Raw genomic sequence first — 72,089 nt, 5'->3', positions numbered from 1 at the left:
AAAGGTCTGCAAACCAATAGAAAGACTCAGGGAGAGGGAGTACATACGTATAGACTACCAGAGAGAGACGGAGAGAGAGAGAGAGAGAGAGAGAGAGAGAGAGAGAGAGAGAACCTCCAAAGAGAGAAGGCAGGTCCACATAATAGTTACAAGAGAGTGGGACGTTCTAAATTTTTTTTACAAGAGAGTGGGATGTTCTAATTCTGTTTTTGATATTTAGCTTCCACCTTACTATCAATAATTTTAAGCACCTAAAAGACCAATGTCAGGGATACTATTTTGAGACCAATGTCAGGGATTTTGAAGAGTAAAACATCATTGGTATTATTGATACAAGGAAGGTTCACCCAATGCATGGAGGGATTTAGAAGAAGAGTCAAGCATCATTGCTAGAACTACTTCTGTGAATGTGTGTCATGTTGCCACATATCCCACATGTTGTGAATGTGTGTCAAACATTGCTAGAACTACTTCTGTGAATGTGTGTTGGACATGTTGCCACATGTCATGTGCCACATGTCATGAAAGAAGGACTAGATAGTAAAGATGAATTTTCTTACCTAGAAGGTTCAACCAATGCAATGGAGGGTTTTTAGCAGAAGAGTCAAACAACACTGCTAGAACTACTTCTGTTATTGTGTGCCAAACATGTTGCCACATCCTAGAAGATGAATATATCTACATCTAAATATCGTGATTACTAGAAATTAAGGAATACGGAGTCTAAACATCATGATTGGAATTGGAAAATGAACATATGGATCACGATTATTGTAACTCAAGATTCTAAGTACTAGATGCATATTCTGGAAAAATTTGATGTGCTTCAAAAGAAGTACGAAAAAATCTAAGACATGAGTTTGATAAGAGAATTGATAGTGCAATGCATGCTTAGAGTTGAGCTTTTTTGAGTCTATAGATGCATGCTTTTTCGAGTCTATAGGTGCATCAAGTGACATACAGGAGCCACCTCAATCAAATGAAGAAAGGCCAACTTCATCAAGGAATCCCAATGGATATTGAGAAATGGAAGCCAAAGAAGGCCATAGCACCAAGTGTACTCTTTAGTTAGTCTAATTTTCATGAAGAGTATTGACTCCACAAAAAAGAACTCAAGAGATGTGATTTTCCTATCAGATTTATATTAATTAATGAAGGAATGAGACAACAAGGTAACAAAAGAGACTTGAGAGATCTTGTTTTTCTTAATGAAGGAGTGATACAAGAGGGTGACAAAACAAAGAGTTTTCACTTATCTCCCCACTATCCTTGCTAGCTCCTCTTAAGCATCATTTGGTGGTCTAAAGAGCACACCACATGCTAACCCCTCAACCCAATCCTTCCAATGCTAACTTCACACTATGCAGGTGATCCAGCTTGGTTTCAGATGGCCCTTTGTTATGGCTTCACAATCAAGACCCCAGAATTTTTTCTCGTGGCCCTTCATTATGGAACCCTATAATTTTTTCAAGCATAAATGCACGTGTTCTCATTCTAGTCTCTCCCAGAAACACATTAATACGAGAAGAAAAACATGGCATGAAGAACTTATTACCAATATGTTGTAATGCATGCAACCCTCCCTTCCTTCAAAGAGCTCCATATCATTTGTTGTCATGCCAACTCTTACATATTGTCCACACTAGGTAGTAGCCACACACACTCCTCTCTTCCATCAAAGAGCTCCACATTGTCCATTCTCATGCCGGCTAAGTTATCATCCACTAGAAGGTTGCCACAAACACTCCTCTCTCTCACTTCTATGGTAGCTACATAAGCACAAGGATAAAGTAGAGAATAGAGTAGCAAGATCGAGACTCAATTTCCACACAATGGAAGAGTGTGTTGGTTATGAGATAAAACTGACTTATATACAAGATTGTACAATTTCACACACAAAATATGGACGACTAGGTGCCGAGGGCTCTCATAAGTGGCCACAATACTTAATCTCATAATACATTTATGAAGAAGTACATCCACAAGGGATTCAACTAAGCTTGCTACCACATGCTCTCGAAGTAGGAATGATAATAAGAGTTCCATCAGCAGACCATGATGAGTGCCCATCCATGTTTATAGATTTGGCCACTACTGTTGCTTCATAGCTTGATTATGTACATCTTTTTGTGTGTCCTCTTTTCTCATTGATGTAGAATATTAGTGGAGATAGTTGTTAATTACCTTCCCCCCTTTCATGGTGGCTGATTAGAGGAATTTATTATAGAGAGAATTAAGAAGCTTATTGTTTCTACTCTTGACACTGAGGGAATGCTCAATGTTCACTGTTCCTCTGGAAGGAGTGGATTCAATGTTCATTATTCCTTTGAAAGGACCTCGGGGGGAAGGCTTGTTATTGAGATAATGATCAATGTTCGTTGTTCCTCCAAAAGGAATGGGGAAGGCTTATTAATAAATGAAGAATCTAGTGATTGGCAAGAGTATCTAAAGAGAGTGGGGGCGTCCACACAGGCGACTATAGTGTTGTCCTCATCCATGAATCAAGTATTTTCCTTGTTCTCTGTCATGACTCCTTTTTTTAGCAGCCTAATATTCTCTAATACCTTGTGATTTGCAATGAGTATTCTTAGAGTTGCAATTGTAACGTTACATGTGCAATCTCCATGGCCTTACAAGTAATGAGATCAAGAGAAACATAATGTTAGTGCATAGTAAGAACTCATATTAGTACAACTATTCAAAAAGTTGCAACATACTGACTACTTTACATTACTAATCAGTTTTGCTTATGCAAGATAGCAATACTACTAATATTTTTTACGTAGATATGGGTGCATACGCACGTGCACACACACACACACACACACACACACACACAGAAAAAGGTCTGCAAACCAATAGAAAGACTCAGGGAGAGGGAGTACATACGTTATACAAGATTGTACAATTTCACACACAAAATATGGACGACTAGGTGCCGAGGGCTCTCATAAGTGGCCACAATACTTAATCTCATAATACATTTATGAAGAAGTACATCCACAAGGGATTCAACTAAGCTTGCTACCACATGCTCTCGAAGTAGGAATGATAATAAGAGTTCCATCAGCAGACCATGATGAGTGCTCATCCATGTTTATAGATTTGGCCACTACTGTTGCTTCATAGCTTGATTATGTACATCTTTTTGTGTGTCCTCTTTTCTCATTGATGTAGAATATTAGTGGAGATAGTTGTTAATTACCTTCCCCCCTTTCATGGTGGCTGATTAGAGGAATTTATTATAGAGAGAATTAAGAAGCTTATTGTTTCTACTCTTGACACTGAGGGAATGCTCAATGTTCACTGTTCCTCTGGAAGGAGTGGATTCAATGTTCATTATTCCTTTGAAAGGACCTCGGGGGGGAGGCTTGTTATTGAGATAATGATCAATGTTCGTTGTTCCTCCAAAAGGAATGGGGAAGGCTTATTAATAAATGAAGAATCTAGTGATTGGCAAGAGTATCTAAAGAGAGTGGGGGCCTCCACAGGCGACTATAGTGTTGTCCTCATCCATGAATCAAGTATTTTCCTTGTTCTCTGTCATGACTCCTTTTTTTTTTAGCAGCCTAATATTCTCTAATACCTTGTGATTTGCAATGACTATTCTTAGAGTTGCAATTGTAACGTTACATGTGCAATCTCCATGGCCTTACAAGTAATGAGATCAAGAGAAACATAATGTTAGTGCATAGTAAGAACTCATATTAGTACAACTATTCAAAAAGTTGCAACATACTGACTACTTTACATTACTAATCAGTTTTGCTTATGCAAGATAGCAATACTACTAATATTTTTTACATAGATATGGGTGCATACGCACGTGCACACACACACACACACACACACACAGAAAAAGGTCTGCAAACCAATAGAAAGACTCAGGGAGAGGGAGTACATACGTATAGACTACCAGAGAGAGAGAGAGAGAGAGAGAGAGAGAGAGAGAGAGAGAGAGAGAGAGAGAGAGAACCTCCAAAGAGAGAAGGCAGGTCCACATAATAGTTACAAGAGAGTGGGACGTTCTAAATTTTTTTTACAAGAGAGTGGGATGTTCTAATTCTGTTTTTGATATTTAGCTTCCACCTTACTATCAATAATTTTAAGCACCTAAAAGACCAATGTCAGGGATACTATTTTGAGACCAATGTCAGGGATTTTGAAGAGTAAAACATCATTGGTATTATTGATACAAGGAAGGTTCACCCAATGCATGGAGGGATTTAGAAGAAGAGTCAAGCATCATTGCTAGAACTACTTCTGTGAATGTGTGTCATGTTGCCACATATCCCACATGTTGTGAATGTGTGTCAAACATTGCTAGAACTACTTCTGTGAATGTGTGTTGGACATGTTGCCACATGTCATGTGCCACATGTCATGAAAGAAGGACTAGATAGTAAAGATGAATTTTCTTACCTAGAAGGTTCAACCAATGCAATGGAGGGTTTTTAGCAGAAGAGTCAAACAACACTGCTAGAACTACTTCTGTTATTGTGTGCCAAACATGTTGCCACATCCTAGAAGATGAATATATCTACATCTAAATATCGTGATTACTAGAAATTAAGGAATACGGAGTCTAAACATCATGATTGGAATTGGAAAATGAACATATGGATCACGATTATTGTAACTCAAGATTCTAAGTACTAGATGCATATTCTGGAAAAATTTGATGTGCTTCAAAAGAAGTACGAAAAAATCTAAGACATGAGTTTGATAAGAGAATTGATAGTGCAATGCATGCTTAGAGTTGAGCTTTTTTGAGTCTATAGATGCATGCTTTTTCGAGTCTATAGGTGCATCAAGTGACATACAGGAGCCACCTCAATCAAATGAAGAAAGGCCAACTTCATCAAGGAATCCCAATGGATATTGAGAAATGGAAGCCAAAGAAGGCCATAGCACCAAGTGTACTCTTTAGTTAGTCTAATTTTCATGAAGAGTATTGACTCCACAAAAAAGAACTCAAGAGATGTGATTTTCCTATCAGATTTATATTAATTAATGAAGGAATGAGACAACAAGGTAACAAAAGAGACTTGAGAGATCTTGTTTTTCTTAATGAAGGAGTGATACAAGAGGGTGACAAAACAAAGAGTTTTCACTTATCTCCCCACTATCCTTGCTAGCTCCTCTTAAGCATCATTTGGTGGTCTAAAGAGCACACCACATGCTAACCCCTCAACCCAATCCTTCCAATGCTAACTTCACACTATGCAGGTGATCCAGCTTGGTTTCAGATGGCCCTTTGTTATGGCTTCACAATCAAGACCCCAGAATTTTTTCTCGTGGCCCTTCATTATGGAACCCTATAATTTTTTCAAGCATAAATGCACGTGTTCTCATTCTAGTCTCTCCCAGAAACACATTAATACGAGAAGAAAAACATGGCATGAAGAACTTATTACCAATATGTTGTAATGCATGCAACCCTCCCTTCCTTCAAAGAGCTCCATATCATTTGTTGTCATGCCAACTCTTACATATTGTCCACACTAGGTAGTAGCCACACACACTCCTCTCTTCCATCAAAGAGCTCCACATTGTCCATTCTCATGCCGGCTAAGTTATCATCCACTAGAAGGTTGCCACAAACACTCCTCTCTCTCACTTCTATGGTAGCTACATAAGCACAAGGATAAAGTAGAGAATAGAGTAGCAAGATCGAGACTCAATTTCCACACAATGGAAGAGTGTGTTGGTTATGAGATAAAACTGACTTATATACAAGATTGTACAATTTCACACACAAAATATGGACGACTAGGTGCCGAGGGCTCTCATAAGTGGCCACAATACTTAATCTCATAATACATTTATGAAGAAGTACATCCACAAGGGATTCAACTAAGCTTGCTACCACATGCTCTCGAAGTAGGAATGATAATAAGAGTTCCATCAGCAGACCATGATGAGTGCCCATCCATGTTTATAGATTTGGCCACTACTGTTGCTTCATAGCTTGATTATGTACATCTTTTTGTGTGTCCTCTTTTCTCATTGATGTAGAATATTAGTGGAGATAGTTGTTAATTACCTTCCCCCCTTTCATGGTGGCTGATTAGAGGAATTTATTATAGAGAGAATTAAGAAGCTTATTGTTTCTACTCTTGACACTGAGGGAATGCTCAATGTTCACTGTTCCTCTGGAAGGAGTGGATTCAATGTTCATTATTCCTTTGAAAGGACCTCGGGGGGAAGGCTTGTTATTGAGATAATGATCAATGTTCGTTGTTCCTCCAAAAGGAATGGGGAAGGCTTATTAATAAATGAAGAATCTAGTGATTGGCAAGAGTATCTAAAGAGAGTGGGGGCGTCCACACAGGCGACTATAGTGTTGTCCTCATCCATGAATCAAGTATTTTCCTTGTTCTCTGTCATGACTCCTTTTTTTAGCAGCCTAATATTCTCTAATACCTTGTGATTTGCAATGAGTATTCTTAGAGTTGCAATTGTAACGTTACATGTGCAATCTCCATGGCCTTACAAGTAATGAGATCAAGAGAAACATAATGTTAGTGCATAGTAAGAACTCATATTAGTACAACTATTCAAAAAGTTGCAACATACTGACTACTTTACATTACTAATCAGTTTTGCTTATGCAAGATAGCAATACTACTAATATTTTTTACGTAGATATGGGTGCATACGCACGTGCACACACACACACACACACACACACACACACACAAAAAGGTCTGCAAACCAATAGAAAGACTCAGGGAGAGGGAGTACATACGTTATACAAGATTGTACAATTTCACACACAAAATATGGACGACTAGGTGCCGAGGGCTCTCATAAGTGGCCACAATACCTAATCTCATAATACATTTATGAAGAAGTACATCCACAAGGGATTCAACTAAGCTTGCTACCACATGCTCTCGAAGTAGGAATGATAATAAGAGTTCCATCAGCAGACCATGATGAGTGCTCATCCATGTTTATAGATTTGGCCACTACTGTTGCTTCATAGCTTGATTATGTACATCTTTTTGTGTGTCCTCTTTTCTCATTGATGTAGAATATTAGTGGAGATAGTTGTTAATTACCTTCCCCCCTTTCATGGTGGCTGATTAGAGGAATTTATTATAGAGAGAATTAAGAAGCTTATTGTTTCTACTCTTGACACTGAGGGAATGCTCAATGTTCACTGTTCCTCTGGAAGGAGTGGATTCAATGTTCATTATTCCTTTGAAAGGACCTCGGGGGGGAGGCTTGTTATTGAGATAATGATCAATGTTCGTTGTTCCTCCAAAAGGAATGGGGAAGGCTTATTAATAAATGAAGAATCTAGTGATTGGCAAGAGTATCTAAAGAGAGTGGGGGCCTCCACAGGCGACTATAGTGTTGTCCTCATCCATGAATCAAGTATTTTCCTTGTTCTCTGTCATGACTCCTTTTTTTTTTAGCAGCCTAATATTCTCTAATACCTTGTGATTTGCAATGACTATTCTTAGAGTTGCAATTGTAACGTTACATGTGCAATCTCCATGGCCTTACAAGTAATGAGATCAAGAGAAACATAATGTTAGTGCATAGTAAGAACTCATATTAGTACAACTATTCAAAAAGTTGCAACATACTGACTACTTTACATTACTAATCAGTTTTGCTTATGCAAGATAGCAATACTACTAATATTTTTTACATAGATATGGGTGCATACGCACGTGCACACACACACACACACACACACACAGAAAAAGGTCTGCAAACCAATAGAAAGACTCAGGGAGAGGGAGTACATACGTATAGACTACCAGAGAGAGACGGAGAGAGAGAGAGAGAGAGAGAGAGAGAGAGAGAGAGAGAGAGAGAGAGAGAGAGAGAGAGAGAGAGAGAGAACCTCCAAAGAGAGAAGGCAGGTCCACATAATAGTTACAAGAGAGTGGGACGTTCTAAATTTTTTTTACAAGAGAGTGGGATGTTCTAATTCTGTTTTTGATATTTAGCTTCCACCTTACTATCAATAATTTTAAGCACCTAAAAGACCAATGTCAGGGATACTATTTTGAGACCAATGTCAGGGATTTTGAAGAGTAAAACATCATTGGTATTATTGATACAAGGAAGGTTCACCCAATGCATGGAGGGATTTAGAAGAAGAGTCAAGCATCATTGCTAGAACTACTTCTGTGAATGTGTGTCATGTTGCCACATATCCCACATGTTGTGAATGTGTGTCAAACATTGCTAGAACTACTTCTGTGAATGTGTGTTGGACATGTTGCCACATGTCATGTGCCACATGTCATGAAAGAAGGACTAGATAGTAAAGATGAATTTTCTTACCTAGAAGGTTCAACCAATGCAATGGAGGGTTTTTAGCAGAAGAGTCAAACAACACTGCTAGAACTACTTCTGTTATTGTGTGCCAAACATGTTGCCACATCCTAGAAGATGAATATATCTACATCTAAATATCGTGATTACTAGAAATTAAGGAATACGGAGTCTAAACATCATGATTGGAATTGGAAAATGAACATATGGATCACGATTATTGTAACTCAAGATTCTAAGTACTAGATGCATATTCTGGAAAAATTTGATGTGCTTCAAAAGAAGTACGAAAAAATCTAAGACATGAGTTTGATAAGAGAATTGATAGTGCAATGCATGCTTAGAGTTGAGCTTTTTTGAGTCTATAGATGCATGCTTTTTCGAGTCTATAGGTGCATCAAGTGACATACAGGAGCCACCTCAATCAAATGAAGAAAGGCCAACTTCATCAAGGAATCCCAATGGATATTGAGAAATGGAAGCCAAAGAAGGCCATAGCACCAAGTGTACTCTTTAGTTAGTCTAATTTTCATGAAGAGTATTGACTCCACAAAAAAGAACTCAAGAGATGTGATTTTCCTATCAGATTTATATTAATTAATGAAGGAATGAGACAACAAGGTAACAAAAGAGACTTGAGAGATCTTGTTTTTCTTAATGAAGGAGTGATACAAGAGGGTGACAAAACAAAGAGTTTTCACTTATCTCCCCACTATCCTTGCTAGCTCCTCTTAAGCATCATTTGGTGGTCTAAAGAGCACACCACATGCTAACCCCTCAACCCAATCCTTCCAATGCTAACTTCACACTATGCAGGTGATCCAGCTTGGTTTCAGATGGCCCTTTGTTATGGCTTCACAATCAAGACCCCAGAATTTTTTCTCGTGGCCCTTCATTATGGAACCCTATAATTTTTTCAAGCATAAATGCACGTGTTCTCATTCTAGTCTCTCCCAGAAACACATTAATACGAGAAGAAAAACATGGCATGAAGAACTTATTACCAATATGTTGTAATGCATGCAACCCTCCCTTCCTTCAAAGAGCTCCATATCATTTGTTGTCATGCCAACTCTTACATATTGTCCACACTAGGTAGTAGCCACACACACTCCTCTCTTCCATCAAAGAGCTCCACATTGTCCATTCTCATGCCGGCTAAGTTATCATCCACTAGAAGGTTGCCACAAACACTCCTCTCTCTCACTTCTATGGTAGCTACATAAGCACAAGGATAAAGTAGAGAATAGAGTAGCAAGATCGAGACTCAATTTCCACACAATGGAAGAGTGTGTTGGTTATGAGATAAAACTGACTTATATACAAGATTGTACAATTTCACACACAAAATATGGACGACTAGGTGCCGAGGGCTCTCATAAGTGGCCACAATACTTAATCTCATAATACATTTATGAAGAAGTACATCCACAAGGGATTCAACTAAGCTTGCTACCACATGCTCTCGAAGTAGGAATGATAATAAGAGTTCCATCAGCAGACCATGATGAGTGCCCATCCATGTTTATAGATTTGGCCACTACTGTTGCTTCATAGCTTGATTATGTACATCTTTTTGTGTGTCCTCTTTTCTCATTGATGTAGAATATTAGTGGAGATAGTTGTTAATTACCTTCCCCCCTTTCATGGTGGCTGATTAGAGGAATTTATTATAGAGAGAATTAAGAAGCTTATTGTTTCTACTCTTGACACTGAGGGAATGCTCAATGTTCACTGTTCCTCTGGAAGGAGTGGATTCAATGTTCATTATTCCTTTGAAAGGACCTCGGGGGGAAGGCTTGTTATTGAGATAATGATCAATGTTCGTTGTTCCTCCAAAAGGAATGGGGAAGGCTTATTAATAAATGAAGAATCTAGTGATTGGCAAGAGTATCTAAAGAGAGTGGGGGCGTCCACACAGGCGACTATAGTGTTGTCCTCATCCATGAATCAAGTATTTTCCTTGTTCTCTGTCATGACTCCTTTTTTTAGCAGCCTAATATTCTCTAATACCTTGTGATTTGCAATGAGTATTCTTAGAGTTGCAATTGTAACGTTACATGTGCAATCTCCATGGCCTTACAAGTAATGAGATCAAGAGAAACATAATGTTAGTGCATAGTAAGAACTCATATTAGTACAACTATTCAAAAAGTTGCAACATACTGACTACTTTACATTACTAATCAGTTTTGCTTATGCAAGATAGCAATACTACTAATATTTTTTACGTAGATATGGGTGCATACGCACGTGCACACACACACACACACACACACACACACAGAAAAAGGTCTGCAAACCAATAGAAAGACTCAGGGAGAGGGAGTACATACGTTATACAAGATTGTACAATTTCACACACAAAATATGGACGACTAGGTGCCGAGGGCTCTCATAAGTGGCCACAATACTTAATCTCATAATACATTTATGAAGAAGTACATCCACAAGGGATTCAACTAAGCTTGCTACCACATGCTCTCGAAGTAGGAATGATAATAAGAGTTCCATCAGCAGACCATGATGAGTGCTCATCCATGTTTATAGATTTGGCCACTACTGTTGCTTCATAGCTTGATTATGTACATCTTTTTGTGTGTCCTCTTTTCTCATTGATGTAGAATATTAGTGGAGATAGTTGTTAATTACCTTCCCCCCTTTCATGGTGGCTGATTAGAGGAATTTATTATAGAGAGAATTAAGAAGCTTATTGTTTCTACTCTTGACACTGAGGGAATGCTCAATGTTCACTGTTCCTCTGGAAGGAGTGGATTCAATGTTCATTATTCCTTTGAAAGGACCTCGGGGGGGAGGCTTGTTATTGAGATAATGATCAATGTTCGTTGTTCCTCCAAAAGGAATGGGGAAGACTTATTAATAAATGAAGAATCTAGTGATTGGCAAGAGTATCTAAAGAGAGTGGGGGCCTCCACAGGCGACTATAGTGTTGTCCTCATCCATGAATCAAGTATTTTCCTTGTTCTCTGTCATGACTCCTTTTTTTTTTAGTAGCCTAATATTCTCTAATACCTTGTGATTTGCAATGACTATTCTTAGAGTTGCAATTGTAACGTTACATGTGCAATCTCCATGGCCTTACAAGTAATGAGATCAAGAGAAACATAATGTTAGTGCATAGTAAGAACTCATATTAGTACAACTATTCAAAAAGTTGCAACATACTGACTACTTTACATTACTAATCAGTTTTGCTTATGCAAGATAGCAATACTACTAATATTTTTTACATAGATATGGGTGCATACGCACGTGCACACACACACACACACACACACACAGAAAAAGGTCTGCAAACCAATAGAAAGACTCAGGGAGAGGGAGTACATACGTATAGACTACCAGAGAGAGACGGAGAGAGAGAGAGAGAGAGAGAGAGAGAGAGAGAGAGAGAGAGAGAGAGAACCTCCAAAGAGAGAAGGCAGGTCCACATAATAGTTACAAGAGAGTGGGACGTTCTAAATTTTTTTTACAAGAGAGTGGGATGTTCTAATTCTGTTTTTGATATTTAGCTTCCACCTTACTATCAATAATTTTAAGCACCTAAAAGACCAATGTCAGGGATACTATTTTGAGACCAATGTCAGGGATTTTGAAGAGTAAAACATCATTGGTATTATTGATACAAGGAAGGTTCACCCAATGCATGGAGGGATTTAGAAGAAGAGTCAAGCATCATTGCTAGAACTACTTCTGTGAATGTGTGTCATGTTGCCACATATCCCACATGTTGTGAATGTGTGTCAAACATTGCTAGAACTACTTCTGTGAATGTGTGTTGGACATGTTGCCACATGTCATGTGCCACATGTCATGAAAGAAGGACTAGATAGTAAAGATGAATTTTCTTACCTAGAAGGTTCAACCAATGCAATGGAGGGTTTTTAGCAGAAGAGTCAAACAACACTGCTAGAACTACTTCTGTTATTGTGTGCCAAACATGTTGCCACATCCTAGAAGATGAATATATCTACATCTAAATATCGTGATTACTAGAAATTAAGGAATACGGAGTCTAAACATCATGATTGGAATTGGAAAATGAACATATGGATCACGATTATTGTAACTCAAGATTCTAAGTACTAGATGCATATTCTGGAAAAATTTGATGTGCTTCAAAAGAAGTACGAAAAAATCTAAGACATGAGTTTGATAAGAGAATTGATAGTGCAATGCATGCTTAGAGTTGAGCTTTTTTGAGTCTATAGATGCATGCTTTTTCGAGTCTATAGGTGCATCAAGTGACATACAGGAGCCACCTCAATCAAATGAAGAAAGGCCAACTTCATCAAGGAATCCCAATGGATATTGAGAAATGGAAGCCAAAGAAGGCCATAGCACCAAGTGTACTCTTTAGTTAGTCTAATTTTCATGAAGAGTATTGACTCCACAAAAAAGAACTCAAGAGATGTGATTTTCCTATCAGATTTATATTAATTAATGAAGGAATGAGACAACAAGGTAACAAAAGAGACTTGAGAGATCTTGTTTTTCTTAATGAAGGAGTGATACAAGAGGGTGACAAAACAAAGAGTTTTCACTTATCTCCCCACTATCCTTGCTAGCTCCTCTTAAGCATCATTTGGTGGTCTAAAGAGCACACCACATGCTAACCCCTCAACCCAATCCTTCCAATGCTAACTTCACACTATGCAGGTGATCCAGCTTGGTTTCAGATGGCCCTTTGTTATGGCTTCACAATCAAGACCCCAGAATTTTTTCTCGTGGCCCTTCATTATGGAACCCTATAATTTTTTCAAGCATAAATGCACGTGTTCTCATTCTAGTCTCTCCCAGAAACACATTAATACGAGAAGAAAAACATGGCATGAAGAACTTATTACCAATATGTTGTAATGCATGCAACCCTCCCTTCCTTCAAAGAGCTCCATATCATTTGTTGTCATGCCAACTCTTACATATTGTCCACACTAGGTAGTAGCCACACACACTCCTCTCTTCCATCAAAGAGCTCCACATTGTCCATTCTCATGCCGGCTAAGTTATCATCCACTAGAAGGTTGCCACAAACACTCCTCTCTCTCACTTCTATGGTAGCTACATAAGCACAAGGATAAAGTAGAGAATAGAGTAGCAAGATCGAGACTCAATTTCCACACAATGGAAGAGTGTGTTGGTTATGAGATAAAACTGACTTATATACAAGATTGTACAATTTCACACACAAAATATGGACGACTAGGTGCCGAGGGCTCTCATAAGTGGCCACAATACTTAATCTCATAATACATTTATGAAGAAGTACATCCACAAGGGATTCAACTAAGCTTGCTACCACATGCTCTCGAAGTAGGAATGATAATAAGAGTTCCATCAGCAGACCATGATGAGTGCCCATCCATGTTTATAGATTTGGCCACTACTGTTGCTTCATAGCTTGATTATGTACATCTTTTTGTGTGTCCTCTTTTCTCATTGATGTAGAATATTAGTGGAGATAGTTGTTAATTACCTTCCCCCCTTTCATGGTGGCTGATTAGAGGAATTTATTATAGAGAGAATTAAGAAGCTTATTGTTTCTACTCTTGACACTGAGGGAATGCTCAATGTTCACTGTTCCTCTGGAAGGAGTGGATTCAATGTTCATTATTCCTTTGAAAGGACCTCGGGGGGAAGGCTTGTTATTGAGATAATGATCAATGTTCGTTGTTCCTCCAAAAGGAATGGGGAAGGCTTATTAATAAATGAAGAATCTAGTGATTGGCAAGAGTATCTAAAGAGAGTGGGGGCGTCCACACAGGCGACTATAGTGTTGTCCTCATCCATGAATCAAGTATTTTCCTTGTTCTCTGTCATGACTCCTTTTTTTAGCAGCCTAATATTCTCTAATACCTTGTGATTTGCAATGAGTATTCTTAGAGTTGCAATTGTAACGTTACATGTGCAATCTCCATGGCCTTACAAGTAATGAGATCAAGAGAAACATAATGTTAGTGCATAGTAAGAACTCATATTAGTACAACTATTCAAAAAGTTGCAACATACTGACTACTTTACATTACTAATCAGTTTTGCTTATGCAAGATAGCAATACTACTAATATTTTTTACGTAGATATGGGTGCATACGCACGTGCACACACACACACACACACACACACACAGAAAAAGGTCTGCAAACCAATAGAAAGACTCAGGGAGAGGGAGTACATACGTTATACAAGATTGTACAATTTCACACACAAAATATGGACGACTAGGTGCCGAGGGCTCTCATAAGTGGCCACAATACCTAATCTCATAATACATTTATGAAGAAGTACATCCACAAGGGATTCAACTAAGCTTGCTACCACATGCTCTCGAAGTAGGAATGATAATAAGAGTTCCATCAGCAGACCATGATGAGTGCTCATCCATGTTTATAGATTTGGCCACTACTGTTGCTTCATAGCTTGATTATGTACATCTTTTTGTGTGTCCTCTTTTCTCATTGATGTAGAATATTAGTGGAGATAGTTGTTAATTACCTTCCCCCCTTTCATGGTGGCTGATTAGAGGAATTTATTATAGAGAGAATTAAGAAGCTTATTGTTTCTACTCTTGACACTGAGGGAATGCTCAATGTTCACTGTTCCTCTGGAAGGAGTGGATTCAATGTTCATTATTCCTTTGAAAGGACCTCGGGGGGGAGGCTTGTTATTGAGATAATGATCAATGTTCGTTGTTCCTCCAAAAGGAATGGGGAAGGCTTATTAATAAATGAAGAATCTAGTGATTGGCAAGAGTATCTAAAGAGAGTGGGGGCCTCCACAGGCGACTATAGTGTTGTCCTCATCCATGAATCAAGTATTTTCCTTGTTCTCTGTCATGACTCCTTTTTTTTTTAGTAGCCTAATATTCTCTAATACCTTGTGATTTGCAATGACTATTCTTAGAGTTGCAATTGTAACGTTACATGTGCAATCTCCATGGCCTTACAAGTAATGAGATCAAGAGAAACATAATGTTAGTGCATAGTAAGAACTCATATTAGTACAACTATTCAAAAAGTTGCAACATACTGACTACTTTACATTACTAATCAGTTTTGCTTATGCAAGATAGCAATACTACTAATATTTTTTACATAGATATGGGTGCATACGCACGTGCACACACACACACACACACACACACACACACAGAAAAAGGTCTGCAAACCAATAGAAAGACTCAGGGAGAGGGAGTACATACGTATAGACTACCAGAGAGAGAGAGAGAGAGAGAGAGAGAGAGAGAGAGAGAGAGAGAGAGAGAGAGAGAGAGAGAGAGAGAGAGAACCTCCAAAGAGAGAAGGCAGGTCCACATAATAGTTACAAGAGAGTGGGACGTTCTAAATTTTTTTTACAAGAGAGTGGGATGTTCTAATTCTGTTTTTGATATTTAGCTTCCACCTTACTATCAATAATTTTAAGCACCTAAAAGACCAATGTCAGGGATACTATTTTGAGACCAATGTCAGGGATTTTGAAGAGTAAAACATCATTGGTATTATTGATACAAGGAAGGTTCACCCAATGCATGGAGGGATTTAGAAGAAGAGTCAAGCATCATTGCTAGAACTACTTCTGTGAATGTGTGTCATGTTGCCACATATCCCACATGTTGTGAATGTGTGTCAAACATTGCTAGAACTACTTCTGTGAATGTGTGTTGGACATGTTGCCACATGTCATGTGCCACATGTCATGAAAGAAGGACTAGATAGTAAAGATGAATTTTCTTACCTAGAAGGTTCAACCAATGCAATGGAGGGTTTTTAGCAGAAGAGTCAAACAACACTGCTAGAACTACTTCTGTTATTGTGTGCCAAACATGTTGCCACATCCTAGAAGATGAATATATCTACATCTAAATATCGTGATTACTAGAAATTAAGGAATACGGAGTCTAAACATCATGATTGGAATTGGAAAATGAACATATGGATCACGATTATTGTAACTCAAGATTCTAAGTACTAGATGCATATTCTGGAAAAATTTGATGTGCTTCAAAAGAAGTACGAAAAAATCTAAGACATGAGTTTGATAAGAGAATTGATAGTGCAATGCATGCTTAGAGTTGAGCTTTTTTGAGTCTATAGATGCATGCTTTTTCGAGTCTATAGGTGCATCAAGTGACATACAGGAGCCACCTCAATCAAATGAAGAAAGGCCAACTTCATCAAGGAATCCCAATGGATATTGAGAAATGGAAGCCAAAGAAGGCCATAGCACCAAGTGTACTCTTTAGTTAGTCTAATTTTCATGAAGAGTATTGACTCCACAAAAAAGAACTCAAGAGATGTGATTTTCCTATCAGATTTATATTAATTAATGAAGGAATGAGACAACAAGGTAACAAAAGAGACTTGAGAGATCTTGTTTTTCTTAATGAAGGAGTGATACAAGAGGGTGACAAAACAAAGAGTTTTCACTTATCTCCCCACTATCCTTGCTAGCTCCTCTTAAGCATCATTTGGTGGTCTAAAGAGCACACCACATGCTAACCCCTCAACCCAATCCTTCCAATGCTAACTTCACACTATGCAGGTGATCCAGCTTGGTTTCAGATGGCCCTTTGTTATGGCTTCACAATCAAGACCCCAGAATTTTTTCTCGTGGCCCTTCATTATGGAACCCTATAATTTTTTCAAGCATAAATGCACGTGTTCTCATTCTAGTCTCTCCCAGAAACACATTAATACGAGAAGAAAAACATGGCATGAAGAACTTATTACCAATATGTTGTAATGCATGCAACCCTCCCTTCCTTCAAAGAGCTCCATATCATTTGTTGTCATGCCAACTCTTACATATTGTCCACACTAGGTAGTAGCCACACACACTCCTCTCTTCCATCAAAGAGCTCCACATTGTCCATTCTCATGCCGGCTAAGTTATCATCCACTAGAAGGTTGCCACAAACACTCCTCTCTCTCACTTCTATGGTAGCTACATAAGCACAAGGATAAAGTAGAGAATAGAGTAGCAAGATCGAGACTCAATTTCCACACAATGGAAGAGTGTGTTGGTTATGAGATAAAACTGACTTATATACAAGATTGTACAATTTCACACACAAAATATGGACGACTAGGTGCCGAGGGCTCTCATAAGTGGCCACAATACTTAATCTCATAATACATTTATGAAGAAGTACATCCACAAGGGATTCAACTAAGCTTGCTACCACATGCTCTCGAAGTAGGAATGATAATAAGAGTTCCATCAGCAGACCATGATGAGTGCCCATCCATGTTTATAGATTTGGCCACTACTGTTGCTTCATAGCTTGATTATGTACATCTTTTTGTGTGTCCTCTTTTCTCATTGATGTAGAATATTAGTGGAGATAGTTGTTAATTACCTTCCCCCCTTTCATGGTGGCTGATTAGAGGAATTTATTATAGAGAGAATTAAGAAGCTTATTGTTTCTACTCTTGACACTGAGGGAATGCTCAATGTTCACTGTTCCTCTGGAAGGAGTGGATTCAATGTTCATTATTCCTTTGAAAGGACCTCGGGGGGAAGGCTTGTTATTGAGATAATGATCAATGTTCGTTGTTCCTCCAAAAGGAATGGGGAAGGCTTATTAATAAATGAAGAATCTAGTGATTGGCAAGAGTATCTAAAGAGAGTGGGGGCGTCCACACAGGCGACTATAGTGTTGTCCTCATCCATGAATCAAGTATTTCCCTTGTTCTCTGTCATGACTCCTTTTTTTAGCAGCCTAATATTCTCTAATACCTTGTGATTTGCAATGAGTATTCTTAGAGTTGCAATTGTAACGTTACATGTGCAATCTCCATGGCCTTACAAGTAATGAGATCAAGAGAAACATAATGTTAGTGCATAGTAAGAACTCATATTAGTACAACTATTCAAAAAGTTGCAACATACTGACTACTTTACATTACTAATCAGTTTTGCTTATGCAAGATAGCAATACTACTAATATTTTTTACGTAGATATGGGTGCATACGCACGTGCACACACACACACACACACACACACACACACACAGAAAAAGGTCTGCAAACCAATAGAAAGACTCAGGGAGAGGGAGTACATACGTTATACAAGATTGTACAATTTCACACACAAAATATGGACGACTAGGTGCCGAGGGCTCTCATAAGTGGCCACAATACCTAATCTCATAATACATTTATGAAGAAGTACATCCACAAGGGATTCAACTAAGCTTGCTACCACATGCTCTCGAAGTAGGAATGATAATAAGAGTTCCATCAGCAGACCATGATGAGTGCTCATCCATGTTTATAGATTTGGCCACTACTGTTGCTTCATAGCTTGATTATGTACATCTTTTTGTGTGTCCTCTTTTCTCATTGATGTAGAATATTAGTGGAGATAGTTGTTAATTACCTTCCCCCCTTTCATGGTGGCTGATTAGAGGAATTTATTATAGAGAGAATTAAGAAGCTTATTGTTTCTACTCTTGACACTGAGGGAATGCTCAATGTTCACTGTTCCTCTGGAAGGAGTGGATTCAATGTTCATTATTCCTTTGAAAGGACCTCGGGGGGGAGGCTTGTTATTGAGATAATGATCAATGTTCGTTGTTCCTCCAAAAGGAATGGGGAAGGCTTATTAATAAATGAAGAATCTAGTGATTGGCAAGAGTATCTAAAGAGAGTGGGGGCCTCCACAGGCGACTATAGTGTTGTCCTCATCCATGAATCAAGTATTTTCCTTGTTCTCTGTCATGACTCCTTTTTTTTTTAGCAGCCTAATATTCTCTAATACCTTGTGATTTGCAATGACTATTCTTAGAGTTGCAATTGTAACGTTACATGTGCAATCTCCATGGCCTTACAAGTAATGAGATCAAGAGAAACATAATGTTAGTGCATAGTAAGAACTCATATTAGTACAACTATTCAAAAAGTTGCAACATACTGACTACTTTACATTACTAATCAGTTTTGCTTATGCAAGATAGCAATACTACTAATATTTTTTACATAGATATGGGTGCATACGCACGTGCACACACACACACACACACACACACAGAAAAAGGTCTGCAAACCAATAGAAAGACTCAGGGAGAGGGAGTACATACGTATAGACTACCAGAGAGAGACGGAGAGAGAGAGAGAGAGAGAGAGAGAGAGAGAGAGAGAGAGAGAGAGAGAGAGAACCTCCAAAGAGAGAAGGCAGGTCCACATAATAGTTACAAGAGAGTGGGACGTTCTAAATTTTTTTTACAAGAGAGTGGGATGTTCTAATTCTGTTTTTGATATTTAGCTTCCACCTTACTATCAATAATTTTAAGCACCTAAAAGACCAATGTCAGGGATACTATTTTGAGACCAATGTCAGGGATTTTGAAGAGTAAAACATCATTGGTATTATTGATACAAGGAAGGTTCACCCAATGCATGGAGGGATTTAGAAGAAGAGTCAAGCATCATTGCTAGAACTACTTCTGTGAATGTGTGTCATGTTGCCACATATCCCACATGTTGTGAATGTGTGTCAAACATTGCTAGAACTACTTCTGTGAATGTGTGTTGGACATGTTGCCACATGTCATGTGCCACATGTCATGAAAGAAGGACTAGATAGTAAAGATGAATTTTCTTACCTAGAAGGTTCAACCAATGCAATGGAGGGTTTTTAGCAGAAGAGTCAAACAACACTGCTAGAACTACTTCTGTTATTGTGTGCCAAACATGTTGCCACATCCTAGAAGATGAATATATCTACATCTAAATATCGTGATTACTAGAAATTAAGGAATACGGAGTCTAAACATCATGATTGGAATTGGAAAATGAACATATGGATCACGATTATTGTAACTCAAGATTCTAAGTACTAGATGCATATTCTGGAAAAATTTGATGTGCTTCAAAAGAAGTACGAAAAAATCTAAGACATGAGTTTGATAAGAGAATTGATAGTGCAATGCATGCTTAGAGTTGAGCTTTTTTGAGTCTATAGATGCATGCTTTTTCGAGTCTATAGGTGCATCAAGTGACATACAGGAGCCACCTCAATCAAATGAAGAAAGGCCAACTTCATCAAGGAATCCCAATGGATATTGAGAAATGGAAGCCAAAGAAGGCCATAGCACCAAGTGTACTCTTTAGTTAGTCTAATTTTCATGAAGAGTATTGACTCCACAAAAAAGAACTCAAGAGATGTGATTTTCCTATCAGATTTATATTAATTAATGAAGGAATGAGACAACAAGGTAACAAAAGAGACTTGAGAGATCTTGTTTTTCTTAATGAAGGAGTGATACAAGAGGGTGACAAAACAAAGAGTTTTCACTTATCTCCCCACTATCCTTGCTAGCTCCTCTTAAGCATCATTTGGTGGTCTAAAGAGCACACCACATGCTAACCCCTCAACCCAATCCTTCCAATGCTAACTTCACACTATGCAGGTGATCCAGCTTGGTTTCAGATGGCCCTTTGTTATGGCTTCACAATCAAGACCCCAGAATTTTTTCTCGTGGCCCTTCATTATGGAACCCTATAATTTTTTCAAGCATAAATGCACGTGTTCTCATTCTAGTCTCTCCCAGAAACACATTAATACGAGAAGAAAAACATGGCATGAAGAACTTATTACCAATATGTTGTAATGCATGCAACCCTCCCTTCCTTCAAAGAGCTCCATATCATTTGTTGTCATGCCAACTCTTACATATTGTCCACACTAGGTAGTAGCCACACACACTCCTCTCTTCCATCAAAGAGCTCCACATTGTCCATTCTCATGCCGGCTAAGTTATCATCCACTAGAAGGTTGCCACAAACACTCCTCTCTCTCACTTCTATGGTAGCTACATAAGCACAAGGATAAAGTAGAGAATAGAGTAGCAAGATCGAGACTCAATTTCCACACAATGGAAGAGTGTGTTGGTTATGAGATAAAACTGACTTATATACAAGATTGTACAATTTCACACACAAAATATGGACGACTAGGTGCCGAGGGCTCTCATAAGTGGCCACAATACTTAATCTCATAATACATTTATGAAGAAGTACATCCACAAGGGATTCAACTAAGCTTGCTACCACATGCTCTCGAAGTAGGAATGATAATAAGAGTTCCATCAGCAGACCATGATGAGTGCCCATCCATGTTTATAGATTTGGCCACTACTGTTGCTTCATAGCTTGATTATGTACATCTTTTTGTGTGTCCTCTTTTCTCATTGATGTAGAATATTAGTGGAGATAGTTGTTAATTACCTTCCCCCCTTTCATGGTGGCTGATTAGAGGAATTTATTATAGAGAGAATTAAGAAGCTTATTGTTTCTACTCTTGACACTGAGGGAATGCTCAATGTTCACTGTTCCTCTGGAAGGAGTGGATTCAATGTTCATTATTCCTTTGAAAGGACCTCGGGGGGAAGGCTTGTTATTGAGATAATGATCAATGTTCGTTGTTCCTCCAAAAGGAATGGGGAAGGCTTATTAATAAATGAAGAATCTAGTGATTGGCAAGAGTATCTAAAGAGAGTGGGGGCGTCCACACAGGCGACTATAGTGTTGTCCTCATCCATGAATCAAGTATTTTCCTTGTTCTCTGTCATGACTCCTTTTTTTAGCAGCCTAATATTCTCTAATACCTTGTGATTTGCAATGAGTATTCTTAGAGTTGCAATTGTAACGTTACATGTGCAATCTCCATGGCCTTACAAGTAATGAGATCAAGAGAAACATAATGTTAGTGCATAGTAAGAACTCATATTAGTACAACTATTCAAAAAGTTGCAACATACTGACTACTTTACATTACTAATCAGTTTTGCTTATGCAAGATAGCAATACTACTAATATTTTTTACGTAGATATGGGTGCATACGCACGTGCACACACACACACACACACACACACACAGAAAAAGGTCTGCAAACCAATAGAAAGACTCAGGGAGAGGGAGTACATACGTTATACAAGATTGTACAATTTCACACACAAAATATGGACGACTAGGTGCCGAGGGCTCTCATAAGTGGCCACAATACCTAATCTCATAATACATTTATGAAGAAGTACATCCACAAGGGATTCAACTAAGCTTGCTACCACATGCTCTCGAAGTAGGAATGATAATAAGAGTTCCATCAGCAGACCATGATGAGTGCTCATCCATGTTTATAGATTTGGCCACTACTGTTGCTTCATAGCTTGATTATGTACATCTTTTTGTGTGTCCTCTTTTCTCATTGATGTAGAATATTAGTGGAGATAGTTGTTAATTACCTTCCCCCCTTTCATGGTGGCTGATTAGAGGAATTTATTATAGAGAGAATTAAGAAGCTTATTGTTTCTACTCTTGACACTGAGGGAATGCTCAATGTTCACTGTTCCTCTGGAAGGAGTGGATTCAATGTTCATTATTCCTTTGAAAGGACCTCGGGGGGGAGGCTTGTTATTGAGATAATGATCAATGTTCGTTGTTCCTCCAAAAGGAATGGGGAAGGCTTATTAATAAATGAAGAATCTAGTGATTGGCAAGAGTATCTAAAGAGAGTGGGGGCCTCCACAGGCGACTATAGTGTTGTCCTCATCCATGAATCAAGTATTTTCCTTGTTCTCTGTCATGACTCCTTTTTTTTTTAGTAGCCTAATATTCTCTAATACCTTGTGATTTGCAATGACTATTCTTAGAGTTGCAATTGTAACGTTACATGTGCAATCTCCATGGCCTTACAAGTAATGAGATCAAGAGAAACATAATGTTAGTGCATAGTAAGAACTCATATTAGTACAACTATTCAAAAAGTTGCAACATACTGACTACTTTACATTACTAATCAGTTTTGCTTATGCAAGATAGCAATACTACTAATATTTTTTACATAGATATGGGTGCATACGCACGTGCACACACACACACACACACACACACACACACAGAAAAAGGTCTGCAAACCAATAGAAAGACTCAGGGAGAGGGAGTACATACGTATAGACTACCAGAGAGAGAGAGAGAGAGAGAGAGAGAGAGAGAGAGAGAGAGAGAGAGAGAGAGAGAGAACCTCCAAAGAGAGAAGGCAGGTCCACATAATAGTTACAAGAGAGTGGGACGTTCTAAATTTTTTTTACAAGAGAGTGGGATGTTCTAATTCTGTTTTTGATATTTAGCTTCCACCTTACTATCAATAATTTTAAGCACCTAAAAGACCAATGTCAGGGATACTATTTTGAGACCAATGTCAGGGATTTTGAAGAGTAAAACATCATTGGTATTATTGATACAAGGAAGGTTCACCCAATGCATGGAGGGATTTAGAAGAAGAGTCAAGCATCATTGCTAGAACTACTTCTGTGAATGTGTGTCATGTTGCCACATATCCCACATGTTGTGAATGTGTGTCAAACATTGCTAGAACTACTTCTGTGAATGTGTGTTGGACATGTTGCCACATGTCATGTGCCACATGTCATGAAAGAAGGACTAGATAGTAAAGATGAATTTTCTTACCTAGAAGGTTCAACCAATGCAATGGAGGGTTTTTAGCAGAAGAGTCAAACAACACTGCTAGAACTACTTCTGTTATTGTGTGCCAAACATGTTGCCACATCCTAGAAGATGAATATATCTACATCTAAATATCGTGATTACTAGAAATTAAGGAATACGGAGTCTAAACATCATGATTGGAATTGGAAAATGAACATATGGATCACGATTATTGTAACTCAAGATTCTAAGTACTAGATGCATATTCTGGAAAAATTTGATGTGCTTCAAAAGAAGTACGAAAAAATCTAAGACATGAGTTTGATAAGAGAATTGATAGTGCAATGCATGCTTAGAGTTGAGCTTTTTTGAGTCTATAGATGCATGCTTTTTCGAGTCTATAGGTGCATCAAGTGACATACAGGAGCCACCTCAATCAAATGAAGAAAGGCCAACTTCATCAAGGAATCCCAATGGATATTGAGAAATGGAAGCCAAAGAAGGCCATAGCACCAAGTGTACTCTTTAGTTAGTCTAATTTTCATGAAGAGTATTGACTCCACAAAAAAGAACTCAAGAGATGTGATTTTCCTATCAGATTTATATTAATTAATGAAGGAATGAGACAACAAGGTAACAAAAGAGACTTGAGAGATCTTGTTTTTCTTAATGAAGGAGTGATACAAGAGGGTGACAAAACAAAGAGTTTTCACTTATCTCCCCACTATCCTTGCTAGCTCCTCTTAAGCATCATTTGGTGGTCTAAAGAGCACACCACATGCTAACCCCTCAACCCAATCCTTCCAATGCTAACTTCACACTATGCAGGTGATCCAGCTTGGTTTCAGATGGCCCTTTGTTATGGCTTCACAATCAAGACCCCAGAATTTTTTCTCGTGGCCCTTCATTATGGAACCCTATAATTTTTTCAAGCATAAATGCACGTGTTCTCATTCTAGTCTCTCCCAGAAACACATTAATACGAGAAGAAAAACATGGCATGAAGAACTTATTACCAATATGTTGTAATGCATGCAACCCTCCCTTCCTTCAAAGAGCTCCATATCATTTGTTGTCATGCCAACTCTTACATATTGTCCACACTAGGTAGTAGCCACACACACTCCTCTCTTCCATCAAAGAGCTCCACATTGTCCATTCTCATGCCGGCTAAGTTATCATCCACTAGAAGGTTGCCACAAACACTCCTCTCTCTCACTTCTATGGTAGCTACATAAGCACAAGGATAAAGTAGAGAATAGAGTAGCAAGATCGAGACTCAATTTCCACACAATGGAAGAGTGTGTTGGTTATGAGATAAAACTGACTTATATACAAGATTGTACAATTTCACACACAAAATATGGACGACTAGGTGCCGAGGGCTCTCATAAGTGGCCACAATACTTAATCTCATAATACATTTATGAAGAAGTACATCCACAAGGGATTCAACTAAGCTTGCTACCACATGCTCTCGAAGTAGGAATGATAATAAGAGTTCCATCAGCAGACCATGATGAGTGCCCATCCATGTTTATAGATTTGGCCACTACTGTTGCTTCATAGCTTGATTATGTACATCTTTTTGTGTGTCCTCTTTTCTCATTGATGTAGAATATTAGTGGAGATAGTTGTTAATTACCTTCCCCCCTTTCATGGTGGCTGATTAGAGGAATTTATTATAGAGAGAATTAAGAAGCTTATTGTTTCTACTCTTGACACTGAGGGAATGCTCAATGTTCACTGTTCCTCTGGAAGGAGTGGATTCAATGTTCATTATTCCTTTGAAAGGACCTCGGGGGGAAGGCTTGTTATTGAGATAATGATCAATGTTCGTTGTTCCTCCAAAAGGAATGGGGAAGGCTTATTAATAAATGAAGAATCTAGTGATTGGCAAGAGTATCTAAAGAGAGTGGGGGCGTCCACACAGGCGACTATAGTGTTGTCCTCATCCATGAATCAAGTATTTCCCTTGTTCTCTGTCATGACTCCTTTTTTTAGCAGCCTAATATTCTCTAATACCTTGTGATTTGCAATGAGTATTCTTAGAGTTGCAATTGTAACGTTACATGTGCAATCTCCATGGCCTTACAAGTAATGAGATCAAGAGAAACATAATGTTAGTGCATAGTAAGAACTCATATTAGTACAACTATTCAAAAAGTTGCAACATACTGACTACTTTACATTACTAATCAGTTTTGCTTATGCAAGATAGCAATACTACTAATATTTTTTACGTAGATATGGGTGCATACGCACGTGCACACACACACACACACACACACACACACACACAGAAAAAGGTCTGCAAACCAATAGAAAGACTCAGGGAGAGGGAGTACATACGTTATACAAGATTGTACAATTTCACACACAAAATATGGACGACTAGGTGCCGAGGGCTCTCATAAGTGGCCACAATACCTAATCTCATAATACATTTATGAAGAAGTACATCCACAAGGGATTCAACTAAGCTTGCTACCACATGCTCTCGAAGTAGGAATGATAATAAGAGTTCCATCAGCAGACCATGATGAGTGCTCATCCATGTTTATAGATTTGGCCACTACTGTTGCTTCATAGCTTGATTATGTACATCTTTTTGTGTGTCCTCTTTTCTCATTGATGTAGAATATTAGTGGAGATAGTTGTTAATTACCTTCCCCCCTTTCATGGTGGCTGATTAGAGGAATTTATTATAGAGAGAATTAAGAAGCTTATTGTTTCTACTCTTGACACTGAGGGAATGCTCAATGTTCACTGTTCCTCTGGAAGGAGTGGATTCAATGTTCATTATTCCTTTGAAAGGACCTCGGGGGGGAGGCTTGTTATTGAGATAATGATCAATGTTCGTTGTTCCTCCAAAAGGAATGGGGAAGGCTTATTAATAAATGAAGAATCTAGTGATTGGCAAGAGTATCTAAAGAGAGTGGGGGCCTCCACAGGCGACTATAGTGTTGTCCTCATCCATGAATCAAGTATTTTCCTTGTTCTCTGTCATGACTCCTTTTTTTTTTAGCAGCCTAATATTCTCTAATACCTTGTGATTTGCAATGACTATTCTTAGAGTTGCAATTGTAACGTTACATGTGCAATCTCCATGGCCTTACAAGTAATGAGATCAAGAGAAACATAATGTTAGTGCATAGTAAGAACTCATATTAGTACAACTATTCAAAAAGTTGCAACATACTGACTACTTTACATTACTAATCAGTTTTGCTTATGCAAGATAGCAATACTACTAATATTTTTTACATAGATATGGGTGCATACGCACGTGCACACACACACACACACACACACACAGAAAAAGGTCTGCAAACCAATAGAAAGACTCAGGGAGAGGGAGTACATACGTATAGACTACCAGAGAGAGACGGAGAGAGAGAGAGAGAGAGAGAGAGAGAGAGAGAGAGAGAGAGAGAGAGAGAGAGAGAGAGAGAGAGAGAGAGAGAGAACCTCCAAAGAGAGAAGGCAGGTCCACATAATAGTTACAAGAGAGTGGGACGTTCTAAATTTTTTTTACAAGAGAGTGGGATGTTCTAATTCTGTTTTTGATATTTAGCTTCCACCTTACTATCAATAATTTTAAGCACCTAAAAGACCAATGTCAGGGATACTATTTTGAGACCAATGTCAGGGATTTTGAAGAGTAAAACATCATTGGTATTATTGATACAAGGAAGGTTCACCCAATGCATGGAGGGATTTAGAAGAAGAGTCAAGCATCATTGCTAGAACTACTTCTGTGAATGTGTGTCATGTTGCCACATATCCCACATGTTGTGAATGTGTGTCAAACATTGCTAGAACTACTTCTGTGAATGTGTGTTGGACATGTTGCCACATGTCATGTGCCACATGTCATGAAAGAAGGACTAGATAGTAAAGATGAATTTTCTTACCTAGAAGGTTCAACCAATGCAATGGAGGGTTTTTAGCAGAAGAGTCAAACAACACTGCTAGAACTACTTCTGTTATTGTGTGCCAAACATGTTGCCACATCCTAGAAGATGAATATATCTACATCTAAATATCGTGATTACTAGAAATTAAGGAATACGGAGTCTAAACATCATGATTGGAATTGGAAAATGAACATATGGATCACGATTATTGTAACTCAAGATTCTAAGTACTAGATGCATATTCTGGAAAAATTTGATGTGCTTCAAAAGAAGTACGAAAAAATCTAAGACATGAGTTTGATAAGAGAATTGATAGTGCAATGCATGCTTAGAGTTGAGCTTTTTTGAGTCTATAGATGCATGCTTTTTCGAGTCTATAGGTGCATCAAGTGACATACAGGAGCCACCTCAATCAAATGAAGAAAGGCCAACTTCATCAAGGAATCCCAATGGATATTGAGAAATGGAAGCCAAAGAAGGCCATAGCACCAAGTGTACTCTTTAGTTAGTCTAATTTTCATGAAGAGTATTGACTCCACAAAAAAGAACTCAAGAGATGTGATTTTCCTATCAGATTTATATTAATTAATGAAGGAATGAGACAACAAGGTAACAAAAGAGACTTGAGAGATCTTGTTTTTCTTAATGAAGGAGTGATACAAGAGGGTGACAAAACAAAGAGTTTTCACTTATCTCCCCACTATCCTTGCTAGCTCCTCTTAAGCATCATTTGGTGGTCTAAAGAGCACACCACATGCTAACCCCTCAACCCAATCCTTCCAATGCTAACTTCACACTATGCAGGTGATCCAGCTTGGTTTCAGATGGCCCTTTGTTATGGCTTCACAATCAAGACCCCAGAATTTTTTCTCGTGGCCCTTCATTATGGAACCCTATAATTTTTTCAAGCATAAATGCACGTGTTCTCATTCTAGTCTCTCCCAGAAACACATTAATACGAGAAGAAAAACATGGCATGAAGAACTTATTACCAATATGTTGTAATGCATGCAACCCTCCCTTCCTTCAAAGAGCTCCATATCATTTGTTGTCATGCCAACTCTTACATATTGTCCACACTAGGTAGTAGCCACACACACTCCTCTCTTCCATCAAAGAGCTCCACATTGTCCATTCTCATGCCGGCTAAGTTATCATCCACTAGAAGGTTGCCACAAACACTCCTCTCTCTCACTTCTATGGTAGCTACATAAGCACAAGGATAAAGTAGAGAATAGAGTAGCAAGATCGAGACTCAATTTCCACACAATGGAAGAGTGTGTTGGTTATGAGATAAAACTGACTTATATACAAGATTGTACAATTTCACACACAAAATATGGACGACTAGGTGCCGAGGGCTCTCATAAGTGGCCACAATACTTAATCTCATAATACATTTATGAAGAAGTACATCCACAAGGGATTCAACTAAGCTTGCTACCACATGCTCTCGAAGTAGGAATGATAATAAGAGTTCCATCAGCAGACCATGATGAGTGCCCATCCATGTTTATAGATTTGGCCACTACTGTTGCTTCATAGCTTGATTATGTACATCTTTTTGTGAGTCCTCTTTTCTCATTGATGTAGAATATTAGTGGAGATAGTTGTTAATTACCTTCCCCCCTTTCATGGTGGCTGATTAGAGGAATTTATTATAGAGAGAATTAAGAAGCTTATTGTTTCTACTCTTGACACTGAGGGAATGCTCAATGTTCACTGTTCCTCTGGAAGGAGTGGATTCAATGTTCATTATTCCTTTGAAAGGACCTCGGGGGGAAGGCTTGTTATTGAGATAATGATCAATGTTCGTTGTTCCTCCAAAAGGAATGGGGAAGGCTTATTAATAAATGAAGAATCTAGTGATTGGCAAGAGTATCTAAAGAGAGTGGGGGCGTCCACACAGGCGACTATAGTGTTGTCCTCATCCATGAATCAAGTATTTTCCTTGTTCTCTGTCATGACTCCTTTTTTTAGCAGCCTAATATTCTCTAATACCTTGTGATTTGCAATGAGTATTCTTAGAGTTGCAATTGTAACGTTACATGTGCAATCTCCATGGCCTTACAAGTAATGAGATCAAGAGAAACATAATGTTAGTGCATAGTAAGAACTCATATTAGTACAACTATTCAAAAAGTTGCAACATACTGACTACTTTACATTACTAATCAGTTTTGCTTATGCAAGATAGCAATACTACTAATATTTTTTACGTAGATATGGGTGCATACGCACGTGCACACACACACACACACACACACACACACAGAAAAAGGTCTGCAAACCAATAGAAAGACTCAGGGAGAGGGAGTACATACGTTATACAAGATTGTACAATTTCACACACAAAATATGGACGACTAGGTGCCGAGGGCTCTCATAAGTGGCCACAATACTTAATTTCATAATACATTTATGAAGAAGTACATCCACAAGGGATTCAACTAAGCTTGCTACCACATGCTCTCGAAGTAGGAATGATAATAAGAGTTCCATCAGCAGACCATGATGAGTGCTCATCCATGTTTATAGATTTGGCCACTACTGTTGCTTCATAGCTTGATTATGTACATCTTTTTGTGTGTCCTCTTTTCTCATTGATGTAGAATATTAGTGGAGATAGTTGTTAATTACCTTCCCCCCTTTCATGGTGGCTGATTAGAGGAATTTATTATAGAGAGAATTAAGAAGCTTATTGTTTCTACTCTTGACACTGAGGGAATGCTCAATGTTCACTGTTCCTCTGGAAGGAGTGGATTCAATGTTCATTATTCCTTTGAAAGGACCTCGGGGGGGAGGCTTGTTATTGAGATAATGATCAATGTTCGTTGTTCCTCCAAAAGGAATGGGGAAGGCTTATTAATAAATGAAGAATCTAGTGATTGGCAAGAGTATCTAAAGAGAGTGGGGGCCTCCACAGGCGACTATAGTGTTGTCCTCATCCATGAATCAAGTATTTTCCTTGTTCTCTGTCATGACTCCTTTTTTTTTTAGCAGCCTAATATTCTCTAATACCTTGTGATTTGCAATGACTATTCTTAGAGTTGCAATTGTAACGTTACATGTGCAATCTCCATGGCCTTACAAGTAATGAGATCAAGAGAAACATAATGTTAGTGCATAGTAAGAACTCATATTAGTACAACTATTCAAAAAGTTGCAACATACTGACTACTTTACATTACTAATCAGTTTTGCTTATGCAAGATAGCAATACTACTAATATTTTTTACATAGATATGGGTGCATACGCACGTGCACACACACACACACACACACACACAGAAAAAGGTCTGCAAACCAATAGAAAGACTCAGGGAGAGGGAGTACATACGTATAGACTACCAGAGAGAGACGGAGAGAGAGAGAGAGAGAGAGAGAGAGAGAGAGAGAGAGAGAGAGAACCTCCAAAGAGAGAAGGCAGGTCCACATAATAGTTACAAGAGAGTGGGACGTTCTAAATTTTTTTTACAAGAGAGTGGGATGTTCTAATTCTGTTTTTGATATTTAGCTTCCACCTTACTATCAATAATTTTAAGCACCTAAAAGACCAATGTCAGGGATACTATTTTGAGACCAATGTCAGGGATTTTGAAGAGTAAAACATCATTGGTATTATTGATACAAGGAAGGTTCACCCAATGCATGGAGGGATTTAGAAGAAGAGTCAAGCATCATTGCTAGAACTACTTCTGTGAATGTGTGTCATGTTGCCACATATCCCACATGTTGTGAATGTGTGTCAAACATTGCTAGAACTACTTCTGTGAATGTGTGTTGGACATGTTGCCACATGTCATGTGCCACATGTCATGAAAGAAGGACTAGATAGTAAAGATGAATTTTCTTACCTAGAAGGTTCAACCAATGCAATGGAGGGTTTTTAGCAGAAGAGTCAAACAACACTGCTAGAACTACTTCTGTTATTGTGTGCCAAACATGTTGCCACATCCTAGAAGATGAATATATCTACATCTAAATATCGTGATTACTAGAAATTAAGGAATACGGAGTCTAAACATCATGATTGGAATTGGAAAATGAACATATGGATCACGATTATTGTAACTCAAGATTCTAAGTACTAGATGCATATTCTGGAAAAATTTGATGTGCTTCAAAAGAAGTACGAAAAAATCTAAGACATGAGTTTGATAAGAGAATTGATAGTGCAATGCATGCTTAGAGTTGAGCTTTTTTGAGTCTATAGATGCATGCTTTTTCGAGTCTATAGGTGCATCAAGTGACATACAGGAGCCACCTCAATCAAATGAAGAAAGGCCAACTTCATCAAGGAATCCCAATGGATATTGAGAAATGGAAGCCAAAGAAGGCCATAGCACCAAGTGTACTCTTTAGTTAGTCTAATTTTCATGAAGAGTATTGACTCCACAAAAAAGAACTCAAGAGATGTGATTTTCCTATCAGATTTATATTAATTAATGAAGGAATGAGACAACAAGGTAACAAAAGAGACTTGAGAGATCTTGTTTTTCTTAATGAAGGAGTGATACAAGAGGGTGACAAAACAAAGAGTTTTCACTTATCTCCCCACTATCCTTGCTAGCTCCTCTTAAGCATCATTTGGTGGTCTAAAGAGCACACCACATGCTAACCCCTCAACCCAATCCTTCCAATGCTAACTTCACACTATGCAGGTGATCCAGCTTGGTTTCAGATGGCCCTTTGTTATGGCTTCACAATCAAGACCCCAGAATTTTTTCTCGTGGCCCTTCATTATGGAACCCTATAATTTTTTCAAGCATAAATGCACGTGTTCTCATTCTAGTCTCTCCCAGAAACACATTAATACGAGAAGAAAAACATGGCATGAAGAACTTATTACCAATATGTTGTAATGCATGCAACCCTCCCTTCCTTCAAAGAGCTCCATATCATTTGTTGTCATGCCAACTCTTACATATTGTCCACACTAGGTAGTAGCCACACACACTCCTCTCTTCCATCAAAGAGCTCCACATTGTCCATTCTCATGCCGGCTAAGTTATCATCCACTAGAAGGTTGCCACAAACACTCCTCTCTCTCACTTCTATGGTAGCTACATAAGCACAAGGATAAAGTAGAGAATAGAGTAGCAAGATCGAGACTCAATTTCCACACAATGGAAGAGTGTGTTGGTTATGAGATAAAACTGACTTATATACAAGATTGTACAATTTCACACACAAAATATGGACGACTAGGTGCCGAGGGCTCTCATAAGTGGCCACAATACTTAATCTCATAATACATTTATGAAGAAGTACATCCACAAGGGATTCAACTAAGCTTGCTACCACATGCTCTCGAAGTAGGAATGATAATAAGAGTTCCATCAGCAGACCATGATGAGTGCCCATCCATGTTTATAGATTTGGCCACTACTGTTGCTTCATAGCTTGATTATGTACATCTTTTTGTGTGTCCTCTTTTCTCATTGATGTAGAATATTAGTGGAGATAGTTGTTAATTACCTTCCCCCCTTTCATGGTGGCTGATTAGAGGAATTTATTATAGAGAGAATTAAGAAGCTTATTGTTTCTACTCTTGACACTGAGGGAATGCTCAATGTTCACTGTTCCTCTGGAAGGAGTGGATTCAATGTTCATTATTCCTTTGAAAGGACCTCGGGGGGAAGGCTTGTTATTGAGATAATGATCAATGTTCGTTGTTCCTCCAAAAGGAATGGGGAAGGCTTATTAATAAATGAAGAATCTAGTGATTGGCAAGAGTATCTAAAGAGAGTGGGGGCGTCCACACAGGCGACTATAGTGTTGTCCTCATCCATGAATCAAGTATTTTCCTTGTTCTCTGTCATGACTCCTTTTTTTAGCAGCCTAATATTCTCTAATACCTTGTGATTTGCAATGAGTATTCTTAGAGTTGCAATTGTAACGTTACATGTGCAATCTCCATGGCCTTACAAGTAATGAGATCAAGAGAAACATAATGTTAGTGCATAGTAAGAACTCATATTAGTACAACTATTCAAAAAGTTGCAACATACTGACTACTTTACATTACTAATCAGTTTTGCTTATGCAAGATAGCAATACTACTAATATTTTTTACGTAGATATGGGTGCATACGCACGTGCACACACACACACACACACACACACACACACACACACAGAAAAAGGTCTGCAAACCAATAGAAAGACTCAGGGAGAGGGAGTACATACGTTATACAAGATTGTACAATTTCACACACAAAATATGGACGACTAGGTGCCGAGGGCTCTCATAAGTGGCCACAATACTTAATCTCATAATACATTTATGAAGAAGTACATCCACAAGGGATTCAACTAAGCTTGCTACCACATGCTCTCGAAGTAGGAATGATAATAAGAGTTCCATCAGCAGACCATGATGAGTGCTCATCCATGTTTATAGATTTGGCCACTACTGTTGCTTCATAGCTTGATTATGTACATCTTTTTGTGTGTCCTCTTTTCTCATTGATGTAGAATATTAGTGGAGATAGTTGTTAATTACCTTCCCCCCTTTCATGGTGGCTGATTAGAGGAATTTATTATAGAGAGAATTAAGAAGCTTATTGTTTCTACTCTTGACACTGAGGGAATGCTCAATGTTCACTGTTCCTCTGGAAGGAGTGGATTCAATGTTCATTATTCCTTTGAAAGGACCTCGGGGGGGAGGCTTGTTATTGAGATAATGATCAATGTTCGTTGTTCCTCCAAAAGGAATGGGGAAGGCTTATTAATAAATGAAGAATCTAGTGATTGGCAAGAGTATCTAAAGAGAGTGGGGGCCTCCACAGGCGACTATAGTGTTGTCCTCATCCATGAATCAAGTATTTTCCTTGTTCTCTGTCATGACTCCTTTTTTTTTTAGCAGCCTAATATTCTCTAATACCTTGTGATTTGCAATGACTATTCTTAGAGTTGCAATTGTAACGTTACATGTGCAATCTCCATGGCCTTACAAGTAATGAGATCAAGAGAAACATAATGTTAGTGCATAGTAAGAACTCATATTAGTACAACTATTCAAAAAGTTGCAACATACTGACTACTTTACATTACTAATCAGTTTTGCTTATGCAAGATAGCAATACTACTAATATTTTTTACATAGATATGGGTGCATACGCACGTGCACACACACACACACACACACACACACAGAAAAAGGTCTGCAAACCAATAGAAAGACTCAGGGAGAGGGAGTACATACGTATAGACTACCAGAGAGAGACGGAGAGAGAGAGAGAGAGAGAGAGAGAGAGAGAGAGAGAGAGAGAGAGAGAGAGAACCTCCAAAGAGAGAAGGCAGGTCCACATAATAGTTACAAGAGAGTGGGACGTTCTAAATTTTTTTTACAAGAGAGTGGGATGTTCTAATTCTGTTTTTGATATTTAGCTTCCACCTTACTATCAATAATTTTAAGCACCTAAAAGACCAATGTCAGGGATACTATTTTGAGACCAATGTCAGGGATTTTGAAGAGTAAAACATCATTGGTATTATTGATACAAGGAAGGTTCACCCAATGCATGGAGGGATTTAGAAGAAGAGTCAAGCATCATTGCTAGAACTACTTCTGTGAATGTGTGTCATGTTGCCACATATCCCACATGTTGTGAATGTGTGTCAAACATTGCTAGAACTACTTCTGTGAATGTGTGTTGGACATGTTGCCACATGTCATGTGCCACATGTCATGAAAGAAGGACTAGATAGTAAAGATGAATTTTCTTACCTAGAAGGTTCAACCAATGCAATGGAGGGTTTTTAGCAGAAGAGTCAAACAACACTGCTAGAACTACTTCTGTTATTGTGTGCCAAACATGTTGCCACATCCTAGAAGATGAATATATCTACATCTAAATATCGTGATTACTAGAAATTAAGGAATACGGAGTCTAAACATCATGATTGGAATTGGAAAATGAACATATGGATCACGATTATTGTAACTCAAGATTCTAAGTACTAGATGCATATTCTGGAAAAATTTGATGTGCTTCAAAAGAAGTACGAAAAAATCTAAGACATGAGTTTGATAAGAGAATTGATAGTGCAATGCATGCTTAGAGTTGAGCTTTTTTGAGTCTATAGATGCATGCTTTTTCGAGTCTATAGGTGCATCAAGTGACATACAGGAGCCACCTCAATCAAATGAAGAAAGGCCAACTTCATCAAGGAATCCCAATGGATATTGAGAAATGGAAGCCAAAGAAGGCCATAGCACCAAGTGTACTCTTTAGTTAGTCTAATTTTCATGAAGAGTATTGACTCCACAAAAAAGAACTCAAGAGATGTGATTTTCCTATCAGATTTATATTAATTAATGAAGGAATGAGACAACAAGGTAACAAAAGAGACTTGAGAGATCTTGTTTTTCTTAATGAAGGAGTGATACAAGAGGGTGACAAAACAAAGAGTTTTCACTTATCTCCCCACTATCCTTGCTAGCTCCTCTTAAGCATCATTTGGTGGTCTAAAGAGCACACCACATGCTAACCCCTCAACCCAATCCTTCCAATGCTAACTTCACACTATGCAGGTGATCCAGCTTGGTTTCAGATGGCCCTTTGTTATGGCTTCACAATCAAGACCCCAGAATTTTTTCTCGTGGCCCTTCATTATGGAACCCTATAATTTTTTCAAGCATAAATGCACGTGTTCTCATTCTAGTCTCTCCCAGAAACACATTAATACGAGAAGAAAAACATGGCATGAAGAACTTATTACCAATATGTTGTAATGCATGCAACCCTCCCTTCCTTCAAAGAGCTCCATATCATTTGTTGTCATGCCAACTCTTACATATTGTCCACACTAGGTAGTAGCCACACACACTCCTCTCTTCCATCAAAGAGCTCCACATTGTCCATTCTCATGCCGGCTAAGTTATCATCCACTAGAAGGTTGCCACAAACACTCCTCTCTCTCACTTCTATGGTAGCTACATAAGCACAAGGATAAAGTAGAGAATAGAGTAGCAAGATCGAGACTCAATTTCCACACAATGGAAGAGTGTGTTGGTTATGAGATAAAACTGACTTATATACAAGATTGTACAATTTCACACACAAAATATGGACGACTAGGTGCCGAGGGCTCTCATAAGTGGCCACAATACTTAATCTCATAATACATTTATGAAGAAGTACATCCACAAGGGATTCAACTAAGCTTGCTACCACATGCTCTCGAAGTAGGAATGATAATAAGAGTTCCATCAGCAGACCATGATGAGTGCCCATCCATGTTTATAGATTTGGCCACTACTGTTGCTTCATAGCTTGATTATGTACATCTTTTTGTGTGTCCTCTTTTCTCATTGATGTAGAATATTAGTGGAGATAGTTGTTAATTACCTTCCCCCCTTTCATGGTGGCTGATTAGAGGAATTTATTATAGAGAGAATTAAGAAGCTTATTGTTTCTACTCTTGACACTGAGGGAATGCTCAATGTTCACTGTTCCTCTGGAAGGAGTGGATTCAATGTTCATTATTCCTTTGAAAGGACCTCGGGGGGAAGGCTTGTTATTGAGATAATGATCAATGTTCGTTGTTCCTCCAAAAGGAATGGGGAAGGCTTATTAATAAATGAAGAATCTAGTGATTGGCAAGAGTATCTAAAGAGAGTGGGGGCGTCCACACAGGCGACTATAGTGTTGTCCTCATCCATGAATCAAGTATTTTCCTTGTTCTCTGTCATGACTCCTTTTTTTAGCAGCCTAATATTCTCTAATACCTTGTGATTTGCAATGAGTATTCTTAGAGTTGCAATTGTAACGTTACATGTGCAATCTCCATGGCCTTACAAGTAATGAGATCAAGAGAAACATAATGTTAGTGCATAGTAAGAACTCATATTAGTACAACTATTCAAAAAGTTGCAACATACTGACTACTTTACATTACTAATCAGTTTTGCTTATGCAAGATAGCAATACTACTAATATTTTTTACGTAGATATGGGTGCATACGCACGTGCACACACACACACACACACACACACACACACAGAAAAAGGTCTGCAAACCAATAGAAAGACTCAGGGAGAGGGAGTACATACGTTATACAAGATTGTACAATTTCACACACAAAATATGGACGACTAGGTGCCGAGGGCTCTCATAAGTGGCCACAATACTTAATCTCATAATACATTTATGAAGAAGTACATCCACAAGGGATTCAACTAAGCTTGCTACCACATGCTCTCGAAGTAGGAATGATAATAAGAGTTCCATCAGCAGACCATGATGAGTGCTCATCCATGTTTATAGATTTGGCCACTACTGTTGCTTCATAGCTTGATTATGTACATCTTTTTGTGTGTCCTCTTTTCTCATTGATGTAGAATATTAGTGGAGATAGTTGTTAATTACCTTCCCCCCTTTCATGGTGGCTGATTAGAGGAATTTATTATAGAGAGAATTAAGAAGCTTATTGTTTCTACTCTTGACACTGAGGGAATGCTCAATGTTCACTGTTCCTCTGGAAGGAGTGGATTCAATGTTCATTATTCCTTTGAAAGGACCTCGGGGGGGAGGCTTGTTATTGAGATAATGATCAATGTTCGTTGTTCCTCCAAAAGGAATGGGGAAGGCTTATTAATAAATGAAGAATCTAGTGATTGGCAAGAGTATCTAAAGAGAGTGGGGGCCTCCACAGGCGACTATAGTGTTGTCCTCATCCATGAATCAAGTATTTTCCTTGTTCTCTGTCATGACTCCTTTTTTTTTTAGCAGCCTAATATTCTCTAATACCTTGTGATTTGCAATGACTATTCTTAGAGTTGCAATTGTAACGTTACATGTGCAATCTCCATGGCCTTACAAGTAATGAGATCAAGAGAAACATAATGTTAGTGCATAGTAAGAACTCATATTAGTACAACTATTCAAAAAGTTGCAACATACTGACTACTTTACATTACTAATCAGTTTTGCTTATGCAAGATAGCAATACTACTAATATTTTTTACATAGATATGGGTGCATACGCACGTGCACACACACACACACACACACACAGAAAAAGGTCTGCAAACCAATAGAAAGACTCAGGGAGAGGGAGTACATACGTATAGACTACCAGAGAGAGACGGAGAGAGAGAGAGAGAGAGAGAGAGAGAGAGAGAGAGAGAGAGAGAGAGAGAGAGAGAGAGAGAGAGAGAGAACCTCCAAAGAGAGAAGGCAGGTCCACATAATAGTTACAAGAGAGTGGGACGTTCTAAATTTTTTTTACAAGAGAGTGGGATGTTCTAATTCTGTTTTTGATATTTAGCTTCCACCTTACTATCAATAATTTTAAGCACCTAAAAGACCAATGTCAGGGATACTATTTTGAGACCAATGTCAGGGATTTTGAAGAGTAAAACATCATTGGTATTATTGATACAAGGAAGGTTCACCCAATGCATGGAGGGATTTAGAAGAAGAGTCAAGCATCATTGCTAGAACTACTTCTGTGAATGTGTGTCATGTTGCCACATATCCCACATGTTGTGAATGTGTGTCAAACATTGCTAGAACTACTTCTGTGAATGTGTGTTGGACATGTTGCCACATGTCATGTGCCACATGTCATGAAAGAAGGACTAGATAGTAAAGATGAATTTTCTTACCTAGAAGGTTCAACCAATGCAATGGAGGGTTTTTAGCAGAAGAGTCAAACAACACTGCTAGAACTACTTCTGTTATTGTGTGCCAAACATGTTGCCACATCCTAGAAGATGAATATATCTACATCTAAATATCGTGATTACTAGAAATTAAGGAATACGGAGTCTAAACATCATGATTGGAATTGGAAAATGAACATATGGATCACGATTATTGTAACTCAAGATTCTAAGTACTAGATGCATATTCTGGAAAAATTTGATGTGCTTCAAAAGAAGTACGAAAAAATCTAAGACATGAGTTTGATAAGAGAATTGATAGTGCAATGCATGCTTAGAGTTGAGCTTTTTTGAGTCTATAGATGCATGCTTTTTCGAGTCTATAGGTGCATCAAGTGACATACAGGAGCCACCTCAATCAAATGAAGAAAGGCCAACTTCATCAAGGAATCCCAATGGATATTGAGAAATGGAAGCCAAAGAAGGCCATAGCACCAAGTGTACTCTTTAGTTAGTCTAATTTTCATGAAGAGTATTGACTCCACAAAAAAGAACTCAAGAGATGTGATTTTCCTATCAGATTTATATTAATTAATGAAGGAATGAGACAACAAGGTAACAAAAGAGACTTGAGAGATCTTGTTTTTCTTAATGAAGGAGTGATACAAGAGGGTGACAAAACAAAGAGTTTTCACTTATCTCCCCACTATCCTTGCTAGCTCCTCTTAAGCATCATTTGGTGGTCTAAAGAGCACACCACATGCTAACCCCTCAACCCAATCCTTCCAATGCTAACTTCACACTATGCAGGTGATCCAGCTTGGTTTCAGATGGCCCTTTGTTATGGCTTCACAATCAAGACCCCAGAATTTTTTCTCGTGGCCCTTCATTATGGAACCCTATAATTTTTTCAAGCATAAATGCACGTGTTCTCATTCTAGTCTCTCCCAGAAACACATTAATACGAGAAGAAAAACATGGCATGAAGAACTTATTACCAATATGTTGTAATGCATGCAACCCTCCCTTCCTTCAAAGAGCTCCATATCATTTGTTGTCATGCCAACTCTTACATATTGTCCACACTAGGTAGTAGCCACACACACTCCTCTCTTCCATCAAAGAGCTCCACATTGTCCATTCTCATGCCGGCTAAGTTATCATCCACTAGAAGGTTGCCACAAACACTCCTCTCTCTCACTTCTATGGTAGCTACATAAGCACAAGGATAAAGTAGAGAATAGAGTAGCAAGATCGAGACTCAATTTCCACACAATGGAAGAGTGTGTTGGTTATGAGATAAAACTGACTTATATACAAGATTGTACAATTTCACACACAAAATATGGACGACTAGGTGCCGAGGGCTCTCATAAGTGGCCACAATACTTAATCTCATAATACATTTATGAAGAAGTACATCCACAAGGGATTCAACTAAGCTTGCTACCACATGCTCTCGAAGTAGGAATGATAATAAGAGTTCCATCAGCAGACCATGATGAGTGCCCATCCATGTTTATAGATTTGGCCACTACTGTTGCTTCATAGCTTGATTATGTACATCTTTTTGTGTGTCCTCTTTTCTCATTGATGTAGAATATTAGTGGAGATAGTTGTTAATTACCTTCCCCCCTTTCATGGTGGCTGATTAGAGGAATTTATTATAGAGAGAATTAAGAAGCTTATTGTTTCTACTCTTGACACTGAGGGAATGCTCAATGTTCACTGTTCCTCTGGAAGGAGTGGATTCAATGTTCATTATTCCTTTGAAAGGACCTCGGGGGGAAGGCTTGTTATTGAGATAATGATCAATGTTCGTTGTTCCTCCAAAAGGAATGGGGAAGGCTTATTAATAAATGAAGAATCTAGTGATTGGCAAGAGTATCTAAAGAGAGTGGGGGCGTCCACACAGGCGACTATAGTGTTGTCCTCATCCATGAATCAAGTATTTTCCTTGTTCTCTGTCATGACTCCTTTTTTTAGCAGCCTAATATTCTCTAATACCTTGTGATTTGCAATGAGTATTCTTAGAGTTGCAATTGTAACGTTACATGTGCAATCTCCATGGCCTTACAAGTAATGAGATCAAGAGAAACATAATGTTAGTGCATAGTAAGAACTCATATTAGTACAACTATTCAAAAAGTTGCAACATACTGACTACTTTACATTACTAATCAGTTTTGCTTATGCAAGATAGCAATACTACTAATATTTTTTACGTAGATATGGGTGCATACGCACGTGCACACACACACACACACACACACACACACACACACACAGAAAAAGGTCTGCAAACCAATAGAAAGACTCAGGGAGAGGGAGTACATACGTTATACAAGATTGTACAATTTCACACACAAAATATGGACGACTAGGTGCCGAGGGCTCTCATAAGTGGCCACAATACTTAATCTCATAATACATTTATGAAGAAGTACATCCACAAGGGATTCAACTAAGCTTGCTACCACATGCTCTCGAAGTAGGAATGATAATAAGAGTTCCATCAGCAGACCATGATGAGTGCTCATCCATGTTTATAGATTTGGCCACTACTGTTGCTTCATAGCTTGATTATGTACATCTTTTTGTGTGTCCTCTTTTCTCATTGATGTAGAATATTAGTGGAGATAGTTGTTAATTACCTTCCCCCCTTTCATGGTGGCTGATTAGAGGAATTTATTATAGAGAGAATTAAGAAGCTTATTGTTTCTACTCTTGACACTGAGGGAATGCTCAATGTTCACTGTTCCTCTGGAAGGAGTGGATTCAATGTTCATTATTCCTTTGAAAGGACCTCGGGGGGGAGGCTTGTTATTGAGATAATGATCAATGTTCGTTGTTCCTCCAAAAGGAATGGGGAAGGCTTATTAATAAATGAAGAATCTAGTGATTGGCAAGAGTATCTAAAGAGAGTGGGGGCCTCCACAGGCGACTATAGTGTTGTCCTCATCCATGAATCAAGTATTTTCCTTGTTCTATGTCATGACTCCTTTTTTTTTTAGCAGCCTAATATTCTCTAATACCTTGTGATTTGCAATGACTATTCTTAGAGTTGCAATTGTAACGTTACATGTGCAATCTCCATGGCCTTACAAGTAATGAGATCAAGAGAAACATAATGTTAGTGCATAGTAAGAACTCATATTAGTACAACTATTCAAAAAGTTGCAACATACTGACTACTTTACATTACTAATCAGTTTTGCTTATGCAAGATAGCAATACTACTAATATTTTTTACATAGATATGGGTGCATACGCACGTGCACACACACACACACACACACACACAGAAAAAGGTCTGCAAACCAATAGAAAGACTCAGGGAGAGGGAGTACATACGTATAGACTACCAGAGAGAGACGGAGAGAGAGAGAGAGAGAGAGAGAGAGAGAGAGAGAGAGAGAGAACCTCCAAAGAGAGAAGGCAGGTCCACATAATAGTTACAAGAGAGTGGGACGTTCTAAATTTTTTTTACAAGAGAGTGGGATGTTCTAATTCTGTTTTTGATATTTAGCTTCCACCTTACTATCAATAATTTTAAGCACCTAAAAGACCAATGTCAGGGATACTATTTTGAGACCAATGTCAGGGATTTTGAAGAGTAAAACATCATTGGTATTATTGATACAAGGAAGGTTCACCCAATGCATGGAGGGATTTAGAAGAAGAGTCAAGCATCATTGCTAGAACTACTTCTGTGAATGTGTGTCATGTTGCCACATATCCCACATGTTGTGAATGTGTGTCAAACATTGCTAGAACTACTTCTGTGAATGTGTGTTGGACATGTTGCCACATGTCATGTGCCACATGTCATGAAAGAAGGACTAGATAGTAAAGATGAATTTTCTTACCTAGAAGGTTCAACCAATGCAATGGAGGGTTTTTAGCAGAAGAGTCAAACAACACTGCTAGAACTACTTCTGTTATTGTGTGCCAAACATGTTGCCACATCCTAGAAGATGAATATATCTACATCTAAATATCGTGATTACTAGAAATTAAGGAATACGGAGTCTAAACATCATGATTGGAATTGGAAAATGAACATATGGATCACGATTATTGTAACTCAAGATTCTAAGTACTAGATGCATATTCTAGAAAAATTTGATGTGCTTCAAAAGAAGTACGAAAAAATCTAAGACATGAGTTTGATAAGAGAATTGATAGTGCAATGCATGCTTAGAGTTGAGCTTTTTTGAGTCTATAGATGCATGCTTTTTCGAGTCTATAGGTGCATCAAGTGACATACAGGAGCCACCTCAATCAAATGAAGAAAGGCCAACTTCATCAAGGAATCCCAATGGATATTGAGAAATGGAAGCCAAAGAAGGCCATAGCACCAAGTGTACTCTTTAGTTAGTCTAATTTTCATGAAGAGTATTGACTCCACAAAAAAGAACTCAAGAGATGTGATTTTCCTGTCAGATTTATATTAATTAATGAAGGAATGAGACAACAAGGTAACAAAAGAGACTTGAGAGATCTTGTTTTTCTTAATGAAGGAGTGATACAAGAGGGTGACAAAACAAAGAGTTTTCACTTATCTCCCCACTATCCTTGCTAGCTCCTCTCAAGCATCATTTGGTGGTCTAAAGAGCACACCACATGCTAACCCCTCAACCCAATCCTTCCAATGCTAACTTCACACTATGCAGGTGATCCAGCTTGGTTTCAGATGGCCCTTTGTTATGGCTTCACAATCAAGACCCCAGAATTTTTTCTCGTGGCCCTTCATTATGGAACCCTATAATTTTTTCAAGCATAAATGCACGTGTTCTCATTCTAGTCTCTCCCAGAAACACATTAATACGAGAAGAAAAACATGGCATGAAGAAGTTATTACCAATATGTTGTAATGCATGCAACCCTCCCTTCCTTCAAAGCGCTCCATATCATTTGTTGTCATGCCAACTCTTACATATTGTCCACACTAGGTAGTAGCCACACACACTCCTCTCTTCCATCAAAGAGCTCCACATTGTCCATTCTCATGCCGGCTAAGTTATCATCCACTAGAAGGTTGCCACAAACACTCCTCTCTCTCACTTCTATGGTAGCTACATAAGCACAAGGATAAAGTAGAGAATAGAGTAGCAAGATCGAGACTCAATTTCCACACAATGGAAGAGTGTGTTGTGTTATGAGATAAAACTTACTTATATACAAGTTGTACAATTTCACACACAAAATATGGACGACTAGGTGCCGAGGGCTCTCATAAGTGGCCACAATACTTAATCTCATAATACATTTATGAAGAAGTACATCCACAAGGGATTCAACTAAGCTTGCTACCACATGCTCTCGAAGTAGGAATGATAATAAGAGTTCCATCAGCAGACCATGATGAGTGCCCATCCATGTTTATAGATTTGGCCACTACTGTTGCTTCATAGCTTGATTATGTACATCTTTTTGTGTGTCCTCTTTTCTCATTGATGTAGAATATTAGTGGAGATAGTTGTTAATTACCTTCCCCCCTTTCATGGTGGCTGATTAGAGGAATTTATTATAGAGAGAATTAAGAAGCTTATTGTTTCTACTCTTAACACTGAGGGAATGCTCAATGTTCACTGTTCCTCTGGAAGGAGTGGATTCAATGTTCATTATTCCTTTGAAAGGACCTCGGGGGGAAGGCTTGTTATTGAGATAATGATCAATGTTCGTTGTTCCTCCAAAAGGAATGGGGAAGGCTTATTAATAAATGAAGAATCTAGTGATTGGCAAGAGTATCTAAAGAGAGTGGGGGCGTCCACAGGCGACTATAGTGTTGTCCTCATCCATGAATCAAGTATTTTCTTTGTTCTCTGTCATGACTCCTTTTTTTTTTTAGCAGCCTAATATTCTCTAATACCTTGTGATTTGCAATGACTATTCTTAGAGTTGATGAAGGAGTGATACAAGAGGGTGACAAAACAAAGAGTTTTCACTTATCTCCCCACTATCCTTGCTAGCTCCTCTCAAGCATCATTTGGTGGTCTAAAGAGCACACCACATGCTAACCCCTCAACCCAATCCTTCCAATGCTAACTTCACACTATGCAGGTGATCCAGCTTGGTTTCAGATGGCCCTTTGTTATGGCTTCACAATCAAGACCCCAGAATTTTTTCTCGTGGCCCTTCATTATGGAACCCTATAATTTTTTCAAGCATAAATGCACGTGTTCTCATTCTAGTCTCTCCCAGAAACACATTAATACGAGAAGAAAAACATGGCATGAAGAACTTATTACCAATATGTTGTAATGCATGCAACCCTCCCTTCCTTCAAAGCGCTCCATATCATTTGTTGTCATGCCAACTCTTACATATTGTCCACACTAGGTAGTAGCCACACACACTCCTCTCTTCCATCAAAGAGCTCCACATTGTCCATTCTCATGCCGGCTAAGTTATCATCCACTAGAAGGTTGCCACAAACACTCCTCTCTCTCACTTCTATGGTAGCTACATACGCACAAGGATAAAGTAGAGAATAGAGTAGCAAGATCGAGACTCAATTTCCACACAATGGAAGAGTGTGTTGTGTTATGAGATAAAACTGACTTATATACAAGATTGTACCATTTCACACACAAAATATGGACGACTAGGTGCCGAGGGCTCTCATAAGTGGCCACAATACTTAATCTCATAATACATTTATGAAGAAGTACATCCACAAGGGATTCAACTAAGCTTGCTACCACATGCTCTCGAAGTAGGAATGATAATAAGAGTTCCATCAGCAGACCATGCTGAGTGCCCATCCATGTTTATAGATTTGGCCACTACTGTTGCTTCATAGCTTGATTATGTACATCTTTTTGTGTGTCCTCTTTTCTCATTGATGTAGAATATTAGTGGAGATAGTTGTTAATTACCTTCCCCCCTTTCATGGTGGCTGATTAGAGGAATTTATTATAGAGAGAATTAAGAAGCTTATTGTTTCTACTCTTAACACTGAGGGAATGCTCAATGTTCACTGTTCCTCTGGAAGGAGTGGATTCAATGTTCATTATTCCTTTGAAAGGACCTCGGGGGGAAGGCTTGTTATTGAGATAATGATCAATGTTCGTTGTTCCTCCAAAAGGAATGGGGAAGGCTTATTAATAAATGAAGAATCTAGTGATTGGCAAGAGTATCTAAAGAGAGTGGGGGCGTCCACAGGCGACTATAGTGTTGTCCTCATCCATGAATCAAGTATTTTCTTTGTTCTCTGTCATGACTCCTTTTTTTTTTAGCAGCCTAATATTCTCTAATACCTTGTGATTTGCAATGACTATTCTTAGAGTTGCAATTGTAATGTTACATGTGCAATCTCCATGGCCTTACAAGTAATGAGATCAAGAGAAACATAATGTTAGTGCATAGTAAGAACTCATATTAGTACAACTATTCAAAAAGTTGCAACATACTGACTACTTTACATTACTAATCAGTTTTGCTTATGCAAGATAGCAATACTACTAATATTTTTTACATAGATATGGGTGCATACGCACGTGCACACACACACACACACACACACACACACACACAGAAAAAGGTATGCAAACCAATAGAAAGACTCAGGGAGAGGGAGTACATACGTATAGACTACCAGAGAGAGACGGAGAGAGAGAGAGAGAGAGAGAGAGAGAGAGAGAGAGAGAGAGAACCTCCAAAGAGAGAAGGCAGGTCCACATAATAGTTACAAGAGAGTGGGACGTTCTAAATTTTTTTTACAAGAGAGTGGGATATTCTAATTCTGTTTTTGATATTTAGCTTCCACCTTACTATCAATAATTTTAAGCACCTAAAAGACCAATGTCAGGGATACTATTTTGAGACCAATGTCAGGGATTTTGAAGAGTAAAACATCATTGGTATTATTGATACAAGGAAGGTTCACCCAATGCATGGAGGGATTTAGAAGAAGAGTCAAGCATCATTGCTAGAACTACTTCTGTGAATGTGTGTCATGTTGCCACATATCCCACATAGTGTGAATGTGTGTCAAACATTGCTAGAACTACTTCTATGAATGTGTGTTGGACATGTTGCCACATGTCATGTGCCACATGTCATGAAAGAAGGACTAGATAGTAAAGATGAATTTTCTTACCTAGAAGGTTCAACCAATGCAATGGAGGGTTTTTAGCAGAAGAGTCAAACAACACTGCTAGAACTACTTCTGTTATTGTGTGCCAAACATGTTGCCACATCCTAGAAGATGAATATATCTACATCTAAATATCATGATTACTAGAAATTAAGGAATACGGAGTCTAAACATCATGATTGGAATTGGAAAATGAACATATGGATCACGATTATTGTAACTCAAGATTCTAAGTACTAGATGCATATTCTGGAAAAATTTGATGTGCTTCAAAAGAAGTACGAAAAAATCTAAGACATGAGTTTGATAAGAGAATTGATAGTGCAATGCATGCTTAGAGTTGAGCTTTTTTGAGTCTATAGATGCATGCTTTTTCGAGTCTATAGGTGCATCAAGTGACATACAGGAGTCACCTCAATCAAATGAAGAAAGGCCAACTTCATCAAGGAATCCCAATGGATATTGAGAAATGGAAGCCAAAGAAGGCCATAGCACCAAGTGTACTCTTTAGTTAGTCTAATTTTCATGAAGAGTATTGACTCCACAAAAAAGAACTCAAGAGATGTGATTTTCCTATCAGATTTATATTAATTAATGAAGGAATGAGACAACAAGGTAACAAAAGAGACTTGAGAGATCTTGTTTTTCTTAATGAAGGAGTGATACAAGAGGGTGACAAAACAAAGAGTTTTCACTTATCTCCCCACTATCCTTGCTAGCTCCTCTCAAGCATCATTTGGTGGTCTAAAGAGCACACCGCATGCTAACCCCTCAACCCAATCCTTCCAATGCTAACTTCACACTATGCAGGTGATCCAGCTTGGTTTCAGATGGCCCTTTGTTATGGCTTCACAATCAAGACCCCAGAATTTTTTCTCGTGGCCCTTCATTATGGAACCCTATAATTTTTTCAAGCATAAATGCACGTGTTCTCATTCTAGTCTCTCCCAGAAACACATTAATACGAGAAGAAAAACATGGCATGAAGAACTTATTACCAATATGTTGTAATGCATGCAACCCTCCCTTCCTTCAAAGAGCTCCATATCATTTGTTGTCATGCCAACTCTTACATATTGTCCACACTAGGTAGTAGCCACACACACTCCTCTCTTCCATCAAAGAGCTCCACATTGTCCATTCTCATGCCGGCTAAGTTATCATCCACTAGAAGGTTGCCACAAACACTCCTCTCTCTCACTTCTATGGTAGCTACATAAGCACAAGGATAAAGTAGAGAATAGAGTAGCAAGATCGAGACTCAATTTCCACACAATGGAAGAGTGTGTTGTGTTATGAGATAAAACTGACTTATATACAAGATTGTACAATTTCACACACAAAATATGGACGACTAGGTGCCGAGGGCTCTCATAAGTGGCCACAATACTTAATCTCATAATACATTTATGAAGAAGTACATCCACAAGGGATTCAACTAAGCTTGCTACCACATGCTCTCGAAGTAGGAATGATAATAAGAGTTCCATCAGCAGACCATGATGAGTGCCCATCCATGTTTATAGATTTGGCCACTACTGTTGCTTCATAGCTTGATTATGTACATCTTTTTGTGTGTCCTCTTTTCTCATTGATGTAGAATATTAGTGGAGATAGTTGTTAATTACCTTCCCCCCTTTCATGGTGGCTGATTAGAGGAATTTATTATAGAGAGAATTAAGAAGCTTATTGTTTCTACTCTTGACACTGAGGGAATGCTCAATGTTCACTGTTCCTCTGGAAGGAGTGGATTCAATGTTCATTATTCCTTTGAAAGGACCTCGGGGGGGAGGCTTGTTATTGAGATAATGATCAATGTTCGTTGTTCCTCCAAAAGGAATGGGGAAGGCTTATTAATAAATGAAGAATCTAGTGATTGGCAAGAGTATCTAAAGAGAGTGGGGGCCTCCACAGGCGACTATAGTGTTGTCCTCATCCATGAATCAAGTATTTTCCTTGTTCTCTGTCATGACTCCTTTTTTTTTTAGCAGCCTAATATTCTCTAATACCTTGTGATTTGCAATGACTATTCTTAGAGTTGCAATTGTAACGTTACATGTGCAATCTCCATGGCCTTACAAGTAATGAGATCAAGAGAAACATAATGTTAGTGCATAGTAAGAACTCATATTAGTACAACTATTCAAAAAGTTGCAACATACTGACTACTTTACATTACTAATCAGTTTTGCTTATGCAAGATAGCAATACTACTAATATTTTTTACATAGATATGGGTGCATACGCACGTGCACACACACACACACACACACACACACAGAAAAAGGTCTGCAAACCAATAGAAAGACTCAGGGAGAGGGAGTACATACGTATAGACTACCAGAGAGAGACGCGGAGAGAGAGAGAGAGAGAGAGAGAGAGAGAGAGAGAGAGAGAGAGAGAGAGAACCTCCAAAGAGAGAAGGCAGGTCCACATAATAGTTATAAGAGAGTGGGACGTTCTAAATTTTTTTTACAAGAGAGTGGGATGTTCTAATTCTGTTTTTGATATTTAGCTTCCACCTTACTATCAATAATTTTAAGCACCTAAAAGACCAATGTCAGGGATACTATTTTGAGACCAATGTCAGGGATTTTGAAGAGTAAAACATCATTGGTATTATTGATACAAGGAAGGTTCACCCAATGCATGGAGGGATTTAGAAGAAGAGTCAAGCATCATTGCTAGAACTACTTCTGTGAATGTGTGTCATGTTGCCACATATCCCACATGTTGTGAATGTGTGTCAAACATTGCTAGAACTACTTCTATGAATGTGTGTTGGACATGTTGCCACATGTCATGTGCCACATGTCATGAAAGAAGGACTAGATAGTAAAGATGAATTTTCTTACCTAGAAGGTTCAACCAATGCAATGGAGGGTTTTTAGCAGAAGAGTCAAACAACACTGCTAGAACTACTTCTGTTATTGTGTGCCAAACATGTTGCCACATCCTAGAAGATGAATATATCTACATCTAAATATCATGATTACTAGAAATTAAGGAATACGGAGTCTAAACATCATGATTGGAATTGGAAAATGAACACATGGATCACGATTATTGTAACTCAAGATTCTAAGTACTAGATGCATATTCTGGAAAAATTTGATGTGCTTCAAAAGAAGTACGAAAAAATCTAAGACATGAGTTTGATAAGAGAATTGATAGTGCAATGCATGCTTAGAGTTGAGCTTTTTTGAGTCTATAGATGCATGCTTTTTCGAGTCTATAGGTGCATCAAGTGACATACAGGAGCCACCTCAATCAAATGAAGAAAGGCCAACTTCATCAAGGAATCCCAATGGATATTGAGAAATGGAAGCCAAAGAAGGCCATAGCACCAAGTGTACTCTTTAGTTAGTCTAATTTTCATGAAGAGTATTGACTCCACAAAAAAGAACTCAAGAGATGTGATTTTTCTATCAGATTTATATTAATTAATGAAGGAATGAGACAACAAGGTAACAAAAGAGACTTGAGAGATCTTGTTTTTCTTAATGAAGGAGTGATACAAGAGGGTGACAAAACAAAGAGTTTTCACTTATCTCCCCACTATCCTGGCTAGCTCCTCTCAAGCATCATTTGGTGGTCTAAAGAGCACACCACATGCTAACCCCTCAACCCAATCCTTCCAATGCTAACTTCACACTATGCAGGTGATCCAGCTTGGTTTCAGATGGCCCTTTGTTATGGCTTCACAATCAAGACCCCAGAATTTTTTCTCGTGGCCCTTCATTATGGAACCCTATAATTTTTTCAAGCATAAATGCACGTGTTCTCATTCTAGTCTCTCCCAGAAACACATTAATACGAGAAGAAAAACATGGCATGAAGAACTTATTACCAATATGTTGTAATGCATGCAACCCTCCCTTCCTTCAAAGAGCTCCATATCATTTGTTGTCATGCCAACTCTTACATATTGTCCACACTAGGTAGTAGCCACACACACTCCTCTCTTCCATCAAAGAGCTCCACATTGTCCATTCTCATGCCGGCTAAGTTATCATCCACTAGAAGGTTGCCACAAACACTCCTCTCTCTCACTTCTATGGTAGCTACATAAGCACAAGGATAAAGTAGAGAATAGAGTAGCAAGATCGAGACTCAATTTCCACACAATGGAAGAGTGTGTTGTGTTATGAGATAAAACTGACTTATATACAAGATTGTACAATTTCACACACAAAATATGGACGACTAGGTGCCGAGGGCTCTCATAAGTGGCCACAATACTTAATCTCATAATACATTTATGAAGAAGTACATCCACAAGGGATTCAACTAAGCTTGCTACCACATGCTCTCGAAGTAGGAATGATAATAAGAGTTCCATCAGCAGACCATGATGAGTGCCCATCCATGTTTATAGATTTGGCCACTACTGTTGCTTCATAGCTTGATTATGTACATCTTTTTGTGTGTCCTCTTTTCTCATTGATGTAGAATATTAGTGGAGATAGTTGTTAATTACCTTCCCCCCTTTCATGGTGGCTGATTAGAGGAATTTATTATAGAGAGAATTAAGAAGCTTATTGTTTCTACTCTTGACACTGAGGGAATGCTCAATGTTCACTGTTCCTCTGGAAGGAGTGGATTCAATGTTCATTATTCCTTTGAAAGGACCTCGGGGGGGAGGCTTGTTATTGAGATAATGATCAATGTTCGTTGTTCCTCCAAAAGGAATGGGGAAGGCTTATTAATAAATGAAGAATCTAGTGATTGGCAAGAGTATCTAAAGAGAGTGGGGGCCTCCACAGGCGACTATAGTGTTGTCCTCATCCATGAATCAAGTATTTTCCTTGTTCTCTGTCATGACTCCTTTTTTTTTTAGCAGCCTAATATTCTCTAATACCTTGTGATTTGCAATGACTATTCTTAGAGTTGCAATTGTAACGTTACATGTGCAATCTCCATGGCCTTACAAGTAATGAGATCAAGAGAAACATAATGTTAGTGCATAGTAAGAACTCATATTAGTACAACTATTCAAAAAGTTGCAACATACTGACTACTTTACATTACTAATCAGTTTTGCTTATGCAAGATAGCAATACTACTAATATTTTTTACATAGATATGGGTGCATACGCACGTGCACACACACACACACACACACACACACACAGAAAAAGGTCTGCAAACCAATAGAAAGACTCAGGGAGAGGGAGTACATACGTATAGACTACCAGAGAGAGACGGAGAGAGAGAGAGAGAGAGAGAGAGAGAGAGAGAGAGAGAGAGAGAGAGAGAACCTCCAAAGAGAGAAGGCAGGTCCACATAATAGTTACAAGAGAGTGGGACGTTCTAAATTTTTTTTACAAGAGAGTGGGATGTTCTAATTCTGTTTTTGATATTTAGCTTCCACCTTACTATCAATAATTTTAAGCACCTAAAAGACCAATGTCAGGGATACTATTTTGAGACCAATGTCAGGGATTTTGAAGAGTAAAACATCATTGGTATTATTGATACAAGGAAGGTTCACCCAATGCATGGAGGGATTTAGAAGAAGAGTCAAGCATCATTGCTAGAACTACTTCTGTGAATGTGTGTCATGTTGCCACATATCCCACATGTTGTGAATGTGTGTCAAACATTGCTAGAACTACTTCTGTGAATGTGTGTTGGACATGTTGCCACATGTCATGAAAGAAGGACTAGATAGTAAAGATGAATTTTCTTACCTAGAAGGTTCAACCAATGCAATGGAGGGTTTTTAGCAGAAGAGTCAAACAACACTGCTAGAACTACTTCTGTTATTGTGTGCCAAACATGTTGCCACATCCTAGAAGATGAATATATCTACATCTAAATATCATGATTACTAGAAATTAAGGAATACGGAGTCTAAACATCATGATTGGAATTGGAAAATGAACATATGGATCACGATTATTGTAACTCAAGATTCTAAGTACTAGATGCATATTCTGGAAAAATTTGATGTGCTTCAAAAGAAGTACGAAAAAATCTAAGACATGAGTTTGATAAGAGAATTGATAGTGCAATGCATGCTTAGAGTTGAGCTTTTTTGAGTCTATAGATGCATGCTTTTTCGAGTCTATAGGTGCATCAAGTGACATACAGGAGCCACCTCAATCAAATGAAGAAAGGCCAACTTCATCAAGGAATCCCAATGGATATTGAGAAATGGAAGCCAAAGAAGGCCATAGCACCAAGTGTACTCTTTAGTTAGTCTAATTTTCATGAAGAGTATTGACTCCACAAAAAAGAACTCAAGAGATGTGATTTTCCTATCAGATTTATATTAATTAATGAAGGAATGAGACAACAAGGTAACAAAAGAGACTTGAGAGATCTTGTTTTTCTTAATGAAGGAGTGATACAAGAGGGTGACAAAACAAAGAGTTTTCACTTATCTCCCCACTATCCTTGCTAGCTCCTCTCAAGCATCATTTGGTGGTCTAAAGAGCACACCACATGCTAACCCCTCAACCCAATCCTTCCAATGCTAACTTCACACTATGCAGGTGATCCAGCTTGGTTTCAGATGGCCCTTTGTTATGGCTTCACAATCAAGACCCCAGAATTTTTTCTCGTGGCCCTTCATTATGGAACCCTTTAATTTTTTCAAGCATAAATGCACGTGTTCTCATTCTAGTCTCTCCCAGAAACACATTAATACGAGAAGAAAAACATGGCATGAAGAACTTATTACCAATATGTTGTAATGCATGCAACCCGCCCTTCCTTCAAAGAGCTCCATATCATTTGTTGTCATGCCAACTCTTACATATTGTCCACACTAGGTAGTAGCCACACACACTCCTCTCTTCCATCAAAGAGCTCCACATTGTCCATTCTCATGCCGGCTAAGTTATCATCCACTAGAAGGTTGCCACAAACACTCCTCTCTCTCAATTCTATGGTAGCTACATAAGCACAAGGATAAAGTAGAGAATAGAGTAGCAAGATCGAGACTCAATTTCCACACAATGGAAGAGTGTGTTGTGTTATGAGATAAAACTGACTTATATACAAGATTGTACAATTTCACACACAAAATATGGACGACTAGGTGCCGAGGGCTCTCATAAGTGGCCACAATACTTAATCTCATAATACATTTATGAAGAAGTACATCCACAAGGGATTCAACTAAGCTTGCTACCACATGCTCTCGAAGTAGGAATGATAATAAGAGTTCCATCAGCAGACCATGATGAGTGCCCATCCATGTTTATAGATTTGGCCACTACTGTTGCTTCATAGCTTGATTATGTACATCTTTTTGTGTGTCCTCTTTTCTCATTGATGTAGAATATTAGTGGAGATAGTTGTTAATTACCTTCCCCCCTTTCATGGTGGCTGATTAGAGGAATTTATTATAGAGAGAATTAAGAAGCTTATTGTTTCTACTCTTGACACTGAGGGAATGCTCAATGTTCACTGTTCCTCTGGAAGGAGTGGATTCAATGTTCATTAATCCTTTGAAAGGACCTCGGGGGGAAGGCTTGTTATTGAGATAATGATCAATGTTCGTTGTTCCTCCAAAAGGAATGGGGAAGGCTTATTAATAAATGAAGAATCTAGTGATTGGCAAGAGTATCTAAAGAGAGTGGGGGCGTCCACAGGCGACTATAGTGTTGTCCTCATCCATGAATCAAGTATTTTCTTTGTTCTCTATCATGACTCCTTTTTTTTTTAGCAGCCTAATATTCTCTAATACCTTGTGATTTGCAATGACTATTCTTAGAGTTGCAATTGTAACGTTACATGTGCAATCTCCATGGCCTTACAAGTAATGAGATCAAGAGAAACATAATGTTAGTGCATAGTAAGAACTCATATTAGTACAACTATTCAAAAAGTTGCAACATACTGACTACTTTACATTACTAATCAGTTTTGCTTATGCAAGATAGCAATACTACTAATATTTTTTACATAGATATGGGTGCATACGCACGTGCACACACACACACACACACACACACACAGAAAAAGGTATGCAAACCAATAGAAAGACTCAGGGAGAGGGAGTACATACGTATAGACTACCAGAGAGAGACGGAGAGAGAGAGAGAGAGAGAGAGAGAGAGAGAGAGAGAGAGAGAGAGAGAGAGAGAGAGAGAGAGAACCTCCAAAGAGAGAAGGCAGGTCCACATAATAGTTACAAGAGAGTGGGACGTTCTAAATTTTTTTTACAAGAGAGTGGGATGTTCTAATTCTGTTTTTGATATTTAGCTTCCACCTTACTATCAATAATTTTAAGCACCTAAAAGACCAATGTCAGGGATACTATTTTGAGACCAATGTCAGGGATTTTGAAGAGTAAAACATCATTGGTATTATTGATACAAGGAAGGTTCACCCAATGCATGGAGGGATTTAGAAGAAGAGTCAAGCATCATTGCTAGAACTACTTCTGTGAATGTGTGTCATGTTGCCACATATCCCACATGTTGTGAATGTGTGTCAAACATTGCTAGAACTACTTCTGTGAATGTGTGTTGGACATGTTGCCACATGTCATGAAAGAAGGACTAGATAGTAAAGATGAATTTTCTTACCTAGAAGGTTCAACCAATGCAATGGAGGGTTTTTAGCAGAAGAGTCAAACAACACTGCTAGAACTACTTCTGTTATTGTGTGCCAAACATGTTGCCACATCCTAGAAGATGAATATATCTACATCTAAATATCATGATTACTAGAAATTAAGGAATACGGAGTCTAAACATCATGATTGGAATTGGAAAATGAACATATGGATCACGATTATTGTAACTCAAGATTCTAAGTACTAGATGCATATTCTGGAAAAATTTGATGTGCTTCAAAAGAAGTACGAAAAAATCTAAGACATGAGTTTGATAAGAGAATTGATAGTGCAATGCATGCTTAGAGTTGAGCTTTTTTGAGTCTATAGATGCATGCTTTTTCGAGTCTATAGGTGCATCAAGTGACGTACAGGAGTCACCTCAATCAAATGAAGAAAGGCCAACTTCATCAAGGAATCCCAATGGATATTGAGAAATGGAAGCCAAAGAAGGCCATAGCACCAAGTGTACTCTTTAGTTAGTCTAATTTTCATGAAGAGTATTGACTCCACAAAAAAGATCTCAAGAGATGTGATTTTCCTATCAGATTTATATTAATTAATGAAGGAATGAGACAACAAGGTAACAAAAGAGACTTGAGAGATCTTGTTTTTCTTAATGAAGGAGTGATACAAGAGGGTGACAAAACAAAGAGTTTTCACTTATCTCCCCACTATCCTTGCTAGCTCCTCTCAAGCATCATTTGGTGGTCTAAAGAGCACACCGCATGCTAACCCCTCAACCCAATCCTTCCAATGCTAACTTCACACTATGCAGGTGATCCAGCTTGGTTTCAGATGGCCCTTTGTTATGGCTTCACAATCAAGACCCCAGAATTTTTTCTCGTGGCCCTTCATTATGGAACCCTATAATTTTTTCAAGCATAAATGCACGTGTTCTCATTCTAGTCTCTCCCAGAAACACATTAATACGAGAAGAAAAACATGGCATGAAGAACTTATTACCAATATGTTGTAATGCATGCAACCCTCCCTTCCTTCAAAGAGCTCCATATCATTTGTTGTCATGCCAACTCTTACATATTGTCCACACTAGGTAGTGGCTAGGTAGTAGCCACACACACTCCTCTCTTCCATCAAAGAGCTCCACATTGTCCATTCTCATGCCGGCTAAGTTATCATCCACTAGAAGGTTGCCACAAACACTCCTCTCTCTCACTTCTATGGTAGCTACATAAGCACAAGGATAAAGTAGAGAATAGAGTAGCAAAATCGAGACTCAATTTTCACACAATGGAAGAGTGTGTTGTGTTATGAGATAAAACTGACTTATATACAAGATTGTACAATTTCACACACAAAATATGGACGACTAGGTGCCGAGGGCTCTCATAAGTGGCCACAATACTTAATCTCATAATACATTTATGAAGAAGTACATCCACAAGGGATTCAACTAAGCTTGCTACCACATGCTCTCGAAGTAGGAATGATAATAAGAGTTCCATCAGCAGACCATGATGAGTGCCCATCCATGTTTATAGATTTGGCCACTACTGTTGCTTCATAGCTTGATTATGTACATCTTTTTGTGTGTCCTCTTTTCTCATTGATGTAGAATATTAGTGGAGATAGTTGTTAATTACCTTCCCCCCTTTCATGGTGGCTGATTAGAGGAATTTATTATAGAGAGAATTAAGAAGCTTATTGTTTCTACTCTTGACATTGAGGGAATGCTCAATGTTCACTGTTCCTCTGGAAGGAGTGGATTCAATGTTCATTAATCCTTTGAAAGGACCTCGGGGGGAAGGCTTGTTATTGAGATAATGATCAATGTTCGTTGTTCCTCCAAAAGGAATGGGGAAGGCTTATTAATAAATGAAGAATCTAGTGATTGGCAAGAGTATCTAAAGAGAGTGGGGGCGTCCACACAGGCGACTATAGTGTTGTCCTCATCCATGAATCAAGTATTTTCCTTGTTCTCTGTCATGACTCCTTTTTTTTAGCAGCCTAATATTCTCTAATACCTTGTGATTTGCAATGAGTATTCTTAGAGTTGCAATTGTAACGCTACATGTGCAATCTCCATGGCCTTACAAGTAATGAGATCAAGAGAAACATAATGTTAGTGCATAGTAAGAACTCATATTAGTACAACTATTCAAAAAGTTGCAACATACTGACTACTTTACATTACTAATCAGTTTTGCTTATGCAAGATAGCAATACTACTAATATTTTTTACATAGATATGGGTGCATACGCACGTGCACACACACACACACACACACACACACACACAGAAAAAGGTCTGCAAACCAATAGAAAGACTCAGGGAGAGGGAGTACATACGTTATACAAGATTGTACAATTTCACACACAAAATATGAACGACTAGGTGCCGAGGGCTCTCATAAGTGGCCACAATACTTAATCGCATAATACATTTATGAAGAAGTACATCCACAAGGGATTCAACTAAGCTTGCTACCACATGCTCTCGAAGTAGGAATGATAATAAGAGTTCCATCAGCAGACCATGATGAGTGCTCATCCATGTTTATAGATTTGGCCACTACTGTTGCTTCATAGCTTGATTATGTACATCTTTTTGTGTGTCCTCTTTTCTCATTGATGTAGAATATTAGTGGAGATAGTTGTTAATTACCTTCCCCCCTTTCATGGTGGCTGATTAGAGGAATTTATTATAGAGAGAATTAAGAAGCTTATTGTTTCTACTCTTGACACTGAGGGAATGCTCAATGTTCACTGTTCCTCTGGAAGGAGTGGATTCAATGTTCATTATTCCTTTGAAAGGACCTCGGGGGGAAGGCTTGTTATTGAGATAATGATCAATGTTCGTTGTTCCTCCAAAAGGAATGGGGAAGGCTTATTAATAAATGAAGAATCTAGTGATTGGCAAGAGTATCTAAAGAGAGTGGGGGCCTCCACAGGCGACTATAGTGTTGTCCTCATCCATGAATCAAGTATTTTCCTTGTTCTCTGTCATGACTCCTTTTTTTTTTAGCAGCCTAATATTCTCTAATACCTTGTGATTTGCAATGACTATTCTTAGAGTTGCAATTGTAACGTTACATGTGCAATCTCCATGGCCTTACAAGTAATGAGATCAAGAGAAACATAATGTTAGTGCATAGTAAGAACTCATATTAGTACAACTATTCAAAAAGTTGCAACATACTGACTACTTTACATTACTAATCAGTTTTGCTTATGCAAGATAGCAATACTACTAATATTTTTTACATAGATATGGGTGCATACGCACGTGCACACACACACACACACACACACACACACAGAAAAAGGTATGCAAACCAATAGAAAGACTCAGGGAGAGGGAGTACATACGTATAGACTACCAGAGAGAGACGGAGAGAGAGAGAGAGAGAGAGAGAGAGAGAGAGAGAGAGAGAGAGAGAACCTCCAAAGAGAGAAGGCAGGTCCACATAATAGTTACAAGAGAGTGGGACGTTCTAAATTTTTTTTACAAGAGAGTGGGATGTTCTAATTCTGTTTTTGATATTTAGCTTCCACCTTACTATCAATAATTTTAAGCACCTAAAAGACCAATGTCAGGGATACTATTTTGAGACCAATGTCAGGGATTTTGAAGAGTAAAACATCATTGGTATTATTGATACAAGGAAGGTTCACCCAATGCATGGAGGGATTTAGAAGAAGAGTCAAGCATCATTGCTAGAACTACTTCTGTGAATGTGTGTCATGTTGCCACATATCCCACATGTTGTGAACGTGTGTCAAACATTGCTAGAACTACTTCTATGAATGTGTGTTGGACATGTTGCCACATGTCATGTGCCACATGTCATGAAAGAAGGACTAGATAGTAAAGATGAATTTTCTTACCTAGAAGGTTCAACCAATGCAATGGAGGGTTTTTAGCAGAAGAGTCAAACAACACTGCTAGAACTACTTCTGTTATTGTGTGCCAAACATGTTGCCACATCCTAGAAGATGAATATATCTACATCTAAATATCATGATTACTAGAAATTAAGGAATACGGAGTCTAAACATCATGATTGGAATTGGAAAATGAACATATGGATCACGATTATTGTAACTCAAGATTCTAAGTACTAGATGTATATTCTGGAAAAATTTGATGTGCTTCAAAAGAAGTACGAAAAAATCTAAGACATGAGTTTGATAAGAGAATTGATAGTGCAATGCATGCTTAGAGTTGAGCTTTTTTGAGTCTATAGATGCATGCTTTTTCGAGTCTATAGGTGCATCAAGTGACATACAGGAGTCACCTCAATCAAATGAAGAAAGGCCAACTTCATCAAGGAATCCCAATGGATATTGAGAAATGGAAGCCAAAGAAGGCCATAGCACCAAGTGTACTCTTTAGTTAGTCTAATTTTCATGAAGAGTATTGACTCCACAAAAAAGAACTCAAGAGATGTGATTTTCCTATCAGATTTATATTAATTAATGAAGGAATGAGACAACAAGGTAACAAAAGAGACTTGAGAGATCTTGTTTTTCTTAATGAAGGAGTGATACAAGAGGGTGACAAAACAAAGAGTTTTCACTTATCTCCCCACTATCCTTGCTAGCTCCTCTCAAGCATCATTTGGTGGTCTAAAGAGCACACCACATGCTAACCCCTCAACCCAATCCTTCCAATGCTAACTTCACACTATGCAGGTGATCCAGCTTGGTTTCAGATGGCCCTTTGTTATGGCTTCACAATCAAGACCCCAGAATTTTTTCTCGTGGCCCTTCATTATGGAACCCTATAGTTTTTTCAAGCATAAATGCACGTGTTCTCATTCTAGTCTCTCCCAGAAACACATTAATACGAGAAGAAAAACATGGCATGAAGAACTTACCAATATGTTGTAATACATGCAACCCTCCCCTCCTTCAAAGAGCTCCATATCATTTGTTGTCATGCCAACTCTTACATATTGTCCACACTAGGTAGTAGCCACACACACTCCTCTCTTCCATCAAAGAGCTCCACATTGTCCATTCTCATGCCGGCTAAGTTATCATCCACTAGAAGGTTGCCACAAACACTCCTCTCTCTCACTTCTATGGTAGCTACATAAGCACAAGCATAAAGTAGAGAATAGAGTAGCAAGATCGAGACTCAATTTCCACACAATGGAAGAGTGTGTTGTGTTATGAGATAAAACTGACTTATATACAAGATTGTACAATTTCACACACAAAATATGGACGACTAGGTGCCGAGGGCTCTCATAAGTGGCCACAATACTTAATCTCATAATACATTTATGAAGAAGTACATCCACAAGGGATTCAACTAAGCTTGCTACCACATGCTCTCGAAGTAGGAATGATAATAAGAGTTCCATCAGCAGACCATGATGAGTGCCCATCCATGTTTATAGATTTGGCCACTACTGTTGCTTCATAGCTTGATTATGTACATCTTTTTGTGTGTCCTCTTTTCTCATTGATGTAGAATATTAGTGGAGATAGTTGTTAATTACCTTCCCCCCTTTCATGGTGGCTGATTAGAGGAATTTATTATAGAGAGAATTAAGAAGCTTATTGTTTCTACTCTTGACACTGAGGGAATGCTCAATGTTCACTGTTCCTCTGGAAGGAGTGGATTCAATGTTCATTATTCCTTTGAAAGGACCTCGGGGGGGAGGCTTGTTATTGAGATAATGATCAATGTTCGTTGTTCCTCCAAAAGGAATGGGGAAGGCTTATTAATAAATGAAGAATCTAGTGATTGGCAAGAGTATCTAAAGAGAGTGGGGGCCTCCACAGGCGACTATAGTGTTGTCCTCATCCATGAATCAAGTATTTTCCTTGTTCTCTGTCATGACTCCTTTTTTTTTTAGCAGCCTAATATTCTCTAATACCTTGTGATTTGCAATGACTATTCTTAGAGTTGCAATTGTAACGTTACATGTGCAATCTCCATGGCCTTACAAGTAATGAGATCAAGAGAAACATAATGTTAGTGCATAGTAAGAACTCATATTAGTACAACTATTCAAAAAGTTGCAACATACTGACTACTTTACATTACTAATCAGTTTTGCTTATGCAAGATAGCAATACTACTAATATTTTTTACATAGATATGGGTGCATACGCACGTGCACACACACACACACACACACACACAGAAAAAGGTCTGCAAACCAATAGAAAGACTCAGGGAGAGGGAGTACATACGTATAGACTACCAGAGAGAGACGGAGAGAGAGAGAGAGAGAGGGAGAGAGAGAGAGAGAGAGAGAGAGAGAGAGAGAGAACCTCCAAAGAGAGAAGGCAGGTCCACATAATAGTTACAAGAGAGTGGGACGTTCTAAATTTTTTTTACAAGAGAGTGGGATGTTCTAATTCTGTTTTTGATATTTAGCTTCCACCTTACTATCAATAATTTTAAGCACCTAAAAGACCAATGTCAGGGATACTATTTTGAGACCAATGTCAGGGATTTTGAAGAGTAAAACATCATTGGTATTATTGATACAAGGAAGGTTCACCCAATGCATGGAGGGATTTAGAAGAAGAGTCAAGCATCATTGCTAGAACTACTTCTGTGAATGTGTGTCATGTTGCCACATATCCCACATGTTGTGAATGTGTGTCAAACATTGCTAGAACTACTTCTGTGAATGTGTGTTGGACATGTTGCCACATGTCATGTGCCACATGTCATGAAAGAAGGACTAGATAGTAAAGATGAATTTTCTTACCTAGAAGGTTCAACCAATGCAATGGAGGGTTTTTAGCAGAAGAGTCAAACAACACTGCTAGAACTACTTCTGTTATTGTGTGCCAAACATGTTGCCACATCCTAGAAGATGAATATATCTACATCTAAATATCATGATTACTAGAAATTAAGGAATACGGAGTCTAAACATCATGATTGGAATTGGAAAATGAACATATGGATCACGATTATTGTAACTCAAGATTCTAAGTACTAGATGCATATTCTGGAAAAATTTGATGTGCTTCAAAAGAAGTACGAAAAAATCTAAGACATGAGTTTGTTAAGAGAATTGATAGTGCAATGCATGCTTAGAGTTGAGCTTTTTTGAGTCTATAGATGCATGCTTTTTCGAGTCTATAGGTGCATCAAGTGACATACAGGAGCCACCTCAATCAAATGAAGAAAGGCCAACTTCATCAAGGAATCCCAATGGATATTGAGAAATGGAAGCCAAAGAAGGCCATAGCACCAAGTGTACTCTTTAGTTAGTCTAATTTTCATGAAGAGTATTGACTCCACAAAAAAGAACTCAAGAGATGTGATTTTCCTATCAGATTTATATTAATTAATGAAGGAATGAGACAACAAGGTAACAAAAGAGACTTGAGAGATCTTGTTTTTCTTAATGAAGGAGTGATACAAGAGGGTGACAAAACAAAGAGTTTTCACTTATCTCCCCACTATCCTTGCTAGCTCCTCTCAAGCATCATTTGGTGGTCTAAAGAGCACACCACATGCTAACCCCTCAACCCAATCCTTCCAATGCTAACTTCACACTATGCAGGTGATCCAGCTTGGTTTCAGATGGCCCTTTGTTATGGCTTCACAATCAAGACCCCAGAATTTTTTCTCGTGGCCCTTCATTATGGAACCCTTTAATTTTTTCAAGCATAAATGCACGTGTTCTCATTCTAGTCTCTCCCAGAAACACATTAATACGAGAAGAAAAACATGGCATGAAGAACTTATTACCAATATGTTGTAATGCATGCAACCCGCCCTTCCTTCAAAGAGCTCCATATCATTTGTTGTCATGCCAACTCTTACATATTGTCCACACTAGGTAGTAGCCACACACACTCCTCTCTTCCATCAAAGAGCTCCACATTGTCCATTCTCATGCCGGCTAAGTTATCATCCACTAGAAGGTTGCCACAAACACTCCTCTCTCTCAATTCTATGGTAGCTACATAAGCACAAGGATAAAGTAGAGAATAGAGTAGCAAGATCGAGACTCAATTTCCACACAATGGAAGAGTGTGTTGTGTTATGAGATAAAACTGACTTATATACAAGATTGTACAATTTCACACACAAAATATGGACGACTAGGTGCCGAGGGCTCTCATAAGTGGCCACAATACTTAATCTCATAATACATTTATGAAGAAGTACATCCACAAGGGATTCAACTAAGCTTGCTACCACATGCTCTCGAAGTAGGAATGATAATAAGAGTTCCATCAGCAGACCATGATGAGTGCCCATCCATGTTTATAGATTTGGCCACTACTGTTGCTTCATAGCTTGATTATGTACATCTTTTTGTGTGTCCTCTTTTCTCATTGATGTAGAATATTAGTGGAGATAGTTGTTAATTACCTTCCCCCCTTTCATGGTGGCTGATTAGAGGAATTTATTATAGAGAGAATTAAGAAGCTTATTGTTTCTACTCTTGACACTGAGGGAATGCTCAATGTTCACTGTTCCTCTGGAAGGAGTGGATTCAATGTTCATTAATCCTTTGAAAGGACCTCGGGGGGAAGGCTTGTTATTGAGATAATGATCAATGTTCGTTGTTCCTCCAAAAGGAATGGGGAAGGCTTATTAATAAATGAAGAATCTAGTGATTGGCAAGAGTATCTAAAGAGAGTGGGGGCGTCCCCAGGCGACTATAGTGTTGTCCTCATCCATGAATCAAGTATTTTCTTTGTTCTCTATCATGACTCCTTTTTTTTTTAGCAGCCTAATATTCTCTAATACCTTGTGATTTGCAATGACTATTCTTAGAGTTGCAATTGTAACGTTACATGTGCAATCTCCATGGCCTTACAAGTAATGAGATCAAGAGAAACATAATGTTAGTGCATAGTAAGAACTCATATTAGTATAACTATTCAAAAAGTTGCAACATACTGACTACTTTACATTACTAATCAGTTTTGCTTATGCAAGATAGCAATACTACTAATATTTTTTACATAGATATGGGTGCATACGCACGTGCACACACACACACACACACACACAGAAAAAGGTATGCAAACCAATAGAAAGACTCAGGGAGAGGGAGTACATACGTATAGACTACCAGAGAGAGACGGAGAGAGAGAGAGAGAGAGAGAGAGAGAGAGAGAGAGAGAGAGAGAGAGAACCTCCAAAGAGAGAAGGCAGGTCCACATAATAGTTACAAGAGAGTGGGACGTTCTAAATTTTTTTTACAAGAGAGTGGGATGTTCTAATTCTGTTTTTGATATTTAGCTTCCACCTTACTATCAATAATTTTAAGCACCTAAAAGACCAATGTCAGGGATACTATTTTGAGACCAATGTCAGGGATTTTGAAGAGTAAAACATCATTGGTATTATTGATACAAGGAAGGTTCACCCAATGCATGGAGGGATTTAGAAGAAGAGTCAAGCATCATTGCTAGAACTACTTCTGTGAATGTGTGTCATGTTGCCACATATCCCACATGTTGTGAATGTGTGTCAAACATTGCTAGAACTACTTCTGTGAATGTGTGTTGGACATGTTGCCACATGTCATGAAAGAAGGACTAGATAGTAAAGATGAATTTTCTTACCTAGAAGGTTCTACCAATGCAATGGAGGGTTTTTAGCAGAAGAGTCAAACAACACTGCTAGAACTACTTCTGTTATTGTGTGCCAAACATGTTGCCACATCCTAGAAGATGAATATATCTACATCTAAATATCATGATTACTAGAAATTAAGGAATACGGAGTCTAAACATCATGATTGGAATTGGAAAATGAACATATGGATCACGATTATTGTAACTCAAGATTCTAAGTACTAGATGCATATTCTGGAAAAATTTGATGTGCTTCAAAAGAAGTACGAAAAAATCTAAGACATGAGTTTGATAAGAGAATTGATAGTGCAATGCATGCTTAGAGTTGAGCTTTTTTGAGTCTATAGATGCATGCTTTTTCAAGTCTATAGGTGCATCAAGTGACGTACAGGAGTCACCTCAATCAAATGAAGAAAGGCCAACTTCATCAAGGAATCCCAATGGATATTGAGAAATGGAAGCCAAAGAAGGCCATAGCACCAAGTGTACTCTTTAGTTAGTCTAATTTTCATGAAGAGTATTGACTCCACAAAAAAGATCTCAAGAGATGTGATTTTCCTATCAGATTTATATTAATTAATGAAGGAATGAGACAACAAGGTAACAAAAGAGACTTGAGAGATCTTGTTTTTCTTAATGAAGGAGTGATACAAGAGGGTGACAAAACAAAGAGTTTTCACTTATCTCCCCACTATCCTTGCTAGCTCCTCTCAAGCATCATTTGGTGGTCTAAAGAGCACACCGCATGCTAACCCCTCAACCCAATCCTTCCAATGCTAACTTCACACTATGCAGGTGATCCAGCTTGGTTTCAGATGGCCCTTTGTTATGGCTTCACAATCAAGACCCCAGAATTTTTTCTCGTGGCCCTTCATTATGGAACCCTATAATTTTTTCAAGCATAAATGCACGTGTTCTCATTCTAGTCTCTCCCAGAAACACATTAATACGAGAAGAAAAACATGGCATGAAGAACTTATTACCAATATGTTGTAATGCATGCAACCCTCCCTTCCTTCAAAGAGCTCCATATCATTTGTTGTCATGCCAACTCTTACATATTGTCCACACTAGGTAGTGGCTAGGTAGTAGCCACACACACTCCTCTCTTCCATCAAAGAGCTCCACATTGTCCATTCTCATGCCGGCTAAGTTATCATCCACTAGAAGGTTGCCACAAACACTCCTCTCTCTCACTTCTATGGTAGCTACATAAGCACAAGGATAAAGTAGAGAATAGAGTAGCAAAATCGAGACTCAATTTTCACACAATGGAAGAGTGTGTTGTGTTATGAGATAAAACTGACTTATATACAAGATTGTACAATTTCACACACAAAATATGGACGACTAGGTGCCGAGGGCTCTCATAAGTGGCCACAATACTTAATCTCATAATACATTTATGAAGAAGTACATCCACAAGGGATTCAACTAAGCTTGCTACCACATGCTCTCGAAGTAGGAATGATAATAAGAGTTCCATCAGCAGACCATGATGAGTGCCCATCCATGTTTATAGATTTGGCCACTACTGTTGCTTCATAGCTTGATTATGTACATCTTTTTGTGTGTCCTCTTTTCTCATTGATGTAGAATATTAGTGGAGATAGTTGTTAATTACCTTCCCCCCTTTCATGGTGGCTGATTAGAGGAATTTATTATAGAGAGAATTAAGAAGCTTATTGTTTCTACTCTTGACATTGAGGGAATGCTCAATGTTCACTGTTCCTCTGGAAGGAGTGGATTCAATGTTCATTATTCCTTTGAAAGGACCTCGGGGGGAAGGCTTGTTATTGAGATAATGATCAATGTTCGTTGTTCCTCCAAAAGGAATGGGGAAGGCTTATTAATAAATGAAGAATCTAGTGATTGGCAAGAGTATCTAAAGAGAGTGGGGGCGTCCACACAGGCGACTATAGTGTTGTCCTCATCCATGAATCAAGTATTTTCCTTGTTCTCTGTCATGACTCCTTTTTTTTAGCAGCCTAATATTCTCTAATACCTTGTGATTTGCAATGAGTATTCTTAGAGTTGCAATTGTAACGCTACATGTGCAATCTCCATGGCCTTACAAGTAATGAGATCAAGAGAAACATAATGTTAGTGCATAGTAAGAACTCATATTAGTACAACTATTCAAAAAGTTGCAACATACTGACTACTTTACATTACTAATCAGTTTTGCTTATGCAAGATAGCAATACTACTAATATTTTTTACATAGATATGGGTGCATACGCACGTGCACACACACACACACACACACACACACACACAGAAAAAGGTCTGCAAACCAATAGAAAGACTCAGGGAGAGGGAGTACATACGTTATACAAGATTGTACAATTTCACACACAAAATATGAACGACTAGGTGCCGAGGGCTCTCATAAGTGGCCACAATACTTAATCGCATAATACATTTATGAAGAAGTACATCCACAAGGGATTCAACTAAGCTTGCTACCACATGCTCTCGAAGTAGGAATGATAATAAGAGTTCCATCAGCAGACCATGATGAGTGCTCATCCATGTTTATAGATTTGGCCACTACTGTTGCTTCATAGCTTGATTATGTACATCTTTTTGTGTGTCCTCTTTTCTCATTGATGTAGAATATTAGTGGAGATAGTTGTTAATTACCTTCCCCCCTTTCATGGTGGCTGATTAGAGGAATTTATTATAGAGAGAATTAAGAAGCTTATTGTTTCTACTCTTGACACTGAGGGAATGCTCAATGTTCACTGTTCCTCTGGAAGGAGTGGATTCAATGTTCATTATTCCTTTGAAAGGACCTCGGGGGGAAGGCTTGTTATTGAGATAATGATCAATGTTCGTTGTTCCTCCAAAAGGAATGGGGAAGGCTTATTAATAAATGAAGAATCTAGTGATTGGCAAGAGTATCTAAAGAGAGTGGGGGCCTCCACAGGCGACTATAGTGTTGTCCTCATCCATGAATCAAGTATTTTCCTTGTTCTCTGTCATGACTCCTTTTTTTTTTAGCAACCTAATATTCTCTAATACCTTGTGATTTGCAATGACTATTCTTAGAGTTGCAATTGTAACGTTACATGTGCAATCTCCATGGCCTTACAAGTAATGAGATCAAGAGAAACATAATGTTAGTGCATAGTAAGAACTCATATTAGTACAACTATTCAAAAAGTTGCAACATACTGACTACTTTACATTACTAATCAGTTTTGCTTATGCAAGATAGCAATACTACTAATATTTTTTACATAGATATGGGTGCATACGCACGTGCACACACACACACACACACACACACACAGAAAAAGGTATGCAAACCAATAGAAAGACTCAGGGAGAGGGAGTACATACGTATAGACTACCAGAGAGAGACGGAGAGAGAGAGAGAGAGAGAGAGAGAGAGAGAGAGAGAGAGAGAGAACCTCCAAAGAGAGAAGGCAGGTCCACATAATAGTTACAAGAGAGTGGGACGTTCTAAATTTTTTTTACAAGAGAGTGGGATGTTCTAATTCTGTTTTTGATATTTAGCTTCCACCTTACTATCAATAATTTTAAGCACCTAAAAGACCAATGTCAGGGATACTATTTTGAGACCAATGTCAGGGATTTTGAAGAGTAAAACATCATTGGTATTATTGATACAAGGAAGGTTCACCCAATGCATGGAGGGATTTAGAAGAAGAGTCAAGCATCATTGCTAGAACTACTTCTGTGAATGTGTGTCATGTTGCCACATATCCCACATGTTGTGAACGTGTGTCAAACATTGCTAGAACTACTTCTATGAATGTGTGTTGGACATGTTGCCACATGTCATGTGCCACATGTCATGAAAGAAGGACTAGATAGTAAAGATGAATTTTCTTACCTAGAAGGTTCAACCAATGCAATGGAGGGTTTTTAGCAGAAGAGTCAAACAACACTGCTAGAACTACTTCTGTTATTGTGTGCCAAACATGTTGCCACATCCTAGAAGATGAATATATCTACATCTAAATATCATGATTACTAGAAATTAAGGAATACGGAGTCTAAACATCATGATTGGAATTGGAAAATGAACATATGGATCACGATTATTGTAACTCAAGATTCTAAGTACTAGATGTATATTCTGGAAAAATTTGATGTGCTTCAAAAGAAGTACGAAAAAATCTAAGACATGAGTTTGATAAGAGAATTGATAGTGCAATGCATGCTTAGAGTTGAGCTTTTTTGAGTCTATAGATGCATGCTTTTTCGAGTCTATAGGTGCATCAAGTGACATACAGGAGTCACCTCAATCAAATGAAGAAAGGCCAACTTCATCAAGGAATCCCAATGGATATTGAGAAATGGAAGCCAAAGAAGGCCATAGCACCAAGTGTACTCTTTAGTTAGTCTAATTTTCATGAAGAGTATTGACTCCACAAAAAAGAACTCAAGAGATGTGATTTTCCTATCAGATTTATATTAATTAATGAAGGAATGAGACAACAAGGTAACAAAAGAGACTTGAGAGATCTTGTTTTTCTTAATGAAGGAGTGATACAAGAGGGTGACAAAACAAAGAGTTTTCACTTATCTCCCCACTATCCTTGCTAGCTCCTCTCAAGCATCATTTGGTGGTCTAAAGAGCACACCACATGCTAACCCCTCAACCCAATCCTTCCAATGCTAACTTCACACTATGCAGGTGATCCAGCTTGGTTTCAGATGGCCCTTTGTTATGGCTTCACAATCAAGACCCCAGAATTTTTTCTCGTGGCCCTTCATTATGGAACCCTATAGTTTTTTCAAGCATAAATGCACGTGTTCTCATTCTAGTCTCTCCCAGAAACACATTAATACGAGAAGAAAAACATGGCATGAAGAACTTACCAATATGTTGTAATACATGCAACCCTCCCCTCCTTCAAAGAGCTCCATATCATTTGTTGTCATGCCAACTCTTACATATTGTCCACACTAGGTAGTAGCCACACACACTCCTCTCTTCCATCAAAGAGCTCCACATTGTCCATTCTCATGCCGGCTAAGTTATCATCCACTAGAAGGTTGCCACAAACACTCCTCTCTCTCACTTCTATGGTAGCTACATAAGCACAAGCATAAAGTAGAGAATAGAGTAGCAAGATCGAGACTCAATTTCCACACAATGGAAGAGTGTGTTGTGTTATGAGATAAAACTGACTTATATACAAGATTGTACAATTTCACACACAAAATATGGACGACTAGGTGCCGAGGGCTCTCATAAGTGGCCACAATACTTAATCTCATAATACATTTATGAAGAAGTACATCCACAAGGGATTCAACTAAGCTTGCTACCACATGCTCTCGAAGTAGGAATGATAATAAGAGTTCCATCAGCAGACCATGATGAGTGCCCATCCATGTTTATAGATTTGGCCACTACTGTTGCTTCATAGCTTGATTATGTACATCTTTTTGTGTGTCCTCTTTTCTCATTGATGTAGAATATTAGTGGAGATAGTTGTTAATTACCTTCCCCCCTTTCATGGTGGCTGATTAGAGGAATTTATTATAGAGAGAATTAAGAAGCTTATTGTTTCTACTCTTGACACTGAGGGAATGCTCAATGTTCACTGTTCCTCTGGAAGGAGTGGATTCAATGTTCATTATTCCTTTGAAAGGACCTCGGGGGGAAGGCTTGTTATTGAGATAATGATCAATGTTCGTTGTTCCTCCAAAAGGAATGGGGAAGGCTTATTAATAAATGAAGAATCTAGTGATTGGCAAGAGTATCTAAAGAGAGTGGGGGCCTCCACAGGTGACTATAGTGTTGTCCTCATCCATGAATCAAGTATTTTCCTTGTTCATACGCACGTGCACACACACACACACACACACACACACAGAAAAAGGTCTGCAAACCAATAGAAAGACTCAGGGAGAGGGAGTACATACGTATAGACTACTAGAGAGAGACGGAGAGAGAGAGAGAGAGAGAGAGAGAGAGAGAGAGAACCTCCAAAGAGAGAAGGCAGGTCCACATAATAGTTACAAGAGAGTGGGACGTTCTAAATTTTTTTTACAAGAGAGTGGGATGTTCTAATTCTGTTTTTGATATTTAGCTTCCACCTTACTATCAATAATTTTAAGCACCTAAAAGACCAATGTCAGGGATACTATTTTGAGACCAATGTCAGGGATTTTGAAGAGTAAAACATCATTGGTATTATTGATACAAGGAAGGTTCACCCAATGCATGGAGGGATTTAGAAGAAGAGTCAAGCATCATTGCTAGAACTACTTCTGTGAATGTGTGTCATGTTGCCACATATCCCACATGTTGTGAATGTGTGTCAAACATTGCTAGAACTACTTCTGTGAATGTGTGTTGGACATGTTGCCACATGTCATGTGCCACATGTCATGAAAGAAGGACTAGATAGTAAAGATGAATTTTCTTACCTAGAAGGTTCAACCAATGCAATGGAGGGTTTTTAGCAGAAGAGTCAAACAACACTGCTAGAACTACTTCTGTTATTGTGTGCCAAACATGTTGCCACATCCTAGAAGATGAATATATCTACATCTAAATATCGTGATTACTAG

This window comes from Cibotium barometz, chromosome 22, assembly GCF_041138505.1.
Source record: "Cibotium barometz isolate CiBa-2024 chromosome 22, ASM4113850v1, whole genome shotgun sequence".
Classification (NCBI taxonomy): Eukaryota; Viridiplantae; Streptophyta; class Polypodiopsida; order Cyatheales; family Cibotiaceae; genus Cibotium; species Cibotium barometz.
The sequence above is the reverse complement of the archived record's forward strand: the minus strand, read 5'-3'. Positions refer to the sequence as shown.